Source organism: Elaeis guineensis, chromosome 3 (genome assembly GCF_000442705.2).
Source record: "Elaeis guineensis isolate ETL-2024a chromosome 3, EG11, whole genome shotgun sequence".
In the NCBI taxonomy this organism is placed as follows: Eukaryota; Viridiplantae; Streptophyta; class Magnoliopsida; order Arecales; family Arecaceae; genus Elaeis; species Elaeis guineensis.
This window is the reverse complement of record NC_025995.2, coordinates 46,417,620-46,475,601: the sequence shown is the minus strand read 5'-3', so window position 1 is coordinate 46,475,601 and position 57,982 is coordinate 46,417,620. Positions and strand designations below refer to the sequence as shown.

At 43.2% G+C, this 57,982-nt stretch overlaps 1 protein-coding gene across 1 annotated transcript; it reads right to left on the bottom strand.

Moving 5' to 3' along the window:
- Nucleotides 1-12,689: 12,689 nt before the first annotated feature.
- LOC105036299 (cysteine-rich receptor-like protein kinase 43) lies at nt 12,690-31,042 on the bottom strand. The gene is made up of 5 exons (XM_010912063.4): nt 30,711-31,042; nt 30,442-30,581; nt 30,100-30,316; nt 16,049-16,458; nt 12,690-13,486 (listed from the first exon to the last, which is right to left on the bottom strand). Exons 1-5 carry the CDS (start codon nt 30,769-30,771, stop codon nt 13,064-13,066), a joined length of 1,251 nt encoding a protein of 416 aa, XP_010910365.1. The 5' UTR covers nt 30,772-31,042; the 3' UTR covers nt 12,690-13,063.
- Between the last annotated feature and the right edge of the window lie 26,940 nt (nt 31,043-57,982).

The window sequence follows — 57,982 nt, the reverse complement described above, 5'->3', positions numbered from 1 at the left end:
AACCAGTTCATTATTTTTAATTTGATCAACTTAGTAAATAGGATTCCATCACGTAGCCATGAATTAAGTCCATCTTGGTCTAGTTAAAGACATGGACCCATTCAACTACAACTATTGGAATTGAGTCTAGAGTGTCCTTGACCTAATCTAATTCAACTTTTGATTAGATTTGACCAATTACTCTAATTTAGTCCATTTCTTTAAGCTAACCTTAGGTCTAACCCAATTATGGACCTAATCTATCTAACCCATTGACCCACAAGTTTATGCAATTGTCTTAGGTCTTAATTCATAATTCTAGACCAACTTGACAACACTTAATTCTTTTAATTAAGTATTTGGACTGATGGGTCAGGGTTTGGCTTTTCGAAAATAATTTTTCAAATTTGAAAGATTTTATTTTCTGTTCAACAAACATGTTGACTCATTTCACAAATAGATCAGCATATTTCATAAATAGCAATCCTATTGCTAATTACATAACAGAAAATAACTCAATCAAAATAAATTATGAATATTCTTTTAGATCTAATCTAACACATTCATGATAAATTTTACAATTGAACCTTTACAATTAAGTCCTTTCACTGTTTCATCTGTATGGGATATAATTGCAGCAGCACCCCTACCACCATAGAAGACCCCATCGAATGGGAAGAGAGGGCCTTTAAACCCTGCTTTTCTCCTATGACCGGACGGCCATGGCAACCAACCTAATTCGATTACTTGCTACTTGGATCAAGTATATCTAAATATACCAATTTCAAAATTTAAATTTCAAATTTCAAATTTTGAATTTCAAATTTCAAATAAATTTTAAATTTCAAATTTTGAATTTTAAATTTTAAATTTCAAATTTGAAATTTTAACCAAATTTTAAATTTTAAATTTCAAATTTTGAGTTTCAAATTTTTAAATTTTGAATTTTAAATTTCAAAATTCAAAATTCAAATTTTGAATTTCAAATGTTTGAATTTTGAATTTCGAACAACTTTCAAAATTTAAATTTTAAATTTTGAATTTTAAATTTTAAATTTAAACTTTTAGATTACAACTTAATCTACGTATGCAAATATATATATCATATCTAAGAACCTGCTCTGATACCATTTGTGGGAAAAATTCAGTGCAGGGGTAAAATGATAATTTTAAAATTTTTTCAAAATCATTATTTTACAGTAAAAATTATTAATTAATCTAATTAATTAATAAAAATTTACCCTACACTAGGATCTAAATATGATATATAGCATGCATACATTTAAATTTAAAATTCAAATTTGAACAGTAAATACTTTATTGTAATGTGTTCAGAACACAATACTTTTGTGCGTGTAGTAGATCGCCGTAATCTAATCACTGTCGGAAGAGTCTGATCATTGTGATGCAGTCACACAGTGTGTCTGACCTCTGCAGATCATCCACACGAAGCTCCTGATCTGATCGACTTCACACGAGTGCTAGCTATTTGTAGAGCCCTTTCGACGGCCGATGCTGATCGAACTCCTTCGATCGATGTCTGTCGATTCTTTGGATACTCCAGATCATCAGCAGACATGCTTGAGAGGATGTTGAAGATCTCTCTAAAATTTAGTGGGCTCACGACACTCGTAGCTCACCTTCTCACTTCTCGAACGTCAGACTGAAATCCTGAAGAACTCACTGAAACCCTGCGCACACATTTTTTTTTCTTTCTTTTTCTCTCGGAAGGATATAGACCTTCACCTTGCACACAAGGATTTCTCACGCTCAGATTTTCTCTCCAAAATTTTTTTTTTACACGTCCCACTCTTCTCCTCCTTTTAAAATAATGTCAAAACTCTTATCCACATGAGAGGATAAATATGAGTAATTGCACATTTGAATTCAAATCAAATTTTGAATTCAAATGAAAACCAATTTATCCCTATCCACCAAGGGTGTGAGAAGAGGAGGGTGTGGCTTAATTTGTGCATGAGTGATTTCATGAGAAACATTTTCTCGTGTAATAAATGAGGCACTAAAAGAGGATAAGGTCAAGGCGCTAAGATTGGTTGCACATTCAAATTCAAACTTTGTTTTGAATTTGAATGGCCAACCAATCATCCTTATCCACTCATTTGGTGCATTAAAGTAGGGCGTGAGGAGGGCTTTGCGTGAGGAAAAATTTATGAGAACTTCCTTCTCATGAATTCAAATGGGCACAGTGGAAGTGAGGTGGCGCAGGGAGAATGGGTTAAGGTGGTTTCATTATTTAAACCAACCTAATTGAACCAAATAAGTTAGGCCCAATTAGACTAATTTAAACCCAACTTAATTAGGCTTAATTAGGCTCAATAAAATCTTAATCAAATCAAGAATTGATTAATCCTAACCCCTGATCAAATCAGGGACCAAACCATCTCGACGATTAGGTCAACTCTTAACTTAATCGGGTCAAACCCAACTGAATCTAATTCAATTGGACTTGATCCAAAAATAATTACTCAATCAAATTGAGTTAATTAATGATCAAATCACTAATTAAATCTCTCATAAATATTGAGTCCAAATTCGATGGATAATCGGGCATCAGAATTCATCGATATGTAATCCTGATCGAAGAGTCCCAAACTAGTGGGACTCTTGACCTTGGTACCCAAAATGTGTGGGACTCATGATCAAAGAATCTTGATTCTCGATCATAGAGTCCCAGACATGTAAGACTCATAGTCCATGAGTATTAAGACTCTTCATCAGTCATCAGATCAGATAGGAACCTCTAATGTGTGACATCCCGCAGGTTCGAACCTAAGCCGGTAGCATAGGAACCAATTCCTGTACTAATCGAAGTGACCATCTAGCGATGATACCTGACGATCGGATAGGTCGAATAGTCACAATCACAACACTCAGAATCTACATGAATATGGTTACTGTATAATTCATCCTTTTGACCTCTGTGTTTAGGATGACTCAGGGCTAAACTGTCCACCCTAATTAGATCATCCGAATCGTGCTCAACTCAAATAGTCCTGTGACTCCTCACAAAGACTATCCTGGCCAAGGTTTTGCTAAATTGAAACATGACTGTACACAGCTCCTAAACTGAAGTGGTCAATCCCATCTTGACACACGCACCGACAAGTCAAGTACTTGACTACACCCAGCAGCCTTCCGTCACTGAATTAGAAATTCAAGTAGTTCAGTGCCTAAGTGCAGTGAGTTGCTTGCAAGTCACCGTGGCAGTCTCAGGTCGGAGGGATATTTATACCCATATTCCATTGGAGTAAATCTTGACAGCAGAAATAGCTCCGGAGTCGGTCACATTCAGTGCAGATGTATCCTTACATCTCACCTGTATGCCATACCAGTGTCTCCACACTCATTAGTTAAGAAGACAACCAACCTATATGGCACACAATGACCTATGCTTGATAAACGTTATCGTCCTTGGTAACAATGTATCATTTGGTCACGAACAGATTTAAGGACTAAACGATAAATCCTCTTTTGTCGAGTCTAAATAGTCCTAAGGACTTTACCACAACATAGGAGTTCATTAGAAGATGAAACATTTTGTGATGAAAAATATCAAAATAATTTTTATTAATTCATAATTCATATACATATACAAAAATGAGTACAACCATCAATAGGCTGACGATTGGCTTTGGGACACTATTCCCAACAGGTAGCACAGGAACCAATTTCCGTACTAATCAAACTGACCATCTCGCAATGGTACCTGATATCCAGATAGATCGAATAGTCGCAATCGCAACACTCAGAATCTACACGAATATGGTTACTGTATAATTCATCCCTTTTGACCCCTGTGTATAGGACGACTCAGGGTTAAACTGTCAACCCTGATCAGATCATCCGAATCGTGCTCAACTCAAACAGTCCTGTGACTCCTCACTAAGACTACCCTGGTCAAGGTTTTGCTAAATTAAAATATGACTGTACACAGCTCCTGAACTGGAGTGGTCAATCCCATCTTGACACACGCATCGACAAGTCAAATACTTGACTACACCCAGCATCCTTCCGTCACTGAATTAGAAATTCAGGTAGTCCAGTGCCTAAATGCAGTGAGTTGCTTGCAAGTCACTATGGCAGTCTCAGGTCGGAGGGACAGTTATACCCATATCCCATTGGAGCAAATCTTAACAGCAGAAAAAACTCCAGAGTCGGTCATGTTCAGTGCAGATATACCCTTACATCTCACCTGTATGCCATACCAGTGTCTCCACACTCCTTGGTTAAGAGGACAGCCAACCCATATGGTACACAACAACCTATGCTTGATAAATATTGTTGTCCTTGGTAACAACGTATCATTTGGTCGTGAACAGGTTTAAGAACTAAACGATAAATCCTCCTTTGTCGAGTCTAACTAGTCCTAAGGACTTCACCACAACACAGGAGTTCATTAGAAGATGAAATAATTTATGATAAAAAATATCAAAATAATTTTTATTAATTTATAATTCATATACTAATACAAAAAAGAGCACAACCGTCAACAGGCTGATGATTGGCTTTGGGACACTATTCCCAACACCGGTTAGGTCCAACCATTAACATGACCATACTTGGTGCATCTAACCAACGAATGATTAAGCCCAACTTTGGTTGGCTCACCTAACCACCATTAGAGAGACACTTTCAAGTCATCATATGATGAGTGATAATTCCATTAGTCAATAAGCACTAGGCCTTTGGGTCTGCAATGATTATTGAGTTAATAGACTCATTATCAAACACCTTAATGGGAGGCTATGACTCAGTTATCTCCATAACTTTATCATTTTAAGGACCTAATAATTTAAAAAAATTTAAATAATTTAGAAGATGAGGTCAGATGAACCAGCTTATCATGATCCTCCACTGGCTTCACCAAGTCAGCTTAAGGAAGACCATTAAAAGGGCTGGTCTAGGAGCACCTAAATCAGTCACACTGATTTACCTAGCTGACATGGGTCAGCTCGAATAGTCAAGTGATCCAATCAAAACATAATTTCATCAAGAGGTCAGGTAAGTTCGATCAGTGGGAGGGTCGGCTAAAGCTTGTCTTAGACACCATCAAAAATGGCTAGGTAAGTGGGCTCCCAATTAAAAACCATCAATCTGGTTTATCTTAGACACTAACTGGTTTAATTAGTATCGATTAGATCAACCTAACAGTTCGTGCTAGACCGCTTAGCCAAGAATCAAGTCTATTTGGTTCTCGTTAAAGATATGGACTTGACCAACTACAACTATTGTAATTGATCTAGAGAATCCTTGACCTAATCTAAGACAATAATTGATTAGATTTAGTCAATTCTCTAATTAAGTCCATCTTTAATCTAACCATAGGTCTAACCCAATTAATGGATCTAATTCTCACTAACCCATTAACTCAATGTGTTATGGTTTGTGTCTTAAGTTCTTCAATTCACAATCCTAGAACCTAATCAAATAACTTCTTAATTCTCAATTAAGTTTTGGACTGAGGGTTGGGTTCGGCTTTTCGAAAATAATTTTCATATTTATAAAATAATTTTATAATATGATTCTACCAACCGTATTACATGTTTGATTCATAATCAAAATGCAAGTGAAATAAACATGAAACTACTTTAGATCTAATCTAAACATGTTCATGTAATTGAAACACTTAAACAATTTTTTTGCATAAAAATTATTAACAAAGAGATTTTATTTCAGATTTAAATATCTTTTAAATCTAAAAAATTATAAATTTAATCTAAATCATATCTAACAAATTTATGATTAAAGATAGATCTACACGAACTAGGACAACCTTTGCACTGTAAGAAGTAAACCTTACAGCAGGACAACCTTGCAGTTCGTGATTAATCTAAAATTTTAATTTTAGATTTAATAATTAGATTATAAATTAGATCTAATCTAAAAAATAATCTAAGCATATATAAATAATTATGTAATAAACAACCTAGGCTCTGATACCAATTGTAGGAACCAGATCTAGAGTTTCAGAGTTAGATCTCGAAATTTTTTCAAGATCGAACAGTGGAAGACTAAAATAAATTAAAATTTATGTTTTAAAATTAGAAAATTTTTAGATCTAAGATTCTATTATATGATTATTATATAGTATTAAATAAAAAATTAAAATATATAGAGTATGAGCTATATGTTGATCATATCAATATGTTTCTATACTACATCTAATATATGTATTAAACAATAGATCAGATCTATTACCTTGCAAGTTAGACGTTCTAACCTTGCTGATCCAGACTTGAGGATGATGTTGCAAACCGCACATGCATCCAGTCTCCAGGAGTCATCCACACGAGTCCATGAATCTCGATCAAAAGTCTTACTCCAGAAAATCAGCACAGTATGCTAGTACTGCGCTGATCCTTCTTCGATGGTTGATCAGATACCTCTTTCTTCTTGATTTGGACTCTTCCAAAGATGAAAAGTAGGAGGAGGAGTTTTAGATCTGAGACGCTCTCAGAAAAACTCAAGATGGAAAAAGGAAAGAGATGAAACTAACAACCATAGAAGAAGATCCTCTTCTTCTTCTCTTTACTCTCTCCTAGACACCCTGTCTTGTGTCTATTATATCTCCATGACTCAAAGGTCTTTCTCTTTGATTTTTGGATGCCCCAAAGTCTCTCAAATCTCTGTGTTCTATGAAAATTTTATAAAAAAATTTATTTTATAGAGAGAGATATGATAGAGTCCTTGTCTAGGTCAAATACCTAGTCAAGGCTTATCCAAACATGGCAAGATAAGGGGTGCCCAACTCTTGGGCACCTCCTCCTTATTTTCATGCATGGACCACCAGCAAAGGGTGCACAATGTGTGCCCTAAAAGCTATGAAAATCTCAAAAAAAATCTGGATAAATTGGTGCAAAAAGGAAAGAGTTTTGGATTTCTAAAACTCTATCTCATAGAATTTGAAATCCAAACTTTTTTCTACTTTGATTTGATCCACAACCACTTTTCATGTATGAAAGAAGAGAGAAAACTTTTTGGACATAGGAAAGACCTAGGAGAGGGCTTTTGTTGCACAAAATAAGAGGAGATTGGCGTGGAATAAGAGAGAGGGCGTAGGGGGGCTTATGTAGTGCAAGGTGGAATCCTAGTCTTACTAGGATTCTGTCTTATGACTTATTTTAATTTGATTTCTCAAATCAAATCAAATCAAAATTAGATCAATCCAAGCAAAATAGATCTTAACCCAATTAAAAACCTAATTTAATCAGATTAAATTAGATTTAAATATGATTTAATTTTCTAATCAAATTAAAAATTAGGTTGACCCAAGTCCTAATTGAACTAGGACTAGTTTTTTTCCTTGCACTTGGCTTATCCAATAAATCAATTGGACTTGATCCAATCAAGCCCAAGCCAAATCTAATTAAATCATATTCAATTAGATTTAATCTCAGCCCATTGGCTTAATCAAATTAAGTCAATTAGCAATCGAATTACTAATCGATCCTCCTGCAACACTTGCACTAGGTTAAATGTTAATCGTATTGATCATTTAATCCTAGAATAATTCTTAATCGTTGATCAACTATTTGATCGGATCATGAACTCTAATGTGTGTGACCTCATAGGTCCGAACCTAAGCTGGTAACACAGAAATAAATTTTTATACCAATCGAAGTGACCATCTAGCAATGGTACCCGATGATCAGATAGGTCGAATGTGTAGAACAACATCCTTAGAACCCATGCAGATATAGTTTTCATATAATTCATCCTCTTGACCAAAATGATCATAGGACATCTCAGAGTTCAATGTCAACTCTGATCAGGTTGTCCATATTGTATTTCAAAATATCAAATCCATCTGATGGATTATCCTGGTCAAGATTTTGCTAAATTAAAATATAGTGACTCCCCTCTTAGAGTGGTCCATCCCATCTCGATCACACTCTGACTTTACAAGTACTTGACTATACCTAGAAGTTTTCCGTCACTAAATTAGAAATTCAGTTAGTCCAGTACCAAAGCACAGTGAGTTGCTTGCAAGTCACTGAGGTGATCTCAGGTCTAAGGGACACTTATACCTATATCCCATCAGAGATATTCTCGACAGCAAAATACTCTGGAGTTGATCACGTTCAATGATGATGTACCCTTACATCTCATCTGTATGCCATACCAGTGTCTCCACACTTCTTGGTTAAGAGGACAACCAACCTATATGGCCTACAGCGACCTATGCTCGATAGAAGCTGTCGTCCTTATTAACAGCCTATCATTTGGTCGTGAACAGTTTTAAAGACTAATCGATAAATTCTCTCTTTATCGAATCTAAATAGTCCTAAAGACTTCATCATAACAATGGAGTTCATTAGAAGATGAAAGCTTATGATGAAAATACCAAATATATTTTATTTATTAACAAATCAATTACCATACAAGATTGCTCAACCGTCAACAAGCTGACAATTGATTTTTGGGATACATTTCCCAACAACAGAGAGGTGGGCAGGTCTTCTGTGCATGTAAAAAGGATAGAAACTTCTTCTTGGGCATAAGACTTGTAAGGGGGTTCCTTAGGATTCTAGGGTTTCAAGAAGAGAAGAAAGTGAGAAGAGAATTAGTCTCATCTCTTTTGTCTTCTACCACCTCATCCTCTTAGATCCATCTTCGGCTACAGAAGAGTCTGAGTGGTTCGAAGAAGGAACACAAATCTGCCATCAAGAGGTCTCTGTACGAGCTAGCACTTTCGAAGAGACCGATCAGCACCAGAGCTTCGAGTGGACTTCCATAGAGATCGAACATCTTGTGCAACTGTGAACAATCAAGAAGATCTCTTTACCATAGTTGATAGTTGCGGTGATCAGCTACCCACGCTCTGATAAAAGATCTGATCTCTGTAGATACGATCTACCTGTGATGATCTAGTTCGTAGAAGATTTGATCTACTATCTGATTGATATGATTGATCGTACCTTAAAACTCAGATTATGCATATAATTCATATTATATGATCCTTTGTAGGTAGTTTTTAGATTTGAACTTATGCATGCGTAGAGATTAAAATATTTAATCTAGCCTCTTCTGCTAAAAATTTAAAATAAATATATGCATGAAACTATCTGTGTTCCCTTCACCCCCTTCCATCTCAATTTAAAAGGACAAAGTCCCTTGTGAAACCCCACCACCAGCCATCATTATTCATCGGAAGAAATCGATTCCCTTTTTCAAATTCGTGGGAGATTTTAGCTAATAGTCACCAGAAAAATCAGATAAGAAACTGTATTCTTTGAGTTTTCATCTTTTCCCTCTTCCTTATCCTTTGGAGACTTAATTTCAATCGACTATTGTTAGATTTTTTTTTTAAATTAAGGGCCTCTAATTTTTTTCCTATTTTTCAAGGATTCTTCTTTGATTTTTGACAACATCACTACCGACCATCGGGTGTGGAATGTCTGGTTGTGCCATTATGACCCCAACCACCATCAGCCAAGATCAATGCTGGTTGGGGCTTTCCATTATTTTGAGATTGAAGGGTGATTGTAGATCCTGTATTTTGCCCAAGAAACAAGGAGGAAGAAAAAGAAAAGAAAGAAAGAAAAAAAAAGAAAAAGAGAGAGAGAGGGAGAGAAAGAAAGAGTTTCTCTTTCTCTTCCCTCTCTTCTTCCTCTCTCTTCCTATTTTCTCTCTCTAATTTTTTTCTCTATAAAATTTTTTCTCTCTATAAAATTTTCTCTCTCTAAGATTAATTCATTGAAGATCTTCTTTTTAATGATGTTGATTAAGTTTAGTGAAAGGTCCTGATCCACGATCGTCAAACAGCATAACAGCACCCACCTTGGTATGATCCAAATATCATCAGAGTTGATCTATTTAATCTATAAGGAGCCAATTGTATCTTAATATTATTTTGATTAAATAAAGTTATTTGATGAAATTGACCTCTAATCGTTGAGCACCGTGTTAGCTTCCATCTTGACTCTTTTCAAATACTACTAATTTGATCATTCTCAATCTTTATTAAACAATCTAGTTTGATCATAAACAAATAAAATTATCATGATCAAGTCAATTTGGACCATATGATGCGACTACTATTCATCATATCTTCCTTAATTATTTACATCATCGGTGATTATTGGACTTAATCATATATAGGGGTATAGCTGTCTCGACAAAAAGATGTCTAGTAGTGAGATACTGCAATATGATGTATGAACTAAAGATTTTAAAAAAATTATGGAATTATATAGATTTGTTGGAGTACATATAATATAAGTAATACTATACTTTTTCTAGATTTATCGATAAATTATAAAATATTTTATGTATTAGATTATTTATGATTTATGAATTTAATGCATGTATTTTGAATTATCCAATATATATTTTTTAAAAATATTATATGATTTGTGATCGAATGTATTAAATTTAATATAAATCATACTGATTGATTTCAATGTCACATGATTTTATAAATTATTTGATTTGAAATATAAAATATATTTTTGAAGAAAGTATATTGATTTGAGATAAATTTTAACTCACAGCCTGACTATATATTGAACCCCGTCGGTGGGAGTTAAACGCTAATACTTTAATATCTCATTAGTGGGACAGTTAAATGCTAGTGCTTTGATATCTTGCTAGTGGAGTTTATGTGCTGATATTTTAATACCTTGCTAGTGGGATGGTTAAATACTGATACTTGATATTCTACCAATAGAGATTATATATTGATACTTTAATTTAATTCATGGCCATCGAGATGAACATACTATTTTGAAAGAAATCGATTTATGAATGGAAATAAATTTGCATGGATCTTATTTGAATAGTATTGCATATTTGAATTGATGCATCTTGCATGCTTATTTTTAGTATATTATTATTGCTGAATTTATTTAGCTAAAAATACATTGCTTACTAGACTATTTAGCTCATTACTCTTATTTTACTAGTTTTACAGATTCAAAATACTAGCTTGACTTGGGGACTCAATATGGGAGAGCGAGTTAGAGGCAAACTTTGACATTTTTATTTTAAATTATAATTTATTGAGATTTAATGCAAGATCATAGAATATTATTTTTTATTTAGTTATTTGAAATAAAGTTGAATATTGATTATTTGAATTTTGTCCTATTGTCACTTTATGATATTGGAATGAGATGCCTTGCATGTTTATAGGGAGAGTTCTCTATAAATATATGGTGGCTACCATGATCTCTGACTCATGATCTCACATAGGGGGCATGACACTTCATATATTAGTTGTCTTAGTGATTGATTGAGATCAGAATGATTGGAGAACTCAATTTGCCTCCACGGAAATTCTAAATCTTGATATTGAAATCTTGGCTAATATAATAAATCCAGATTGATATTTAAATATCGATTTTAAGTTTTATTTGTTGAATAATTTGATTTAAGAAACAAAAAATTATTGAAAGATATCGGTTAATGTGGATAATATCGTATCAGCAGATATCTCAAGTTTCGTCATTTATATTGACCGAGATAATAAGAGTGAGACTTTCACATCTCTTGCACCGGGAGGTGTCTAGTGTATATGACCAAGATCTGAGATGTTGGCTGACCAAAACATCTAACCTTGGCTGACCAAAACATCTAACCTTGAACATACCAACTTGTGCAAAGAACTAAAGGCCCAACTAGTGGTGTATTACTCATGACCTCGACGCAGGATTACACTTTCAAAAGATTCCTTAATTATCGGCTTAGAGGATGTTCTTGAGTGCTTAATGCCATCAAATATTTAGACAATCCTTTAATTGAGAAAGGATGTTTTTAACCATATCTATGGATGCGATGTTCGTCCAAAGAAATATGCAAGAAACCGTGGCTTCACTAGGACTTCCAGCCACGTCCAATGCCGATCAAGATTTAGGTACCATTAAATTTTTTTGTGAACTTCATTTAGGGGCATCCTGCTTCTGTAGGAATAATATAGTATTCTTAAGATGGTTGATTTTCCCTGTTAACGCATCTATTTCACGCCATTCGTCCACTCCTGCACAGCTATATGGGCTGCACAAATATTTCTTGATGAAGAATTATATAGAATAACTACAAACTACAAATAACCCTCTTAGACAACCCTAAAGGCCAGGTAAGCACAGTTATTACTTAGATAGGAGGCTCCTTTGGGTCTGGGTTGTATGTCTCATGCAAAAGAATGATTGATCTTTCTGCGCAACATCCACCGTTAAATCATACCTCACACAACTCTCAAAGCACTCTACAGTATTTTTTTTTTTCTGCACAGATCTCACAGCAATTATTGTGTAATCCAATGGTGCATATCGCGAAGAAAAGGATAACCATTCTTTCACCCAAAAGAACATCCCGAACCCACTCCCTTCTGGGCGGAAATTTCGTGCTAACCAACCAGCAAAAGTCTTAATTTGCCTGTATGTGTCATAAGCCTATGGCATGCGGTTAGCAACGTGCCTCGTGGACGATCCATCGAAGCCTGAACATGGCTAATCTATTATCATGTACATATGCGTGGAGATGCTCAGTAAACCTGGTTCTTTCAGGTCATCTTTTATTTTAGCATTGCTACTTCTTGATCGCATATTTATCTTCTATGCAATGCTGATATCAACGTAACATACCTCTACGTAGTATTCACCAGCAAATTCTGAAGCCTTTTCACTTGCAACATACTCAACTACAAATAAATTCCTTGCAACACCCCAAAATTAAGTGGACAAACGAAGAATTGAACAGCATGAGCTGATACACTGATATCCTTCACTGTGTTCCTCATCACCTGTTTACATCGTCTGAAGAGTAAATGGAAATGAAGAATACAAGTATGGAGGATAGCCTTCATGGAGAGCTACAATCAACAGATGCCTAACTTCCCATGTCAAACCTCCCAAGGGAAATTTTCACATCAATATCTTTCTTAAGAAAAGAACACTCACTTACCGCATCTTCTTCTAAACTCCATTTGTACCCGAAAAAGAAAAAATCTAGACTCCATCCAAGCAATGTCGATAAAAAATTTGACATGCAAAACTAGACAATTAAAAAAAAAAATTACAACTTACCAATATAATACAAGAAAGAATTAAAAATAAGCATGATGCTAGTGTTGTACAGAGGAGTGTTCTTGATATGAACGTGGCGTCTGGCTTCTTGCAGTGGTGGCAGTTGAGGTGGTAGCTGTGTTATTTGCGTTGGAAGTGGAGGGATACGTAGAACTAACATTGGAGGCAGAGGTCATGCCTGATGAGGATTCACCCAAAGAGTAGCTGGAACCACGGGGTCCATAAGGTCTTCTCCGGTATCTGGACCCAAGGATGCCAGGCCTGATGGGCTCTTCCAGTGTGCTTGGCTTTTTTGACAGAATCACCACCACCCTCTTCATGTCAGGCCTCAGCTTGGGGTCAGACTGAGTGCAAAGGAGCCCTATGTGCACACACATCGCAACTTGCTCTGGAACTGCTGTGGATCTCAGGGTAGGATCCATCATCTCCAGACTCTTCCCCTTCTTGAAGAGCTTCCATGCCTGAGCACATTATGCATAAGATAATCTGAAGGTTATAATATAAGCATACAAAAGAAAACCACAAGAAACAGAAGGTGATAGATTTTTGGATGCAAGTACACAAGAATTCATATTGTAAAGAAGGAATTTAGATATGTCCATCTTGTCATTTGCTCTCAACCAAAGTTTGTTTTGAATGACTACTGATCACTTAATGTTGGAATTACGATGATACATGGTTGGCCATTGAGTTGGTTGCTGCAATCAAACAGTTCCCATCAACTCATGCGTACAGCAGGTCCTCTTACTACCTAAAATAGTGCCTCCTTTTTGTAGGATAATTTTGGTCATCTATAAATTCCTGGTGGAAAGAGCTCATTGACAACAAAAGAACACGTGCTGTCAAGTTGATAAACAAATCAGAGGATCTAATTGTCAAGATACCTAATATTTTTTTTGTGAATAGATTATTTGATCTTAGGCTTTTATAGTAGTTGTTTTGGTCGGTAAAGCAAGAGAAGAACAAAAAGAAGCTTTTGGCTGCAAAACAACTAGGCTTCATCATCAAATTCTAAAAGTTACAAATAGTGATATCCATTGATGCAGAGGAAATCCAGATGGGTGCTTTGTCCCTTTAAAACACCAAATTCTAGTAAATCCACAATGATCTTTGGCCCAGAAAAGCTCTCCTCTTCCATTAGAAAAACTCATGGCAGCAACCATAAGTTGAATGCAATGGCCTTTGGATGTTTATCAAAGCGCAAAATAAGAAATACACAAACAATGTAAAAAGAATAATTTGTATCACAAATGACTGGCAAGCCATCCTTCTAACCATATAATGAATGAGATGCACAAGTCGACCATCAAACAGGAAATCATACTCCAAATCAGCTTAAGATGAAGATTCCCATCCAATCTTCTATACTGGAAGTGCAGCTTCTAACATCGATTAGTTTTTGTTTTTGTTATTTTTTTTATAGAAAAAGGGAACATTGATTAGTTCATCATATGGTTATATCATCTCATGAAGATTTGAAAAGTTGAATAGAATGGCCTTTGAGTGTTGGTCACAAAGGAAAAGGAGAATACTGCCAACAACTTCAAAGAGAATAAATTTAATCAGATCCTTACTTAATGTAGGGAGCAGAGAACATGTAAAGTTGTCTACTTGAAAAATGTAAAAAAAACATGCAAGTAATATATTAGAAATTAGGGAATGAGTTTTGATCCTTTACTTGACCAACATTCCATTCCTCAGGAAGAAAATAACTAGTAGATACTGTCTTTCAAATTTATGAGAGAACTCAATTTAGGATTTTGCCATACGTTTCTGCCAAAAATTCATTATCTTGGTATACAGCCCATGAAAAGGTGGCCATGCATACCTTGTACAAAGCTTGAAAGCTTTCCTGTCCTATGGTGCTCCAAAACATTAAAAATGAAGAGTAAGGGGTGAAATTAAGGATCCATTTGGTATTGCTTTTGTTTTCTATTTTTGTGTTCAGAAACCCAAGAAGAAAAATGAACAAGACTAAAACAACATGTTCGATGAAACCCTTTTGCATTTTGAATTCTTTTGTAAAATCTATAGAGTTTTTGATAACATAGGTTTATTGCTTTCAAAAATGAGTGAAAATAAAAGCAGGGAAGAGAGAACTTTTTTTGGTAAATGCTATCTTCCCCATCAATTTCCCTGTGACATTTCATCAATTTATATCAGAAACAAAAATAAAAAAACAACAGCTATGCTAAACAAGCCTTAATACCTTATTCATTTATACTCTTCTCAATTTTCTTACAGTCAACTAGGAGGCAGAAAAGCAGAGAGTGAAGTTGGTTTAGCATCCAATATACGAAAGAAATTCTGTCGTATTTGGACCAGCCTGATCTCTCTCTACAGGTGTAACCAAAGTTGGCTTGTTTATCCAAAAAGAAAAACAATGTCTGGCCTAGTTGATTGGCCAAATTATACATTCTACTATACTTTCACCCATGGAAGGCTTTAAGGGTGCGTCTCAAAATTGAAGAATACTGCAACTGGCCGGATCCATGGGGTGTGTAAGCCTCATAACCACCCACAATGACATTTCAAAAGTTTCCTACTCCAAATAAAAATTTAAGACCTCAACTCTATGCTTACCATTGCACTTGGAAATTTTCAAGCTTCTAACCTCTGGAACATCCAACCAGTTGAATTTTTTTTACACAAAAAGACAGAACCTTTCAAACAGTTGATTTTTCTCTTGAAAAGGAATAGGAAACTTTCAACCAGCTGGATGAGGGCTCCAACAACAAAACAAAAGGTGTGGATCCGTGGACCCCACCAATTTTAAGATAGTCAAAAGTAGTGCCATTATAATTGCTGTAGAGGCCTTTGGTATATCTAACAGCCACTATCATAGCTGTTATACGAGAATAATAGCCATTATATTTTTTATTTCAGCCGTTTATCTTGATAAAATGTTATATTCTAAATTCAAGTCTTCATAGCAGCTGTTCATAGAGAATAAATTTTCATGAACATTAATTTGAGCCAAGGAGAGACAAAACGAGAAGCAAGAGACAGAGAGCTTTACATACCCATTCCAGAAGGCTCTGAGCTTCCTGGTTGGGGACGAAGGAGGAATTCTTCTGCCCAGAGATGAGCTCGAGGACGACGACGCCAAAGCTGAAGACGTCGGCCTTGGTGGAGAGGGAGCCATGCATGACGTACTCAGGCGCCATGTAGCCGTTGGTGCCGGCGACGCGGGTGTTGACGTGGGTGAGGTCCTCCGCGAAGAGGCGGGCCATGCCGAAGTCGGCGATCTTGGGGACCCACCGGTCGTCCAGCAGGATGTTGCTGGCCTTGATGTCCCTGTGGATGATGGGTGTGTGCGCGTCCTCGTGCAGGTACAGCAGCCCCCGCGCCACCCCTACGATCACCTCATACCGCCGCTTCCAGTCCATCTGCACCGCCCGCCGCCGGCCAGCCTCCGACTCATCTCCTCCTCCTGCCATGCATATACACGTCAGCTCAACGTCATTAATCCACTAATAATTATCTGCTCAATTAAATTATCACAAAATTTGTAGTTGTTATTAAATATTGGATATATTGTCACCAAAAAGAGATCATGGTTTGCTTCTTTACGCAAAGCAGCCTGCGCTCTACGACTGTTTCAACTTCCGAAAGACCAGTGTCCGCTTTTGGCCACCGTTCGTTATAATCGTCGAATAGCTGATGGCTATAAAACGCCACAAGTGGCGTCAATTAGCTGGAAAGAAGAATACAGGGTCTTCTTTTCCGGTTGACTATCTTAATCCTGTGGGCGGATTATGGTAGTCTGGAAAACGATGGTATGAAACAAAGACTTGTTTCAAGAGAGAAGATACGGGAAAAGTAGAACCAGGTGACAATTGACATAGTGCACGTTACTTGGCTAACATTGTAAGCTTCAATATAAACGATACCGTGACGGAATTCCCAAGACCTTTGCCATCAAAACTAAGAACTTGGATCCAGACACGGCAAACATGGGGCCCATGGAGTTGTTGGCTTGTTGCGAGTCCACCAAGAATAAATCTTTAGAAGAAGATACTTTACGGGTCGTCCCTATAGAAATAATTACATAGGTGACGTGGAATTGTCCTGGCTCGCTCTGTTTCCTGCCTGAGCGGAAAAATGCTGAACCGCACCAGTAGCCGAGAGCGAGAGGAGTAAATACCGTTGTCATGTTGCCGAAAATCATAAAACCTATATGGTATGGAGAACTTATTAGATAGACTCACATCCTTTCTTAATTGTTAAAATAATATATTGGTTTTGTGGAAAAATCAGTTACATTGCCGATGTGTCAACCTCCTATTGTGTGCACAAGTGTATCAATTATAACTGAGAGTGAAAGGAGTGATATAAAAAGTGATATCGTGATGGAATTCCACCAACCGACGTAGGTTTTCATTGAAGAAAATCATGCTCTTGCTTACCACGTTCCATTGCTCACCCACACCATCCTCCGATTCCACATTCTACATTCTTATTCCTACAGGTGTTTTTGACGGGGATTTTGCGCTCTCATTTTTCTACTATGAATTATATTTAATTACGGAAGCTTCGAGCAAAGACTATGGTTTTTCTCAGCTCATCTCCCTGCTCACTCTGCCCCTGTGCTGTTTGATTGGCTTATGGGCCCACAGAGATCTTCTCAAGTGCGCCACCCGCCACAAGTTTGTGTGAACACAAGGAGGGCCACAAAGAAACCATGCTCTCCAAACGACAGAAATCTTAGCAGACACCTTCCAAGCAGGAGAGAAAATCTGGAAATATAGAACGACTAACAGAGTGAAAACTACTCTTAGGATGGGTGGTAAAAGGAGAAAAACATTCTTAGAGTAGCATCACATTTACAGCTCTCAATACAGGTAAAAAGTTTTTTTTAATTAAGAAAATAGTACTGAAAGTTTATAAAAGAAAAGCCAGGTCCCATGCTAGAGTTAGACAGGGATGGTAATTCTTAGTCTTTTAACAAATTTAACTTGTTTCAATCCATTATAGATCAGATTAAATTATCTATTTCATAAAATGGTTAGATGTAGATTCAGATTTTTCACCCATTTAGTAAATATGCCGGATTTAGATTGACAGATTTTTTATATATCCTGTATTGGACCCAATTCGATTGCCACCTCTAAGTTCAGATCCATAGATTACTGCTACATCATCTATCCTAGAGATGAACAGCTCTTATTCATCCCAAGAATATGACCAAATGCCTTCAATATGATACATGATGCATCATGCCTGAAAATGAAGGAGAGCATATATCATTGATGACTATCTTTGCATCACATCATTGTTCCCTCCATATTAAGGAAGAGCATATCTCCTGTTGGTGCAAAATCCCGTCGAAGTCGGAGAAGCTAGAGCTAGGATGACCGCGGCCGCTACCGGGACCTGCAAAGAAAGTCTAAACTGGAGTTGGGGGTGCTCCGGCAAGACCCTCCGACGCTCAAGTCAGTACTCTGCTTCAACAGAAATGGAGTGCTCGAGCGAAAATTTTGGCAGAGTTTCGAGATAGAGTTTAGAGCTTAGAAAAGAATGTATCTGGGGGTCCTTATTTATAGACGGAGAGCGTAACTGACTGACAGCGACGTCTGTAACCATTTGGAAGTGGGCCATTCAGAGACGTGCGGAGTTTGTTACGGAGAGTAGTGGCGTCAGAGGTCGCCCAAGGTCACGTGGAGCTTGCTGCGGAGAGTGGAGTGGTGTCCGTTGTCGTGACTTGCCAGAGAGTGGTGGAGCTGCATGGAATCCATTGCAGAGAGTGGAGCAGGGTAACACTCTTGTCGTGGCTTGTCAGAGAGTTTGGATCCATCGGTTGAAGTTCGACTGGGATGCCTGATTGAGCAGAATGGCTCTTCACATCATCGTTCTGGGAGAGGCTCGCATGTTCCGAGGTCGCTGACGTTCCAGACGGGAGTCACCTACCGCAGGAGCTCGGATGGAGATTTTCTGTTGGCGGAGTCCGGGGAAGTCCGATCACTAGGAAAGTCCATTTGGAATTTATCTGATGTGGAGGCTCATCCGAAGATCGTCCGCTGGGGAAGCCCGATTTTACGGGGAGCCTGATAAGAGGTCGGTCGGCGATGGACTTCAGATAATGCTGGGGAGGCTCGGCAGACATCGGGGGCGATCGGCCATCGCAGGGATCCCGCTGCTGGAGCTCATCTGTCATAGAAGCTCGTCCAGAATCCATCCACTAGAGAAGTTCGGACGGGATTCGGTTCTCGCGAGAGGTCGAAAGGGGGCCGTTTGTTGTAGGAGCTCGGGCGAGGACCAGTTGTCATGAAAAATCAGAGTAGTGTCTCGTTGTAGAAGTTCGTCCGGAATCCCCTCGCTACGGAGTAGCTCAGCTGAGGTCTATCTGTAACAGAAGTTCGAAAAAATTTTGTTCATAGTAGAGGCTCGAATGAAATTTTCTTACAGTACACGTTTGGGGTAGACAGCCCGTTGTAGGTGTTCGGAGTAGATCGTTCGTAGTAGAAGTTTGGCTCTCGCGGGAGCCCGATTAGGATCCGGGGGGTGGTCGACCACCGTAGAAACTCAGGTGGAGTCTGATTACCGTAGAACTCTCGTTGTCGGGGAAGCTCGGACGCTGACGAAGTCCGAAAGAAGTGCGGAGGGTAGTTGGTTGCTGTAGAAGGTCGGCTGACAGTGAGCTCCAGAGGGCCTTCGGGGCAGCCCGATGGATGAATGCAGAAGTTTATTGTCGGAGAAGTCCGGACGATCGAGGAGGTTCAGAGAGGCACCACGCACAAGGTCGGGAGCCGGAAGAGCGCAGGAAGGATCGGTCCTTTACAAGCTTCGGTCGGGGGGGTATTTTATACCCAACACCAGTCCCCCTACTTCCGAGTTCAGGCTACGAATGAAGAAAGTATAGAGAAATTCTCACGACCGAAGCTGTCCCCCTCGATTTCTGTGCTTGGCGGTTGCGAGATATTTGACGTTCGGCACGCTGGTACTGGAGCCCTTTCAGAAAAGATTTTTTTTTTTGAATTTCCGCCAGGGCGTGGCTCTAGGTACGGCGTAATAATGACTTTGTCAGCTGCCTGCCATTTCCAACAGTCTGTCAAGGTGGGTGGGACACGCGGTGAATGCAGGCCGGCCAGCGGAGATCCACAATCATAATTGCGCCGGATCCCGGAGTCTATTTAAACACATTCTCCTCCTTCATGGGTTTCACTTTGCTTGAGAGAATTTCTCGGTTCCCCTCCTCTTCCCCGAGAGCTCCAGTTTCCTCTAGCATCCTTCCCGGCCTTAGACGTTCTCCGAGTCGACCTCCGTCGTCCTCGCCGTCCCCCTGTGCTCCTGGGATCGATGTAGGTTAGTTCCGAAACTTTCTGTTGTTTTCCCATCCTTTCTTCTTTGTATTCTGTTTATTTAACTTTCTCGGGGGCCTGTCTGCTATTTTTCCCAAATTTTTTAGGATTTTTGTGGCTTCCGTTTGATCCAAAATATCTTCTGATATCTCCTCTTCTAGCAATTCTAGGAGTTCGTCAGCCTCGGTTCCCCATAGTACTGGTACCGTAGACGAACTCGTAGCTAGGACCGAACCTTGTCCGGCCTTTGCGCCGGATACTATCCCCGGCTCCTTGACTCCGGATGAGCTCTCACTGATAAGGATTCAGTATGGAGTTCCTCCGAAGTACGAGCTGGAGCTTCCCAGGCCATCTGACTGGGCTAGCACCCCTCCTCTCGGCCGCTTCTGTCTGTACCAGGAGGCCTTCCGTGCCGGACTTCGGCTCCCACTGCCGTCCTTTGTTGTTGCTCTCTTTCATTTTCTGAACATTTCTCTAGTTTTCGTCGTGCCGAACTCCTTTAGGTTTTTGATAGGGTTTCTTTCCCTTTGTAGTTTAGCCGAAGTTCGGCCGACTCTTTCTTTATTTAGGAACTTCTACATCTTCAAGCGTCATCCCTTGGCAAAAGATTGATGGTACTTCTCCCCCCAATTCGGAAGAAAGGGGTTGCTGAAAGGTGCCCCCTCTTCTGTCTATAATTGGAAGGAGATGTTCTTCTACGTCCGGTGCCCGACCTTAGAGCTAGGGTTACCCCCTTGGGGTTCTCTGAGGGATTCCGCCCGTCGGACCTCTAGCCTGGAAAGGGACGACCTCGATGCCTTAAAAAAACTCGAGGCCTATCGAGCCCCCCTCCTCCCCGAACTTCTGAGGGAACAACTTTTATTCAACATCGGCCTGAGCCCCCTTAACCCTGCCGGTATCTCTCCCCTTTTTATTTCTTTTTTCTCTTCTTCTTCTTTTTTTGTACTTCCCCTTCTTCTTATTCCATCTCGAAGCCATGCTGATCTTCTTTTATCGCAGACATGGATGCAAGCATGGCTCGGAGGTTAGCCCAGGGTCTCAAGACCCACAAGAGAAAGGATACCTCAACTTCGGGGTCGGTGAAGAAAGCCAGGACAGAGGGGACAAGCTCGGCCGTGCTTGCTCCGATGCCCGTCGCCGTCGAAGCTCCTTCCGACGCCGAACCTGAAGTCCCCCGAACCCTTTCACAGAGCTCCCCGGCCGAGGGTCCCATTTCGGAGGTTCGTCCCGAGAGGGCGCCCGGGGCCGAAGGGAGGAAGAGAAAGAAGATCCTAGCTCGGAGAAGCCGCAGTCGCAGGGCTGCCGCCGAGGGGGTCGGCGGCTCCGAGGAAGACCTGAGGGAAATCCCTTCAACAACAGGGACTTAATAAAGAGGCTGGTCGAAGGGTGCATTCTGCCCGAGGTCGTCAAGAGGATCATCCTTGCTGATCCCGAGCTGTGGATCTGGGACTCTTGGGATCTTTCCTCGAAGTAGGCTAACTCACCTTTTTCCTCTCTCTCCTGCTTCTTCAACTTATTCTCCAGCCCTCATATCGACTCCCCGACCTTTCTTACAGATTGGGCATCAGCTCATCGCCAATGTCGAGGCGGCGAAGATCACCAAGAGGGAGGCAGCTCGGGCAGAAGAAGGTCGCCTAGCCGGGGCCGCTCGCCTTGAGGAGAAGATCGCCGAGGTCCTGAGCCTCCAGGAGGTGCTAGAAAAGGAGGGACAAACCTTGTCCGATCTAAGGATCGCCTTGGAGGAGGAGAGAGAGAAGGCTGAGGCCGAGGTCTCCGCATTGAGGGCACAGGTTTTCGAGCTGAAGGAGCAGGTTTTCGAGCTGAAGGCACGGATTCCATCTCTGGTCTCGGAGACAAGGGCTCGAGCGGTGGAGGAGTTCAAAGCCTCCTCTGAGATGGAGGATTTAAAGATCCAGTTCGGCCAGGACGCCTTCATCAAGGGGTTTGAACTCTACCAAGAGAAGGTAGCTGGAAGGTTTCCCGAATTGAATCTCGGCTTCCTGAATGAGGCGTCCGATGATGAAGTCGGACCATCCGGAGTCGCCGCCGATCCTCTTCCAGTCGGGACCTCGTAGACTGCCGTGGCCACCGCTGACGATCTTCCGGGGATGCCGACCCCCTCTACTTCTAACCCAGAGGTCCGGAACCTCTAGTTTTGTATTTTTCCTTTGTGGTGATTTTTTCCTCGTTCTCTTGTACTTGAAATTTATTTGATCAATGAAGCCGGATTTGTCTTTACGGAGGGTCCCCCCCTCTCTTTTTTTTGTATCCTTTTCCTTCTTTTTATCTTCTGGCATTAATTTGAGTCGTGGCGCTCTTGTCCTCCAACGACAGTGTCCTGCCGAAGCTCTTCCCTTGTCGGAGGATATTCCCTTGAAGTCGATGATACGAGACCTCCAAAGGGAAGTTCGTCAATTGACAAGAAAATCCAAGAAGCTGGAAGATGAACTTCACCGGCTGAGGGAGAGCCATTCAGAGGCCACCGCGGAGGCTACTCGCTTTCGAGACCTCCACAAGAAAAGTTTCATGGAATACACCAAAAGGAAAGCCGACTTCATCACGGAGCTTGAGGAACTCTGTAAACGTGCCAGCGATCGGTCTTGGACTCAGGCCTCCAAGATCAGCTCCCTTAAAGTCAAGCTGGCGGCCGCACAGGAGAAGATCGGCCGGCTGGAAGGGAGCTCATCCCGGCTTACAGTCCAGACTGACCGCGACCAAGACTGGTCGAAGAGGTTCTCCGACCTTCAAAAATAGCTGCGGGACGTCAAGGTGACTTACGACACCCACCGAATCGGCTGGAGCAGATAAGTAGAGGACTACTGAAAGAAGCTCCAGACGGTGACTGACGAAGTTGCCCACCTTCAAAGGCAGCTGTCCGAGAGAGTCCAGCTTGTCCCCGCACAAGGTTCTGATGAGCTTTGCTCCTTGAGGGGGACTATGGCGGAACTGTCTGTAGCCCTTGGGTGGGAGAAAGCCGAATTACAGCGGCTAAAAGTTCAGCTGGTCCACGAGCAGCAGGCAGTCAAAGACGTCGAGGCGGAGTCCGAGGTATTGAGGAGGAGACTTCGAGAGTCGAAGGACGAGCACCGGCGGTTCCACCGAATGTTCCAGGATATGCTGCTGAAAGAGATGGAACTAGAAGAGAAAGTCAAAAATTTAAGACAATCCATAGCAGGAGCCGGAACCGAGAGCTCGAAGTCGGAAGAAACTGGGCTTCCTTAGAGCCTCTTTTTCTTTTCTTTTTCTTTTTCTTTTTATTTTTGGCCTTTAAGATTTTGTAATGTGTACTTCACCAATGAAATGAAAATGAAATTGTCTATTACCTTGTCCATTCTGGTATTAAATGGTTGTTTACCAAACTCCATTTGTCTTCTGTCTTGTTTGGCGTCAATGTAGTTCATAATCCCTCACCGGTTCTTGCTTTGAGTCGTCGTTTGCCGAACTTCTTTTGTCTTCCGTCTTGTTCGATGCCGACATAGTTTGAAGGTTCCTGATCATTGTCGTATCGATTTGCCCTTAGGGACCAGAGATTTTTGACAAAGGTTTTCTCTTTCATCGAGACGAGGTCCCTTGTGCCTTTGATATAGTTCGTTTTTCACCTATCGTCGGTGTAGTTCATCGTTTTTTCTTTTCGCCTCTCCTTTTCTTCTGTGTTTGAGTGAGGGTCTTCCCTCTACTCTTGACGGGGTCATGAGAGTGTAGAGGAGTCATTAAGGAAGCTTTCCTCCTTGTCGATCAATCGAGTCTTTGCTTGCGTTGGGACGAGGTCCTCCCCTTATTCCCGACAGCTAATTTCAGCTCGTGTTAGGATGAGGTTCTCCTCCTGTTCCTAACAAGACTGTGGGGGCACATAAGGGCCATTGTAAGGGCCTCTCCCCCATCCGATCTTTAAGAAATCGGGCCTTCGACTTTGCTCATGTTAGGACGAGGTTCTCCTCCTGTTCCTAACAAGACTGTGGGGGCACATAAGGGCCATTGTAAGGGCCTCTCCCCCCATCCGGTCTGTAAGAAATCAGACCTTCGACTTTGCTCATGTTAGGATAAGTTTCTCCTCCTGTTCCTAACAAGGCTGTGGGGGCACATAAGGGCCGTTGTAAGGACCTCTCCTCCCATTCGGTCTTTAAGAAATTGGGCCTTCGACTTTGCTCATGTTAGGACGAGGTTCTCCTCCTATTCCTAACAAGGCTGTGGGGGCACATAAAGGCCGTTGTAAGGGCCTCTCCCCCCATCCGATCTTTAAGAAATCAAACATTCGACTTTGCTCATGTTAGGACGAGGTTCTCCTCCTATTCCTAACAAGGCTGTGGGGACATATAAGGGCCGTTGTAAGGGCCTCTCCCCCCATCCGGTCTTTAAGAAATCGGGCCTTCGACTTTGCTCATGTTAGGACGAGGTTCTCCTCCTGTTCCTAACAAGGCTGTGGGAGCATATAAAGACCGTTGTAAGGGCCTCTCCCCCCATCCGGTCTTTAAGAAACCTGGCCTTCGACTTTGCTCATGTTAGGACGAGGTTCTCCTCCTGTTCCTAACGTGCTTAATTTCGTTTGTATGGGGGAATTATCTCCTGTCGTTATAAGCTCATACCAAAAGAAAAAATGCGCAAATATGAAAAGAATTTTCATTCAGGGCAAAGTTGTTGGTAATATATTCGTAGATTTTTCGAATCCTATAGCCGCAGAAGGTCTGCTCCCCATCGGGGTCCCCCCGAGATGGAGTTGATAATCCCAATTGGAGACCGATCTCCTGGCTGCTCCTCCCTCCTTGGCGGTTCTGACTGCGGCAGGGCCCTAGACCGATCTTCTCTTCCTTCAGGCCGACGTCAAATGAATCTGTCGAGCCGACCTCGTCTGATAAGCTCCTCGATCTCGTCTCGGAGCTGAATACATTCCTCCGTATCGTGGCCGTGGTTACGATGATAGAGGCAGAATTTGTTCGGGTTGCACTTTTCGGGGTGCGAGCGCATCCTCTCTGGCCTTGGAAGCTGCTCCCTAACCTCCATCAGCACTTGAGTTTTCGATGCGTTGAGAGGGACGTAGCTATGGAATCTTCCAGGAGGAGAGCCTCGCCGAACTTGACAGTCTGGGCTTCTCTGTTTACGGGCTCAGGGAGGAGTCCGGACGTGCCTATGTCCAAGAGAAGTTCGAGAACGTGGTCGAGCTTCACTCGGCCCTTTTTCGACTGCAGGCTTGCTCGAGTCTCCTGCCTGTCGCTCCCTCGCGGTCTCCTCATCCTTCATCTTGAAGGCTTCTTCTGCTCGGGCATATCCTTCGGCCCGAGCCAGCAAATTGGCAAAATCCCTGAGGTACTTCTTTTTCAGGGAGAATAGAAGGTCATTCTTTTGAAGGCCGCCTTTCAGAGCGGCCATCGCGACCGATTGGTCCAAGTTTCGGACCTCCAATGCGGCGACATTGAAACGGTTGACGTAAGCCCGGATGGACTCCCCCTCCCTCTGCTTGATGTTGATGAGGGACTCTGAACCTCTTTGAGGACGCCGGCTGCTAACAAAATGAGCCACAAACTGGTGGCTCATCTGATCAAAGGAAAAGATGATACCCGACTTCAATGTCGAGTACCAGTTCCTTGCTGCTTCCTTTAAGGTGGATGGAAAAGCTCGGCACAGGATGGCGTCTGGCACGCCATGGAGCAGCATCATTATCCGGAAGGCCTCCAGATGGTCGATTGGGTCCGAGGTCCCATCGTAGCTTTCGAATTGAGGGAGCTTAAAGTTTGGCGGGATTGGTTCCTGCATGATTATTTGAGAGAAGGGAGGGTCAGTACAGATATCCTCACCATAAGCAAGGAGAGCGTGAAGGAGTTCTTCGATCCACCGGTTCATCTCCTAGAGCCTTCGATTCAGAAAGTTCTCTCGACTGCGGGTCTCGAGGGTCTTCGGACAGAATGGAGGTAAAGATCTTCCAGGAGTAGAATCGTGATCGGACTGAGAGCTCTCCACCCTCGGATTCGTCTTTCCGAGAAAGATGGGGCGACTGGCCCAAGTGGCCCGCCCTACCGTTGGATTTTAGAATTCCGACGACGTTCTCTCCAACCGCACCGATGCCTGCGGCTGTTGTTGCTGTTGCATAGCTTGCACCGCTTCAGCGAGGCCTCTGACCTGCTGAACCAGCAGGTCGAATTGCTCCGCGCCGACCGCCGTCGTCGTCGGAGGAGGAGCCTGAAAAACTGGAGGTGAGGCCGGAGCCTGAGATCTGGCCGCGAAGGTCATGGATCGCCTGGTGGATGCTTTGCGGGGAGGCATCGGGTGAAGATCTAGTAGAGGAAGGAGAAGAGGATGTCGGAGAAGATGATCGGGATCAGTCCCATTGAGTACTCTTTTAAGAACAAGGGGACTGCGAAGACACACGGCCCTTCCTTTAGCGCCAATTCTATTGGTGCAGAATCCCATCGAAGTCGGAGAAGCTGGAGCTGGGATGACCGCGGCTGCTACCGAGACCTGCAAAGAAAGTCTAAATCGAAGTTGGGGGTGCTCCGGCAAGACCCTCCGACGCTCAAGTCAGTACTCTGCTTCAACAAAAATGGAGTACTCGAGCTGAAATTTTGGTAGAGTTTCGAAATAGAGTTTAGAGCTTAGAAAAGAACGTATCTGGGGATCCTTATTTATAGACGGAGAGCGTAATTGACTGACAGCGACGTCTGTAACCATCTGAAAGTGGGCCATTCAGAGACGTGTGGAGTTTGTTACGGAGAGTAGTGGCGTCAGAGGTCGCCTAGGGCCACGTAGAGCTTGCTGTGGAGAGTGGAGTGGTGTCCGTTATCGTGACTTACCAGAGAGTGGTGGAGCTGCGTAGAATCTGTTGCAGAGAGTGGAGCAGGGTGACGGCTCTTGTCGTGGCTTGTTAGAGAGTTCGGATCCGTCGGTTGAAGCTCGGTTGGGACACCTGATGGAGCAGAATGGCTCTTCACATCATCGTTCCAGGAGAGGCTCGGATGTTCTGAGGTCACTGACGTTTCAGGCGGGAGTCACCTGCCGTAGGAGCTCGGATGGAGATTTTCTGTTGGCGGAGTCCGGGGAAGTCCGATCGCTAGGGAAGTCCGTCTGGAATTTATCTGATGTGGAGGCTCATCCGAAGATCGTCCGCTGGGGAAGTCCGATTTTACGGGGAGCCTGATAGGAGGTCGGTCGGTGATGGACTTTGGATAGCGCTAGGGAGGCTCGGCAGACATCGGGGACGATCGGCCATCGCAGGGATCCCGCTGTTAGAGCTCGTCCGTCATAGAAGCTCGTCCGGAATCCATCCGTTGGAGAAGTTCGGACGGGATCCGGTTTTCGCGAGAGGTCGAAAGGGGGCCGTTTGTTGTAGGAGCTCGGGCGAGGACCAGTTGTCATGGAAAATCGGAGTAGTGTCCCGTTGTAGAAGTTCGTTCGAAATCCCCTCGCTACGGAGTAGCTCAGCTGAGGTTTACCTGTAATAGAAGTTCGAAAAAATTTTGTTCATAGTAGAGGCTCGAATAGAATTTGCTTACAGTAGACGTTTGGGATAGACAGCCCGCTGTAGGTGTTCGGAGTAAACCGTTCGTAGTAGAAGTTTGGCTCTCGCGGGAGCCCGATTAGGATCCGAGGGGTGGTCGACCACCGTAGAAACTTGGGTGGAGTCTGGTTACCATAGAACTCTCGTTGTCGAGGAAGCTCGGACGCTGACGAAGTTCGAAAGAAGTGCGAAGGGTAGTTGGTTGCTGTAGAAGATCGGCTGATAGTGAGCCCCAGAGGGCCTTCGGGGCGGCCCGATGGACGAATGCAGAAGTTCATTGTCGGAGAAGTCCGGACGATCGAGGAGGTTCGAAGAGGCGCCACGCACAAGGTCGGGAGCCGGAAGAGCGTAGGAAGGATCGGTCCTTTACAAGCTTCGGCCGGGGGGTATTTTATACCCAACATCTCCAATGACAGGTTCTAATTAAATTATTAAAACTAAACAAAACAAAAAAAAAAGACAGGTTCCAAATTCGGCAACTATCTCACTAATCCATGTCTTAAAACAGTTTAACTAATGTAGAATACAAACGGTCCTGTGAAACCAAATTAACCAATGGTTTTGGCCATCAACACCACATCCCCCCACCCCACATATATAAAACGTTTGGAACTAAACAAAATGATGTATGGATAATACAGATTAAAATAAATAAATAAAAAGATGTAACCATATAATAAGCGAACAGCTTTACCTTGTGTTGCGGCCAATCGCCTCGTCGCCCGATCGCCGGGAAGCGTGCACCTGCAAAAGGAAGTCCGCACTGACCGGAGGCGGCTCCGGTGGGGACCCTCCGACGGTCAAGTCAGAGAGGTGACTGGGCAACAGTGAAATGCAGACAGAGAGCTCTGAGAGGGAGAGAGAGAGAGAGGCGAGCCTGCGTATGTGGGAGAGACGGGCGGATCGACCCCTTGCACTGTTGCCTTCCCCGGTATATATAGTGGAGCACGGTATGGCGCCGTTATCAATGGCGCGGACGAGTGAGGAACTGTCAACTCACTGTAGACTGTCAGAGCCGCCGTGAAAATGTCATGTCGCCGTGTGGCCGTCTAATCACCAGGGTTGACTTCGCTCTCGGCGGGACAATGCCCCTGGGGAACTGTGCCGCATGTCCGTGTCAGAGCTGACAAGGTCCGGCGGCTGTACGGCGATGGGAGGAGACGGCCGACCCTTAGTCGGTGGCCAGCAGAGTGGCGTCGGGTTCCTCCGTCAGTCGGCGAGTTTCATGTGAGTCGGCCTCTGGGTCCGGTCAATCGGGAGAGATACGCCCGACATACCTCCAGTCGGCGATTGGGCCATTGGAAAGCCGTCAGTAGCGTCCGTTAGTCGGTCACTCCCGGCTTTCAGTCGGAGACGGTCAGTCGGGCCGACAGCCGGTCGGGCCCTCCGATAGTCGGTCGGTAGGTCGGTGGGTATCCCCCAACACCTTGGAAGAAAGAAGACTGGCATATAACTAAGATGAGCTACTCATGGAGGACCAACTAAATCATAATGGGTGACCTATACTAGCCTTGCTCATAAATAGATAGCTATCAAGATAAAATATCGAGCTATAATCTCAACAACGTCAATTAAGACTTCCCATAACCAGCATTTTTCTTTCTTCAATAAATATGATTTATGTATCTATCCAAAGAAAATGTGGTTTGTACAACTTATTTTTTTTTTTTCAATCAAAATAAATAAATAAATAATTCTAAAGCATGATTTTATTGTCGCTCCAATCCGAGTTTGGTGATTGGCGAGATGATATACGGAATGTGCCAGCGACTGTACCTGCACCAATCGCTAAGACGATGGTACTGAGAATGAACACTCCGAGCATAACGTTATTTGCTCGTAAAATCTGCCATATGGCACATAAATATTTTATGCGGGTATGGGCCAAAAACCAGCTCATATTTAAAAAAAAAAATTAGTGTAATTTTTTTTTTTCGTGTGCTGCCCGGTTCCGCACGAGAGCCATCCACCACATGCGGTGCATAAAAAATTTTTCTATTAAAAAGCTTCTTATGACGTCACCCTGCCATCAGGTGTCGTCCTTCCTGCCTTCGTACTCTACGGTGAACGGGCAGCGATTCACATCGTAGGAGACGGACCGTGAACCCGGCAGGCCTTATAACCGCGTGAAATAAACAATGGTTAACGGCTGACCTTTTCTATCGTCCTTTTCTTTTTTTTGTAATTTTAAAGAAAAATAGAATGAAAAAAATTATCGGAAAAAGGGAAAAAAAAAAAGCCTTAGGAGAAGAAGAGAGAGAGAGAGAGAGAGATTGGGGAAGCTTACGGTGGGAGAAGAGGAGCTTGTCGAGGCTCTCGTTGGGGACGTACTCGTAGACGAGGAGCCTCTCCTCGGCGTGGGCGCAGTAGCCGTAGAGATTGACCACGTTCCGGTGCTGCACCCGCGACAGCAGCATCGCCTCGTTCGTGAACTCCTTTCCCCCCTGCCTCGACCCCCGATCCAGCCTCTTCACCGCCACGTCTCTCCCATCCTCCAACCTCCCCTACAAAACCAACCAATTCGATTCAGTCATCGGATTTAATTCCCCAGATCCTGTTACTTCTTCTCCAAAAAAAAATCCGATCAAAAATAAGAAATAGATCTCATCATCATCACACACCTTCTTACCTTAAAAACCGGTCCGAATCCGCCCTGTCCGAGCCTCTGCTTGGGGTTGAAATTATGGGTGGCAGCCACCAGCGTCTCGTACTTGAACACCTTTTGTTCCCTGGCGGCGATCGTCTCCAAGTCCTCTTCCTCTTTTGCCTCTGTTTTTGTTTTTCAGTATTCAATCCAAATCAAAACCCTCCCACAAATTGGACTTAATAAGAAGACTAAAAACGATATAGGACCTAATCGGAAAAAAAGAAAACGATCTATCGAATCGAATCAGCTACCTCTGCTACGACGACGAAAGAAGGTCTTCATGAGGTTCTCCAGAAATCTCCGTAGTTTCATCCGCTCAGACAAGTTGCTGCTAAGATCCGAATTGATATATAGGTAGATGCTAGGTTTGGTTTAGGAGGTGGATAGGATGAGCTAATGAATTAGCCCATTGGCGGCTTGAGGGATTAATCGACAAGTAAGTTGTTCTGCTACTCTTTCTCCCTTTATTTAAAAATAATGGCCATCTTCTGTGATGAGGGTGCTTGGAGACGGACGCGGTTAGCAAAGTGTCTGGCAAGCCTGGGAGCGGTAAATGGGGGAAGAGAGAGAGAGAGAGGGAACAAAATTGTGCAGTACTACATGTTTTTATCCCGATACGGTGGTCTCTGCTTTCACCGCAACGAGCCCTCCGCTGCTCTCTTTGCTTTCACCTGCTGACCCCGCGAATACGCGAGACAGCAGCTTGACCACATCTGCTACTAGAAACGGGTCAGACTTGGTTAACTCAAATATTTTTCCCTGCTAACGAATGACGCCTGACCAGGACATGCCGGACCCTAATCTAACGGCGTTCCTTTTGTATTTTGACTTCCGACAGAGGAGAAAGTCCCTAGATGATTGGAACAAGTTAGAAAAGAATCTTAGATCCAGCAGGATATCAATGTTCAAGCAAATTTGTCCTCAACTTGAAGTGCTCGAGCATGGATTGGGATTGTGTTCTAACAAATTTGTTGCCTCCAAAATCCAATCCTGGGGTCAAAAGGTTTTTGATAGGCTAGCACTTCAGACAAAGAAAAGACCTGCTAAATTGGCTTTGGCCGGGCTTTTCAATGCCCAAGTTAAAAAAAGACTCAAGGGTGAGGGTGAAACTCGATCGAATATGAATTAGATATCAACATATTCATATATATATTTATTTTATCTGATAAATATAAATATAAATACTATTTAGACGTAAAAATTTATATTCATATCTATTTTAAATAGATATGAGTACAATTCAGATACAGAAAGTATTGATATAATTATGAATATAAGTTAGATAATTAAACTTTAAACTTATAAAATTAAAGATATTACCAAATAGGTGATAAATTAAGTTAATAGTATATTTATATAATTATATATCTTTTAAAAAATTAATAAATATATATATAATTATATATAGTTACCTATAAATTCGGATATTCGGATACAAATCGAATAGTTGTCTATCCAAATCCATATCTATATTTTTACTGATGGATATTGATATGGATATTAATCGGATTCTTAAATTTTCATCAACATCTAAATTTATTTTAATACAAAAATAGATCTGAGCAGATATTATCCACACCACCTTTATGCCAATCAAGGGAGTAGTAAAAGAAAAAAAAAAAGCAAGAGGATCAAATATGGTGTACTACATATATATATATATACATACATAAATAAATATATATATATATATATACATACATACATACATACATACATAAATAAATAAATATATACACACACACACACACACACACACATACATACCTATATAAATATATATAGATATATATACATACATATATATAGATATATATACATACATACATACATATATATATATACATACATATATATATATATATATACACACACACACATACACACGTGCGCGCGCGCGCGCGCGCGCACACACACACACATATATATATATATATATATATATATATATATATATATATATATATATACACGTTGGTGCAGAATTCCACCAAAGCCGGAGTTACTAGAGTCGAGATGACCGCGGTCGTCGTTGGGACCTACAAGAGAAGTCTAAACCGGAGTTGGGAGTGCTCCGGCAAGATCCTCCGACGCTCAAGTCAGTACTCTGCTTCAACAAAAATAGAGTGCTCGAGTGAAAATTTTGGCAGAGTTTTGAGATAGAGTTTTTGAGCTTAGAGAAGAATGTATCTGGGGGTCCCTTTTTATAAACGGAGTGCGTAACTAATTGACAGCGACGTCTGTAACCGCTTGGTAGTGGGCTGTTCAGAGCCGCCCGGAGTTTGTTATGGAGAGTAGTGGCGTCAGGGGTCGTTCAGGGCCACGTGGAGTTTGCTACGGAGAGTAGAGTGGTGTCTATTGTCGTGACTTGCCAGAGAGTAGTGGAGCCACGTGGAATCCACTGTAGGGAGTGGAACAGGGTAGTGGCCATTATCGTGACTTGCCAGAGAGTTCGGATCTGTCAGCTAAAGCTCGGCTAGGACATCTGATGGAGCGGAATGGCTCTCTATCCCGTCGATCTAGGAGAAGCTCGGATGTCTCCGAAGCTGCTAACGAGTCTACTACTGTCGGATACCTTAGGCGCTGATACTACAGGTGGGAGTCATCTGCCGTAGAAGCTCGGATGGGGACTTTCCGTTGGTGAAGTCTGATAGGAGTCCAATTGCTAGAGAAGTCCGTCTGGGATTCACCTGATGTGGAAGCTCGTCTGAAGATGATCCGTCGGAGAAGTTCGGTTTCATGAAGGATCTGGCGGAAGGTCGGCCCACGATGGACTTCGGATGGCGCTGGGGAGGTTCGGCAGACGTCGGAGGCGATCGATCATTGTAAGAACCCAGCTACCGGAGTCTGTTCGTCGTAGAAGCTTGTCCGATATTCATCCGCTATGGAAGTTCGGTCGAGGTCTGGTTCTTGCAGAAGGCTGAAAGGAGACCGCTTATTGTAGAAGCTCGATCGAGGATCGGTTGTCGTGAGAGCTCGGAGTAGTGATCTGGCCGGTGGGTCCTATCCCACTGTAGAAGCTCGTCTGGGATCCGACTACGAAGAAGCTCGGCTGAAGTCTACCTGTAATAGAAGTTTGGAAGAGACGTGTTCACAATAGGGGCTCGAATGGAATTTGCTTACAATAGAGATCCGGAGTAGACCACCCACTGTAAGAGTTCAGAGTAGACCACCCACTGTAGGAGTTCGGAGTAGACCACTCGCTGTAGGAGTTCGAAGTAGACCGCTCGTAGTAGAAGTTCGGAGTAGACCGCTCGCTGTAAGAGTTCGGAGTAGACCGCTCATAGTAGAAGTTTGGCACTCACAGGAGCCCGGTTAGAATCTTGAAGGCAGTCGACCGTCGTAGAAACTCGGATAGAGTCCGATTTTTGTAGAAACCTCGTTGCTGAAGAAGCTCGGATATTGAAGGAGTCCGGAAGGAGTTCGGAGAATAGTTGGTCACTGTAGAAGGTCGGCTGATAGTGAGGCCTAGAGAGCCTTTGGAGCGGCACGGTAGATGGATGGAGAAGCTCATTGTCGGAGAAGTCCGAAAGCTCGGACGGTCGGGGGGGTTTATGTTAAGATTTGACACCTCGAGATTCAGCCCACATTGAGCCCACAGTAAGATTTGTGGCAAAAAATGGAGTCCAACGAGACCAAGATCACCTGAAACGGAGCTCGGATGGTGGAGATACGAGCTTTTGAAGTCGGCACGAGATTCGAGGCGGTGGAGGACCTCCGGCGACCGACGGCGGGCGGCAGTGGCGCGGCCGCAGGCGGCGGCGCACGGGACGCACGACCCAGGCCTACGCGGGATGCGTGACCCACGCAGGCGGGCGCACAGCCCAGTCGGGCACGCGGCCCAGGCACGTGCAGGCCCGCGTGCGGGAGCGGGCCAGCCCAAGCGCGGCCTGCTGGCCCTTTGCCCCGGTCCACGGTGGACCGGGCGGTCCACGACTGGGCCTGTGGACTGCGTGGATGTTTCCCACGCGTTTCTCACGGTCCACGGCACTATTCTGTGGAGCGGAGCGTGATCTGAGGGCGTGGGTGGCTCCCAATCTTGATCCGATGGTCCAGGGGTTATCTGGCTTTATTTAGGACTCCTAATCCTTCTCTAATCAAGTTTTAAGCCCTTTAAATAGGGCTGATTGGTAACAGAGAGAGGTGTGGATCGATTTTTGTGCGTCGTACGAAGCCCGTACGGAACCCAAGAGAAGAGAGAGGCGGAAGCGCTGAGAGAGAAGGAGCAGGAGGCTCCTGGACAGCGGTCACCAGGCACTTCAGGGGTTCAGGGGGTCTTCCAAGAGAGAGGGAGCTTTTGTGAGGAAAACTTCTAGTGAGAGAGAATTGTGTGTACAAGGGTTGAGGGTGAGGTCTCCTCTTGTAAAATTTCTTTTTCATAGTAAAGTTTGCATGCCCCGTGCAGGCGAGCCCTTTTGTGGCTGATCCACTTATTTTGATTGTTTTTCTTTTGTTTTGTTTCTTCTTTCTTCCTACTGCATCATGTGGTACTGAAAAGATCTTGGGATGTGGTGTCCTGGCCAGACATCCACCCAATAAGTGGTATCAGAGCAAGACGGTACAAAGATGTAGATTGCAGTGGTGGTGAGCAAGATTGAAGATGGAGAAGACAGGAACAATCAAGATGGAGATCAACAAGTTCGATGGTAAAAGCAATTTCTCCTTGTGGCAGGCAAGGGTGAAGGACGTGCTCATCCAACAAGGGTTGATCGATACTCTCTTGTGCGATGAGAAGTCGACCACCATAGAGGTGCGGGATTGGAAACGGCTACAGATGAGTGAGTACCATCCGCATGTACCTGGCAGATGAGGTGGTGATCCATGTGCTAAGCGAGACTTCTCCGACGGTGCTGTGGTTGAAGCTTGAGGAGTTGTACATGGCGAAGTCTCTCACCAACACTCTTTTCCTCTGGAGGTAGTTTTACCAACTGCGGATGACTGAGGGACAAAGCGTGCAGGAGCATTTGAGCCATTTCCAGAAGATCCTCACCGACCTTCTCAGCGTTGGCGAGAACATTGAGGAGAAGACCAGGGCACTGGTTTTGCTGGCGTCGCTTCCCCCTTCGTACGAGTCTTTGGTGATTACTCTTCTAGTGGGGAAGAGCACTATTAAGATGGACGAGGTCACCGCGGCGATACTCCAGAATGAGGTTCTCAGGAGGGAGAACCCAGTTTCGAGCTCAGGTGGCGGTAGCTCAGCTTTGGTAGCTTCTGGAAGAGCAGGAGGCGATAGACGGAGCGACAGGAGATCGTAACGAGGGCGATCTAAGTCTAGGAGGGACTTGAGCAAAATTAGGTGTTACCGGTGTGAGGAGTTGGGACATCTAGCCAGAGATTGCCCTCAACTTAAAAATCGGACGGTGGCTGCTGTAGCGATGGCCGACAGCGATTTAGATGGAGATGTCCTGAAGATATCTGATGAGGTATCTACTTCTTTCCAGTAGGGGATATTAGATTCTGCATGCCCCTATCATGTATGTTGCAGAGAGGAGCAGTTTGACTCCCTGGAGAACAGTGAGGGCACTGTATATCTGTCGGATGGATCGAGCTGTGCGATTAGAGGCATTGGGACGGTCAGCTGGAGGACACATGATGGTGCAGTGAGGAGATTGGGGGAGGTCCGATACATACCCAATTTCAGGCGGAATCTTATCTCACTTAGCAGACTGGATTCGAGAGGCTACAGGATGGTAGCTGGTGGAGGAATCCTGAGGGTGCTACGCGGCAATAGGATTGTGCTGGAGGGAAAGAAGGAGAGCAGAAAATATTATTACCTGACAAAGAGCCCAGTGCGAGGTGGAGCTTTGGGAGCTAGGTGGAGCCCAGAGCGAGGTGGAGCTCCAGGAGGTGGATCAGGCACGAGACAAGAGACTCGGGAGGACGAGAGGCGACGTCGCAAGGTGAGATTCCTATTGCCGCAGGACGATGCCCCGAGCAGGTCTCAGATCAGTAGGAGCATAGCATACGATGGAGATGGGATCGAGCAACTTGGCTCGACTCCCATGTTTGCCCATCCATGATCAGCAAGTGATTGCCCCAGGGCATGGGGGCGAGGAGATCCAGAAGCTCTCGGAGTTTGGAGGAGGCCGAATATCGAGTCGAGGTGGAGATTGTTAGGATTTGATGCCTCAAGATTCAGCTCATATTGAAATCACAATGAGGTTCGTGGTGAAAAACGGAGTCCAACGAGACCAAGATCACCCAAAACGGAGCTCGGATGGAGGAGATACGAGCTTTTGAAGTCGACACGAGATTCGAGACGGTGGAGGACCGCCGACGACCGGCGGCGGGCGGCAATGGCGCGCGGGATGCGCGACCCAGGCCCACGCAGGACATGCGACCCACGTGGGGGCGCGGCCCAGTCGGGCGCGCGCAGGCCCACGTGCGGGAGCGGGCCGGCCCAGGCGCGGCCTGCTGGCCCTTTGCCCCGATCCACCATGTACCGGGCGGTTCATGACTGGGCCTGTGGATCGCGTGGGTGTTTCCCATGCATTTCTCGTGGTCCACGGCACTATTCCATAGACCGGAGCACGATCTGAGGGCGTGGGTGGCTCCCGATCTTGATCCGACGGTCCAGGGGTTATCTGGCTTTGTTTAGGACTCCTAATCCTTCTCTAATCAAGTTTTAAGCCCTTTAAATAGGACTGATCAGTAATAGAGAGGGGTGTGGATCGATTTTTTTGCATCGTACGAAGCCCGTACGGAACCCAAGAGAAGAGAGAGGCGGAAGCGCTGAGAGAGAAGGAGCAGGAGGCTCCTGGACAGCGGTCGCCAGGCACTTCAAGGGTTCAGGGGGGTCTTCCAAGAGAGAGAGAGCTTTTGTGAGGGGAACTTCTAGTGAGAGAAAATTGGGTGTACAAGGGTTGAGGGTGAAGTCTCTTCTTGTAAAATTTTTTTTTCATAGTGAAGTTTGCATGCCCCGTGGAGGCGAGCCCTTTTGTGGCTGATCCACATATTTTGATTATTTTTCTTTTGTTTTGTTTCTTCTTTCTTCCTGCTGCATCGCGTGGTACTGAAAAGTTCTTGGGAGGTGGTGTCCTGGTCAGACATCAACCCAACAGTTCAGAGAGACGCCACACAAGGTCGGAAGCCGGAGAAGCCCTGGAAGGGTCGGTCTTTTACAAACTTTGGCCAGGGGGGATTTTATTATGGAAAAATTCAGTGCAGGGGTAAAATGATAATTTTAAAACTTTTTCAAAATCATGATTTTACAGTGAAAAAATATTAATTAATCTAATTAATTAACATAAATTTATCCTACACTAGGATCTAAATATGATATATAGCATGCATGCATTTAAATTTGAAATTCAAATTTAAACAATAAACACTTTATTGTAATGTGTTCAGAACACAATACCTTTATGCGGGTAGTAGATCGCCGCAATCAGATCACCGTCAGGAGATTCTGATCATCGTGATGCAGCCACATAGTGTGTTTGGCCTCTGTGGATCATCTACATGAAGCTCTCGATCTGATCGACTCCTCACGAGTGCTAGCTCGTTGTAGAGCCCTTTTGACGGTCGATGTTGATCGAACTCCTTCGATCGATGTCTGTCGATTCTTCGAATGCTTCGGATCATCAACAGACGTGCTTGAGAGGATGTTGAAGATCTTCCTGAGATTTTGTGGGCTCACGACACTCGTAGCTCACTTTCTCACTTTCCAAACCCCAGGCTAAAACTCTAGGGAACTCACCGAAAACCTTGCACCCACTTTTCTTTCTTTTCTCTCTTTTTCTCTTGGAAGGATATGGACTTTCTTCTCACGTACAAGACTTCTCATACCTCAGAATTTTTCTTCAAAAATCTTCTTCTTGCACACCCCACTCTTCTCCTCCTTTTATAACAACGTCAAACATCTTATCCAAAAGAAAGAATAAAGATGAGTAATTGCACATTTGAATTCAAATCAAATTTTGAATTCAAATGGACACTAACTCATCCCTTATCCACTAAAGGCATGAGGAGTGACTTAAATTGTGCATGGAGTGATTTCATGAGAAACCTTTTCTCATGTAATAAATAGGGCATAAAAAAAGGGATAAGGTGCAAAGATTGATTGCTCATTCAAATTCAAACTTTATTTTGAATTTGAATGGCCAACCAATCATCCTTATCCATTCATTTGGCACATTAAAGTGGGGTGTGGAGAGGGCTTGACGTGAAGAAAAAATTTATGAGAAGTTCCTTCTCATGAATTCAAATGGGTGCAATGGAAGTGAGGTGGCGCATGGAGATTGGGTCAAGGTGGTTTAATTATTTAAACCAACCTAATTGAACCAAATAAGTTAGGTCCAATTAGACTAATTTAAATCCAACTTAATTAGGCTTAATTAGGCTCAATAAAATCTTAATCAAATCAGGAATTGACTAAGTCCAACCCCTGATCAAATCAGGGACCAAACCATCTCGACGATTAGGTCAACTCTTAACCTAATCGGATCAAACCCAACTGAATCCAATTCAATTGGACTTGATCCAAAAATAATTACTCAATCAAATTAAGTTAATTAGTGATCAAATTACTAATTAAATCTCTCATAAATACTGAATCCAAATCCGATGGGCAATCGGGCATCAGAATTCATCGATATGTAACCCTGATCGAAAAGTTCTAACCAGTGGGACTCTTGACCTCGATACCCATAATGTGTGAAACTCATGATCAGAGAATCCTGATTCTCGATCACTGAGTCTCAAACATGTAGGATTCTACATTAGCCATCAGATCAGATAGGAACCTCTAATGTGTGTGACCCCGCAGGTTCGAACCTAAGCCGGTAGCACAGGAACCAATTCCTGTACTAATCGAAGTGACCATCTAGCAATGGTACCTGATGTCTGGATTGGTCGAAGAGTTGCAATCGCAACACTCAGAACCTACATGAATATGGTTACTGTATAATTCATCCTTTTGACTCCTGTGTTTAGGATGACTCAAGGTTAAACTGTCAACCCTGATCAGATCATCTGAATCATGCTCAACTCAAACAGTCCTGTGACTCCTCACAAGGACTACCCTGGCCAAGGTTTTGCTAAATTGAAACACGACTGTACACAGCTCCTAAACTAGAGTGGTCAATCCCATCTTGACACACGCACCGACAAGTCAAGTACTTGACTACACCCAGCAGCCTTCCATCACTGAATTAGAAATTCAGGTAGTCAAGTGCCTAAGTACAGTGAGTTGCTTGCAAGTCACCGTAGTGGTCTCAGGTCGGAGGGACATTTATATCCATATTCCATCGGAGCAAATCTTGACAGCAGAAATAGCTCCGGAGTTGGTCACGTTCAGTGCAGATGTACCCTTACATCTCATCTGTATGCCATACCAGTGTCTCCACACTCATTGGTTAAGAGAACAACCAATCTATATGGCACACAACGACCTATGCTTGATAAACGTTGTCGTCCTTGGTAACAACGTATCATTTGGTCGCGAACAGATTTAAGGACTAAACGATAAATCCTCCTTTGTTGAGTCTAAATAGTCCTAAGGACTTCACCATAACATAGGAGTTCATTAGAAGATAAAATATTTTGTGATGAAAAATACCAAAATAATTTTTATTAATTCATAATTCATGTACAAATATAAAAATGAGCACAACCGTCAACAGGCTGACGATTGGCTTTGGGACACTATTCCCAACAATCTCCCACTTGGCCTAAAGACAATCGGTGCAGTATCTAATACCCATCTTCGACTTGCAGTTGTCGAACTCCTTCACCGCAATGGCTTTAGTGAATGGGTCAGCCAGGTTGTCCTTCCCGTCGATCTTCTGAAGATCGACGTCACCTCGATCCATAATTTTTCGAATGAGATGGTAGCGGTGCAGAATATGCTTCGTCCGCTGGTGTGCCTTTGGTTCCTTCACCTAAGCAATGGCTCCAGGCTGTCACAGAAGAGCAGAACTGGATCAACAAGGGAGGGTGCTACTCCGAGCTCGGTGATGAATTTTCTCAGCCACACCGCTTCTTTGGCAGCATCTGATGCAGCGACATACTTTGCCTCGCAAACTGAATCAGCCACTGCGTGCTGCTTGGAACTTTTCTAGCAGATAGCCCCACCATTAAGGATAAAAATAAATTCCGACACACTTTTGCTGTCATCATGATCAGACTGAAAACTAGAGTCTGTAAATCCTATAAGTCTCAAGTTCGATTCACCATAAACAAGCCACTGGTCCTTAGTATTTCTTAAATACTTTAGGATGGTTTTAACAACCTTCTAGTGATTCTTCCCTGGATCAGATTGGTATCTACTCACTACCCCTAGTGAGTATGCTACATCTGATCGTGTACATGTCATGGCGTACATGATAGATCCCACTATCGAAGCATATGGAATCCTACCCATACGCTCTCTCTCTTGAGGTGTTGTCGGACAATCCCTCTTTGAGAGAGAAATTCCATGACCTATCGGAAGATAGCCTTTCTTGGAATTCTCCATGCTGAACCTCTTCAGCATAGTATCAATGTACGTGGACTGAGATAAACCAAGCAACCTTTTAGATCTATCCCTATAGATCCTCATCCCTAGGATGTAGGAAGCTTCTCCCAGATCCTTCATGGAGAACTGTGACGACAGTCAAATCTTTATTCCCTGTAATGCAGGGACATCATTCTCGATTAAGAGAATATCATCCACATACAATACAAGAAATACTACTACTGGATCATTAGCCCACTTATAAATGCAGGGCTCTTCTCCGTTCTTAACGAAGCCATACGTCTTGATCGTCTTATCAAAATGTATGTTCCAACTCGTGATGCCTGCTTAAGTCCATAAATGGACCTCTGTAGCCTGCACACCTTAGACTCATCTGTGGATGTGAATCCTTCAGGTTGTATCATATACACCTCTTCATCCAGCTCTCCGTTTAGGAAAGCTGTCTTCATATCTATCTGCTAGATTTCATAGTCCAGATGGACAGCTATCACAAGCATAATCTGAATGGATTTGAGCATTGCCACAGAAGAAAATGTCTCATCATAGTCTATACCATAACGTTGACGATATCCCTTGGCAACCAGATGGGCTTTATAGGTTTCCACCTTTCTGTCTGCACCTCTCTTCCTTTTGAAGACCCACTTACACCCTATGGGTTTTACTCCTTCGGATGGGTCAACCAATGTCCACACATCGTTGACCTTCATGGACTTCATTTCGGATTTTATGGCCTCCAGCTATTTCTCAGAGTCGGATCTTTGCATTGCATCCATGTAGATGATCGGATCCTCATCATTTTCATCAAGGTCGATAGGATCACCGTCTCAGATCAAGAAACCATAGTATCTGTCCGGTTGACATGGTACTCTACCAGATCGCCTTAAGGGTGCTTGAACAATGGGCTCCGGATCTGATCTAACCAAATTCAGTTCAGATTCAGCAACTTGTGTCGATTTTTTCACCTGCCGAACTTCGTCAAGTTCGATCTTAGGGGCAACAGTCCCTTCACCAAGGAACTCCTTTTCGAAAAAGATTTTCTTAAGACTGACAAACACTTTTTGCTCATCAGCTAGGTAGAAGTAATACCCTTTGGTTTCTTTTGGGTACCCTATAAAATTACACTTGTCAGACTTAGGTCCAAGCTTATCCGTAATTAAACGTTTAACATAAGCCGGACACCCCCAAACCCTAAGGTGCGAGAGTATTGGCTTACATCCTATCCATATCTCATATGGCATTTTGGTTACAGACTTACTCGAAACTCTATTTAGAAGGTAACAAGCTGATTTGAGCGCATATCCCCAGAGAAAGATCGGCAGACCAGCAAACCCCATCATGGATCGAACCATGTCCAACAAGGTCTGATTCCTCCTTTCAGATACACCATTATGTTGTGGTGTTTCAGGAGGAGTCCACTGAGAGAGAATCTCATTCTCTCCAAGATATGTCAGAAAATTATTGAAAAGGTATTCACCTCCTCAATCAGATCAAAAAATTTTAATACACTTTTCAGTTTGTTTTTCTACCTCATTTCAGAATAGTTTGAATATTTTAAACGACTCCGATTTATGCTTCATTAAATAGACATACCCATACCTCGATAGGTCGTCTGTAAAGGTTATGAAGTAGAAATATCCACCTCTTGCACTTGAGCTCATGGGTCCACATACATCAGAATGTACCAAACCCAAGAGTTCATTGGCTCTCTTACCTTTTTCAGTAAAAGGTGATTTGGTCATTTTACCAAGAAGACAGGACTCACAGGTTGGAAGTGATTCACAATCATCTACTTCAAGAATTTCTTCTTGAACCAACCTGTTTATCCTGTTCTTATTGATATGACCTAGCCTACAGTGCCAAAGGTAGACTTCTGACACATTATCTATTCTAGGGCGTTTACCGAAGGTTTGAACCACATTAACAGGTTGTGATAGAAAGTAAATTCTATTATTAAGTTGTCCAACAAATATTGTAACACCATTCAAAATGATATTGCAAATATTTCTTTTTATTAAAAATTGATAACCGTTCATGGCCAAAAGGCCTACAGAAATAATATTTAATAAAAAGCTTGGACAATAGTGACATTCACTCAGAATTATGTTTCGAGAATTGATTACAAGGTTCATGATTCCTAATGCTAGAAATGGAACTTTGCTTCCATCTCCAACGTTCAGGAATCTCTCGCCTTCATCAAATCTCCTACTGACTTGCAGACCCTGCATCGAATTGCAAATATGATAAGAGCTTCCGGTATCTAATACCCAGGCAGTAGTATCACAAATGAAAAAATTGCAAGGTGTTATCATATAAGTACCTTGCTTCTTCTTCGGCCTGTTCGGGTCCAGGGAAGCAATGTATAGAGGACAGTTCCTCTTCCAGTGCCCCTACTTCTTGCAAAAGAAGCACTCCGCCTAGCTCTGGTCAGGCTTGCGCTTCTTGATCTGACCCTGTGCAGACATCCCAGCATGCAGCTGCACCTTCTTATTCTTCTTCTTCTTGTTCTTGTTCTTCCCTTTCTTAAAGGGCCGACGACCAGAAGAAGACCCTCCCACAACATTCACCGACTCCTTATGGAGCTGGTGATCCTTCTCAAAGTTCTGCAGCAACCCCAACAAATCGTGGTAGTTCACTGCAGACTTTGTCATCCGAAAATGAGTAAGGAAGGGGAGGAAGGACTTGGGCAATGAATTAAGGATCGCATCCTTACCGAGCTGCTCATGCAGAGGAAAGCCCAGTTTAGTTAGGTGCTCAATCATTTCGATCATGTACAGTACATGATCAGTGACTGAGGCTCCATCCCTCATCCGAGCATTGAAAATGGCACAACTAGTTTTGTGCCTTTCAACATCGTCAGGCATGCTAAAGGAGTTGTTCAATATTTGAAGCATCTCCTGTGGCTGGGCATTCTCAAACCTGCGGCTGAACTCATCATTCATTGCCGCCAGCATAATGCACCGAACGGTGGTGCAGTCGTTGAGCCACTTCTGATAAGTGTCTCGGACCATCCCTCTAACGTTCGGGGCTGGCTCCTCAGGTGTCGGATCCGTTACTACATAAAGGATCCGCTCATGCTCAATGATGATTTTTAATTTTTGATACCAGCTATCAAAATTAGATCCCATGAGCTTGTCATTATCTAATAATGACCGGAGGGACAGGGTAGTGGCCATAGCTGCATAAAGAAAAACCAGACCTCTATTAGTACATAAATTATAAATATTAAAGATTTGGACTTTAGTCTAAAGTTTCTCCCAATATTTTTTACGAATTGGTAGCCTCAACCTCCAATTCGAGGAATTACTTTAATTACTTAGTGGGTACTAGAATCCACACAGACTACACACGAGCCCAACTTTGGTTAGTCAATCCATGTGCATCTATGGGTAGGTTCATAATCAGTTGTTTCTCTAAATAACTTTTAGTAATTGATTTTGCTTCAGAACCTAATCAATATGCTTTGGCCTCCACTGAAAAGATCTAGTTAGGTCCAACCATTAACATGATTTGATTTGGTGAATCGGACCAATAAATGATCAGGCCCGACTTTGACCGGCCAATCTGACCACCATCTGAAAGACTCAAACCAAATTATCATATTATGAATGATAATTCCATTAGTCAATAAGCACCAGGCCTTTGGGCCCCCAATGATTATTAAACTAATGGACTCATTATCACTCACTTAATGGGAGGCTATGACTTAGTTATCAATATAACTTAATCATTTTTAAGGACCTAATAATTTTTGAGGATTTTATTAAAGGATAGATGAGAAAAAAATATCCAGCCAATTTCAATCCTCCCACTGACTTCACCAAGTCAGATTAAAAAGGATTTAATTAAAGCTGGCATTAGGAGTACCTAAATCAGTCAAACTGATTTACCTAATGACATGGGTGAGCCCTAATTATCAAGTGATCTAATCAAAATCTAATTCACCAGGTTGGCCAGGTAAGTGAGATCAGTGGTGGGGATAAGGCATTAACTCATCAGAGATCGAATCATTGCGAGTAGCTCCCACTTAAAAACCACTGGTCAAACTGCCATACTTACCTTAGACACCAACGGGTTCATTAGTTTTAATTTGATCAACTTAGTAAATAGGGTTCCACCACATAGCCATGAATTAAGTCCATCTTGGTCTAGTTAAAGACATGGACCCATTCAACTACAACTATTGGAGCTGAGTCTAGAGTATCCTTGACCTAATCTAATTCAACTTTTGATTAGATTTGATCAATTACTCTAATTTAGTCTATTTCTTTAAGCTAACCTTAGGTCTAACCCAATTATGGACCTAATCCATCTAACCCATTGACCCACAAGTTTATGCAATTGTCTTAGGTCTTAATTCATAATTCTAGACCTACTAGACAACACTTAATTCTTTTAATTAAGTATTTAGGCTGATGGGTCAGTGTTTGGCATTTCGAAAATAATTTTTAAATTTGAAAGGTTTTATTTTTTGTTTACCAAATATGTTGACTCATTTTACAAATAGATCAGCATATTTCATAAATAGCAATCCTATTGCTAATTACATAACAGAAAATAACTCAATCAAAATAAATCATGAATATTTCTTTAGATCTAATCTAACACATTCATGATAAATTTCATAATTAAACCTTTACATCTTATTTCTTTTTGCTGCTTCATCTGCATGGGATATAATTGCAGCGGCACCCCTACCGCCATAGGAGACCCCATCGAATGGGAGGAGAGGACCTTTAAACCCTGCTTTTCTCCTATGACCGGACGGCCATGGCAACCAACCCAATTCGATTACTTACTATTTAGATCAAGTATATCTAAATATACCAATTTCAAAATTTAAATTTTAAATTTTAAATTTTAAATTTTAAATTTAAAATTTGGAATTTTAAATTTTGAATTTCAAATTTGAAATTTCAACCAAATTTCAAATTTTAAATTTCAAATTTTTAAATTTTGAATTTCAAATTTTAAAATTTAAAATTTAAATTTTGAATTTCAAATTTTTGAATTTTGAATTTCGAACAACTTTCAAAATTCAAAATTCAAATTTTAAATTTTAAATTTTTGAATTTTGAATTTTGAACAACTTTCAAAATTTAAATTTTAAATTTTAAATTTAAATTTTTAGATTATAACTTAATCTACGCATGCAAATATATATATCATATCTAAGAACCCGCTCTGATACCATTTGTGGAGAAATTCAGTACAGGGGTAAAATGGTAATTTTAAAACTTTTTCAAAATCATGATTTTACAGTGGAAAAATATTAATTAATCTAATTAATTAACATAAATTTATCCTACACTAGGATCTAAATATAATATATAGCATGCATGCATTTAAATTTAAAATTTAAATTTGAACAATAAACACTTTATTGTAATGTGTTCAGAACACAATACCTTTGTGCGAATAGTAGATCGCCGCAATCAGATCACCGTCGAAAGATTCTGATCATTGTGATGCAGCCACACAACGTGTCTGACCTCTGTGGATTATCCACACGAAGCTTCCGGTCTGATCGACTCCTCATGAGTGCTAGCTCGTTGTAGAGCCCTTTTGACGGCTGATGCTGATCGAACTCCTTCGATCGATGTCTATCGATTCTTTGAACACTTTGAATCATCAACAGATATACTTTAGAGGATGTTGAAGATCTCTCTGAGATTTTGTGGGCTCACGACACTCGTAGCTCACTTTCTCACTTCCCGAATCCCAGGCTAAAACTCTAGGGAACTCACCGGAAACCTTGCACCCACTTTTCTTTCTTTTCTTTCTTTTTCTCTTGAAAGGATATGGACTTCCTTCTCATGCACAAGACTTCTCACGCCTCAGAATTTTTCTTCAAAAATCTTCTTCTTGCACGCCCCACTCTTCTCCTCCTTTTATAACAACGTCAAACGTCTTATCCAAAAGAAAGGATAAAGATGAGTAATTGCACATTTGAATTCAAATCAAATTTTGAATTCAAATGACACCAACTCATCCCTTATCCACTAAAGATGTGAGGCGTGGCTTAAATTATGCATGGAGTGATTTCATGAGAAATCTTTTCTCATGTAATAAATAGGGCATAAAAAAAGGGATAAGGTGCAAAGATTGATTGTCCATTCAAATTCAAACTTTATTTTGAATTTGAATGGCCAACCAATCATCCTTATCCATTCATTTGGCACATTAAAGTGGGGCATGGAGAGGGCTTGGCATGAGAAAAAAATTCATGAGAAGTTTCTTCTCATGAATTCAAATGGGTGCAATGGAAGTGAGGTGGCGCATGGAGATTGGGTCAAGGTGGTTTAATTATTTAAACCAACCTAATTGAACCGAATAAGTTAGGTCCAATTAGACTAATTTAAACCCAACTTAATTAGGCTTAATTAGGCTCAATAAAATTCTAATCAAATCAAAAATTGACTAAGCCCAACTCCTGATCAAATCAGGGATCAAACCATCTCGACGATTAGGTCAACTCTTAACCTAATCGGGTCAAACCCAACTGAATCCAATTCAATTGGACTTGATCCAAAAATAATTACTCAATCAAATTGAGTTAATTAGTGATCAAATCACTAATTAAACCTCTCATAAATACTGAGTCCAAATCTGATGGGCAATCGGGCATCAGAATTCATTGATATGTAACCCTGATCGAAAAGTCCCAACCAGTGGGACTCTTGACCCCGGTACCCATAATGTGTGGAACTCGTGATCAGAGAATCCTGATTCTCGATCACTGAGTCTCAAACATGTAGGATTCTACATCAGCCATCAGATCAGATAGGAACCTCTAATGTGTGTGACCCCACAGGTTCGAACCTAAGCCGGTAGCACAGAAACCAATTCCTGTGCTAATCGAAGTGACCATCTAGCAATGGTATCTGACGTTCGGATAGGTCGAAGAGTCGCAATCACAACACTCAGAACCTACATGAATATGGTTACTATATAATTCATCCTTTTGACCCCTGTGTTTAGGATGACTCAGGGTTAAACTGTCAACCCTGATCAGATCATCCGAATCGTGCTCAACTCAAACAGTCCTATGACTCCTCACAAGGACTACCCTGGCCAAGGTTTTGCTAAATTGAAACACGACTGTACACAGCTCCTAAACTGGAGTGGTCAATCCCATCTTGACACATGCACCGACAAGTCAAGTACTTGACTACACCCAACAGCCTTCCGTCGCTGAATTAGAAATTCAGGTAGTTCAGTGCCTAAGTGCAGTGAGTTGCTTGCAAGTCACCATGGTGGTCTCAGGTCGGAGGGACATTTATACCCATATTCCATCGGAGCAAATCTTGACAGCAGAAATAGCTCCGGAGTTGGTCACGTTCAGTGCAGATGTACCCTTACATCTCACCTGTATGCCATACCAGTGTCTCCACACTCATTGGTTAAGAAGACAACCAACCTATATGGCACACAACGACCTATGCTTGATAAACATTATCGTCCTTGGTAACAACGTATCATTTGGTCGCGAACAGATTTAAGGACTAAATGATAAATGCTCCTTTGTCGAGTCTAAATAGTCCTAAGGACTTCACCACAACATAGGAGTTCATTAGAAGATGAAATATTTTATGATGAAAAATACCAAAATAATTTTTATTAATTCATAATTTATGTATAAATATAAAAATGAGCACAACCGTCAACAGGCTGACGATTGGCTTTGGGACACTATTCCCAATATTTATACCCAACACCAGTCTCCCTACTTCTGAGTTCGAATTTCGAATGAAGGAAGTACAGAGAATTTCTTACGATCGAAGTTGCTTCCCTCGATTTTCATGCTCGGTGGTTGCCAGATATTTTGACGTTCGGCATGCTGGTACTAGAGGCTTTTCGAAAAAAAATTCTTCTTTTTGGAATTTTCGTCAGAGCATGGCTCTAGGTACGATGCAATAATGACTTTGTCAGCTACCAGCCATTTTCAACAGTCTGTCAAGGTGAGTGGGATACGCAGCTAGTGCAGACCGGTTAGAGGAGATCCGTAATCATTATTGCGCCAGATCCTGGGGTCTATTTAAACACGTTCTCCTCCTTCAGGGGTCTCACTTTGCCTGAGATAATCTCTCGATTCTCCTCCTCTTCCCCGAGAGTTCCAGCTTCCTCTAGCATCCTTCTCGGCCTTAGACATCCTCCGGATCGACTTCTATCATCCTTACCATCTTCCTGCACTCTTGAGGCCGATCTAGGTTAGTTTCAGAACTCCTTGTCATTTTTCTATCCTTTCTTCTTCGTATTCTGTTCGTTTAGCTTCCTTGAGGGCCTGTTTGCTATTTTTCCTAATTTTTTTGAGATTTTATGGCTTCCATTTGATCCAAAATATCTTCTAATATCTCCTCTTCTAGCAGTTCTAGGAGTTCGTCAGCCCCAGTTCTCCAAAGTTCTGGTACCGTAGACGAACCCGTAGCTAGGATCGAACCTTGTCTGGCCTTTGCGTCGGACACCATCCCCGGCTCCTTGACTCTGGATGAACTCTCGCTGATAAGGATTCAGTATGGAGTTCCTCTGGAGTACGAGCTGAAGCTTTTCAGGCCAACTGACTGGGCTAGCGCCCCTCCTCCCGACCGCTTCTGTCTGTACCAGGAGGCCTTCCATGCCGGACTTCGACTTCCACTGCCGTCCTTTGTCGTTGCTCTCTTCCATTTTTTGAACATTTCTATAGCCTTCATCGTGCCGAACTCCTTCAGGTTTTTGATAGGATTTCTTTCTCTTTGTAGTTTAGCTGAAGTTCGGCCGATGCTTTCTTTGTTTAGGAATTTCTACACCTTCAAGCGTCATCCCTCGACAAAGGACTGGTGGTACTTCTCCCCTCAGTTCGGTAGAAAGGGGTTGCTGAAAGGCACCCCTTCTTCTATCCACAACTAGAAGGAGAGGTACTTCTATGTCCGATGTCCGACCTTGGAGCTAGGATTATCTCCTTGGGGCTCTCTGAGGGATTCCGTCCGTCGGGCTTCTAGCCTGAAAAGGGACGACCTCGAAGCCTCCAAAAAGCTCGAGGCCTATCGAGCCCCCCTCCTCCCTGAACTTCTGAAGGAACAACTTTTGTTCAACATCGGTCTGAGTCCTTTTAACCCTGCCGGTATCATTATTATATATATATATATATTTCTTTTCTTCTCCTTTCTCTTATTCCATCTCTAAGCTGTGTTGATTTTCTTTTATCGCAAACATGGACGCAAGCGTGGCTCGGAGGTTAGCCCAGGGTCTCAAGACCCACAAGAGGAAAGACGCCTCGACTTTGGGATCAGTGAAGAAAGCCAGGATAGAAAGGACAAGCTCGATTGTGCCTGCTCTAGTGGCCATCACCATCGAAGTTCCTTCCGATGTCGAACCCGAAGTCCCCCGAGCCCTTTCAAGGAGCCCCCCGATCGAGGATCCCGCTCCAGAGGCTCGTCCCGAGGGGGCATCCGAAGCCGAAGGGAGGAGGAGAAAGAAGACCCTGGCCCGGAGGAGCCACAGTCGTAAGGTTACCGTCGAGGGGGCCGGCGGCTCCGAGGAAGACCTGAGGGAAAATTTCTTCAACAACAGGGACTTAATAAAGAGGCTGGTCGAAGGGTGCATTCTGCTCGAGGTCGTCGAGAGGATTGTCCTAGCCGATCCCGAGCTGCGGGTCTGGGACTCTCTGAGATCTTTCCTTGAAGTAGGTTAACTCATCTTTTTCCTCCTTCCTGCTTCTTAATTTATTCTTCAGCCTTTATATTGACTCTCCGATCTTTCTTACAGATTGGGCACCAGCTTGTCGCCAACGTCGAGGCGGTGAAGATTGCCAAGAGGGAGGCAGCTCGTGCAGAGGAAGGTCGTCTGGTTGGGGCTACCTGCCTCGAGGAGAAGATCGTTGAGGTCCTAAGTCTCCAGGAGGCACTGGAGAAGGAGGGACAAATTTCACTGGTTGAAGCAAAATTTGAGTGCAGGGGTAAAATGGTAATTTTAAAACTTTTTCAAAATCACTATTTTACAGTAAAAATAATTAATTAATCTAATTAATTAATATATATTTATGCTACACTAGGATCTAAATATGATATACAGCATGCATGGATTTAAATTTGAAATTCAAATTTGAACAGTAAACAATTACTGTTTTGTGTTCAGAATACAATACCTTTGTGCGGGTAGTCGATCACCATAATCTGATCATCGTCGGGAGGCTCTGATCATCATAATGCAGCCACATAGTGTGTCTCACCTCTGCGGATCGTCCACACGAGGCTCTCGATCTGATCGGCTCCACACGAGTGCTAGCTCGTTGTAGAGCCCTTTTGACGGCCGATGCTGATCGAACTCCTTCGATCGATGTTTATCGATTCTATGGATGCTCTAGATCATCAACAAACATGCTTGAGAGATAGAAGATGCTCTCCCTTAAATTTGGTGAGCTCACGACACTCATAGCTCACTAACTCACTTCCCGAACCCCAGGCTGAAACCCTAGGGAACACACTGAAAATCCTACGCCCAATTTTCTTTCTTTTCTTTCTTTTTCTCTCGAAAATTTTAGACTTTCCACTCATGCACAAGAGTTTCTTACACCCCACTTTCTCTCTCAAAATTTTTTTATGCACGCCCCACCTCCCTATCTCTTTTAAAATAGTTCAAAACGTGTCTTATCCACGTGAGAGGATAAAGACAAGTGGTTATACATTTGAATTCAAATCAAATTTGAATTCAAACTAAAACCAACTCATCCCTATCCACTTGGGCATGAGAAGAGAAGGTGCGAGGCTACTTTGTGCATGGAAAGGTTTCATGAGAAACTCTTTCTCGTGTGAGATGTGGGGCACTAAAGTGGATAATGTCATGTAGGCGCAAGAGATAAGTTATCCATTCAAATTCAAACATTCTTTGAATTTGAATGGCTAACTAATCATCTTTATCCAAATATTGGTGCACAAGAGTGGGTGTGAGAAGGGCTTTGCGTGAGAGAAAATTCATGAGAAGTTTCTTCTCGTGAATTCAAATGGACGCAGAGATTTAAGGTGGTGCAGGGATTCAAATTCAAATGGTGGTTGATCTTAATTGAACCAACCTAATCAAAATAGGTTAAGCACAATTAGACTAAATTACATCTAACTTAATTAGGCTTAATTAGGCTCAATAAAATTCTAATCAAATCAAGAATTGACTAAGCCCAACCCCTGATCAAATCAGGGACCAAACCATCTTGACGATTAGGTCAACACTTAACCTAATCGGGTCACACCCAACTGAATCCAATTCAATTGGACTTGATCCAAAAATAATTACTCAATCAAATTGAGTTAATTAGCGATCAAATTATTAATTAAACCTCTCATAAATATTGAGTCCAAATCCGATGGATAATCGGGTATCAAAGTCCATCAATATGAAACCTTGATCGAAGAGTCCCAAACCAGTGGGACTCTTGACTTCGGTATCCAAAATGTGTGGGACTCATGATCAGAGAATCTTGATTCTTGATCACAAAGTTCCAAACATATAGGACTCATAGTCCACAAATATTAGGACTCTTCATCAGCCATTAGATCAGATAGGAACCTCTAATGTGTGTGATCCCGCAGGTTCGAACCTAAGCCAGTAGCACAGGAACCAATTCCTGTACTAATCGAAGTGACCATCTAGCAATGGTACCCAACATCCAAATAGGTCGAATAGTCGCAATCGCAACACTCAGAACCTACGTGAATATGGTTACTGTATAATTCATCCCTTTTGACCCCTGTGTTTAAGATGACTCAGGGTTAAACTGTCAACCCTGATTAGATCATCCGAGTCATGCTCAACTCAATCAGTCCTGTGACTCCTCACTAGGACTACACTGGTCAAGGTTTTGCTAAATTGAAATATGACTGTACACAGCTCCTGAACTGGAGTGGTCAATCCCATCTTGACACATGCACCGACAAGTCAAGTACTTGACTACACCCAGCAGCCTTCCGTCACTGAATTAGAAATTTAGGTAGTCCAATGCCTAAGTACAGTGAGTTTCTTGCAAGTCACTGTGGCGGTCTCAGGTCGGAGGGATAGTTATACCTATATCCCATCGGAGTAAATCTTGACAGCAGAAAAAGCTCCAGAGTCGGTCACGTTCAGTGCAGATGTACCCTTATATCTCACCTGTATGCCATACCAGTGTCTCCACACTCTTTAATTAAGAGGACAACCAACCTATATGGTACACAACGACCTATGCTCGATAAACATTATTGTCCTTGGTAACAACGTATCATTTGATCGCGAACAGGTTTAAGGACTAAACGACAAATCCTCCTTTGTCGAGTCTAAATAGTCCTAAGGACTTCACCACAACACAGGAGTTCATTAGAAGATGATAATTTATGATGAAAAATATTAAAATAATTTTTATTTATTTATAATTTATGTACTAATACAACAAAGAGCACAACCGTCAACAGACTGACGATTGGCTTTGGAACACTATTCCCAATAGAGGAAGGTCGCCTGGTTGGGGCCGCCCACCTCGAGGAGAAGATCGTCGAGGTCCTAAGTCTCTGGGAGGCACTGGAGAAGGAGGGACAAACCTCATCCAATCTGAGGACCATCTTGGAGGAGGAGAGAGGGAAGGCTGAGGCCGAGGTCTCCGCATTGAAGGCACAGGTTTCTGAATTGAAGGTGCAGGTTTCTGAACTGAAAGCGTGGATCCCATCCCTGGTCTCGGAGGCAAGGGCCCGAGCAGTGGAGGAGTTCAAAGCCTCCTTCGAGATGGAGGATCTAAAGGTCCAGATCGGCCAGGATGCCTTCATCAAGGGTTTCAAACTTTGCCAAGAGAAGGTGGCTGGGAGGTTTTTCGAATTGGATCTCGGCTTCCTGAACGAGGCATCCGATGATGAAGTCGGACCATCCAAAGTCGTTGCCGGTCCTCCCCCAGTCGGGACCTCATCGGCCGCCACAGCTACCACTGATGATCTTTCGAGAACGTCGAGCCCCTCTACTTCTGCCCCAGAGGTCAGAACCTCTAGCTTTGTATTTTTTCTTTGGGATGAATTTTCTTCATTCTCTTGTACTTGAAAACTATTTAATCAATGAAATCAGATTCTTCTTTACAAAGGGCCTCCTCTTTTTTTTTTTTTTTCTGTATTCTTTTCCTTCTCTTTTATCTTCTTGTACTAATCTGAGTCGTGGTGCTCTTGTCTCCTAATGACAGTGCCCTGCCGAAGCTCTCCCCCTGCCACAGGAGATTCCTCTGAAGTCGACGATCCGAGACCTCAGAAGGGAAGTTCGTCAGTTGACGAAAAAATCCAAGAAGCTGGAAGATGAACTTCATTGGTTGAGGAAGAGCCATTCGGAAGTCACTGCGGAGGCTGTTCGTCTTCAGGACCTCCACAAAAAGGGGCTCATGGAATTCATCCGGAAGAAGGCCGACTTCGTTATGGAGCTCGAGGAACTCCGGAAACATGCCAGCGATCGATCTTGGGCTCAGACTTTCAAGATCAGCTCCTTTGAAGTCGAACTGGCGACCGCACGGAAGAAGATCGGCCAGTTGGAAGGGAGCTCATCCTGGCTCACAGTCCAAGCCGACCGCGATCGAGACTGGTCGCAGAAGCTCTCCGACCTTCAAAAGCAGCTGCAGGATGCTGAGGCGAACTACGACGCCTATCGAGTCGGCTGGAGCGGGCAAGTAGAGGACTACCAAAAGAAGCTCCAGACGACGACCGACGAAGTTGCCCGCCTTCGGAGGCAGCTATCTGAGAGAGCCCAGCTCGCCTCTGCACAAGGTTTTGACGAGCTCCACTCCTTGAGGGGGACCATGGCAGAATTGTCCGTGGCCCTTGGGCGGGAGGAGGCTGAACTGCAGCAACTGAAGATTCAGTTGGTCCACGAGCAGCAAGCGGTCAAAGATGCCGAGGCGGAGTCCGAGGTCCTGAGGAAGAGGCTTCAAGAGTCAGAGGATGAGAGCTGGTGGTTCTACCAGATGTACCGAGATATGCTACTGAGAAAGATAGAACTAGAGGAAGAAGTTGAAAACTTACGGCAATCCCTAATAAGGACTAAGATCGAGAGCTCGAAGTCGGAAGAAGCCGGGCTTCCTTAGAGCTCCTTTCTTCTCTTTTTTATGTATTCCTTTTCTTTTTCTCTGGTCGTTTCCCTTTTTGTTTTTGGCCTTCAGGACTTTGTAATGTGTACTTCACCAATGAAATGAAAATGAAGTTGTCTATTACCTTGTCCATTTTGGTGTTGAGTTATCGTTTACCGAACTTCTTTTATCTTTCATCCTGTTCGACATCGATGTTGTTTGAAGATTCCTGATCATTGCTGTGTTGATTCACCCTTAGGGACTGGAGAGTTTTGACAAGGGTTTTCTTCCTCATTGAGATGAGGTCCTTTGTACCTTTGATGTAGTTCATTTTTCACTTATCGCTGGCGTAGTTCGTCGTTTTCTCTTTTTATCTTTCCTTTTCTTCTGTGTTCGAGTGAGGGCCTTCCCTCTGCTCTTGATGGGGTTGTAAGAGTGTAGAGGGGCCACTGAGGAGGCTTTCCTCCTTGTTAGATCTTGATCGATCGAGCCTTTGTTTGTGTCAGGATGAGGTTCTCCTCTTATTCTTGATGGTCCGTTTCAGCTCATGTTAGGACGAGGTTCTCCTTCTGTTCCTAACAGGGTTGTGGGGGCATGCAAGGGCCGCTGCCAGGGCCTCTCCCCCCATCCGATCTTTAAGTAATCGAGCCTTTGACTTTGCTCATGTTAGGATGAGGTTCTCCTCCTGTTCCTAACAAGGCTGTGGGGGCACATAAGGGCCGTTGCAAGGGCCTCTCCCCCCGTCCGGTCTTTAAGAGATCGGGCCTTCAACTTTGCTCATGTTAGGATGAGGTTCTCCTCCTGTTCCTAACAAGGCTGTGGGGACACATAAGGGCCATTGCAAGGGCCTCTCCCCCCATCCGGTCTTTAAAAAACTGGGTCTTCATCTTTGCTCATGTTAGGACGAGGTTCTCCTCCTGTTCCTAACAAGGCTGTGGGGGCACATAAGGGCCGTTGCAAGGGCCTCTCCCCCCATCCGATCTTTAAGAAATCGAGCCTTCGACTTTACTCATGTTAGGATGAGGTTCTCCTCCTGTTCCTAACAAGACTGTGGAGGCACATAAGGGCTATTGCAGGAGCCTCTCCCTTTGTCCGATCTTTAAGAAATCGAGCCTTCGTCTTTGCTCATGTTAGGACGAGGTTCTCCTCCTGTTCCTAACAAGGCTGTGGAGGCACATAAGGGCCATTGCAAGGACCTCTCCTCCCATCCGATCTTTAAGAAATCGAGCCTTCGTCTTTGCTCATATTAGGACGAGGTTCTCTTCCTGTTCCTAACAAGACTGTGGGGGCACATAAGGGCCGTTGCAAGGGCCTCTCCCCCCATCCGGTCTTTAAGAAATCGGACTTTCATCTTTGCTCATGTTAGGATGAGGTTCTCCTCCTGTTCCTAACATGCTTAATTTCGTTTGTATGGGGGAGTTACTTTCTATCGTTATAAGCTTATGCTAAAAGAAAAAATATGCGAATATGAAAGAAATTTTTATTTAGGGCAAAGTTGTTAGTAATACATTCATAGATTTTTCAAACCCTATAGCCACGGAAGGTCTGCTCCCCATCGGGGTCCTTCTGAGATGGAGTTGATAATCCCAATCGGGGGCCGATCTTCAGGTTGCTCTTCCCTCCTTGGTGGCTCTGGCTGCGGCAGGGCCCTAGGCCAGTCTTCCCTACCTTCAGATCAACGTCGAATGAATCTGTCGAGCCGACCTCACCTGATGAGCTCCTCGATTTCATCTCAGAGCTGAATGCATTCTTCCGTGTTGTGGTCGTGGTTGCGGTGATAGAGGCAGAATTTGTTCGGGTTGCACTTTCTGGGGTGCGAGCGCATCCTTTCTGGCCTTGGCAGCTGCTCCCTAACCTCCATCAGCACTTGAGTTTTTGATGTGTTGAGAGGGGCGTAACTGTGGAATCTTCTAGAGGGAGAGCTCTGCCGAACTTTGCGGTCCGGGCTTCTCTGCTTACGAGCTCGGGGAGGAGTTTGAACATGCTTGTGTCTGAGAGGAGTTCGAGAATGCGGCCGAGCTTCACTCGGCCCTTTTTGAACTGCGGGCTTGCTTGAGTCTCCCACCTGCCACTCCTTCGCGGTCTCCTCGTCCTTCATCTTGAAGGCTTCTTCTGCTCGGGCGTATCCTTCGGCCCGAGCCAGTAAATCAGCAAAGTCCCTGGGATACTTCTTTTTCAAGGAAAACAAAAGATCATTCTTCTGAAGACCGCCCTTCAGGGCAGCCATTGCGACTGATTGGTCCAAGTTTCGGACCTCCAATGCGGCGACGTTGAAACGGTTGACGTAAGTTCAGATGGATTCCCCCTCCCTTTGCTTGATGTTGATGAGGGACTCCGAGCCTCTCCGGGGACGTCGGTTGCTAACAAAATGAGCCACAAACTGGTGGCTTATCTGGTCAAAGGAGAAGATGGTATCTGGCTTCAACACTGAGTACCAGTTCCTTGCTGCTCCCTTCAGAGTGGATGGAAAAGCTCAGCACAGGATGGCATTTGGCGTGCCATGGAGCAGCATCATTGTCCGAAAGGCCTCCAGGTGGTAAACCGGATCCGAGGTCCCGTCGTAGCTTTCGAATTGAGGGAGCTTGAAGTTTGGCGGGATCGATTCCTGCATGATCATTTGAGAGAAAGGAGGGTCAGTGTAGATGTCCTCACCATAAGTAGGGGGAGCATGGCAGAGCTCTTCGATCCGTCGGTTCATCTCCTGGAGCCTTCGATCCAGGAGGTCCTCTCGACTGCGAGTCTCGAGGGTCTTCTGGTAGAGTGGAGGTAGGGATCCTCCGGGAGTGGAATCGTGATCAGATCGGGGGCTCTCCACCCTCGGATTCCCCTTGCCGGGGAAGACAGGATGGCTGGCCCAAGTGGCCCACCCCACTGTCGGATCTTGGAGCTCCGACGATGCTCTTTCCAACTGCACTGACACCTGCGGCTGTTGCTGCTGCTGCTGCATGGCCTGCACTGCTTCAGTGAGGCCTCTGACCTACTGAACCAGTAGGTCGAACTACTCCATACCGACCACCGTTGTCGGAGGAGGAGGA

Coding starts and splice junctions, on each gene's coding strand:
- LOC105036299 (XM_010912063.4), bottom strand. CDS start 30,771: ATGAAACTACGGAGATTTCTGGAGAACCTCATGAAGACCTTCTTTCGT. Junction 30,317..30,441: donor GATTCGGACCGGTTTTTAAG/GTAAGAAGGTGT, acceptor TTGGTTTTGTAG/GGGAGGTTGGAGGATGGGAG. Junction 13,487..16,048: donor CTCAGAGCCTTCTGGAATGG/GTATGTAAAGCT, acceptor TAATGTGCTCAG/GCATGGAAGCTCTTCAAGAA.